We start from the raw sequence: 61,704 nt of genomic DNA on the forward strand, positions 1-61,704 counted from the left end.
AAGCCAGGGTTTATGAGATATGTACCCTGAAATTTTCCTTTGAAGTTAGGTGGTTTCATGGTACATGTGTTTTTAACTGTCCCTTGTCTGCATTATGAGAATCTATGCAACAGTTAATTTTCATACCTAACATTGTTCTGTACAGTAGTGCTCAGCGGTATTGAAATTGAATACACTGTATTAGTAAAAGGAAAATATTGCAGTATATCGATATATAGTTAACTTGTTATTGTAATTATTGCATCATTTCTTGGGTGTAGTATGAAGTGGTATGCATCCCAAAAACCAAAATATATAGTTCAGTACAAGTAGGCATTTGTTGTAATGCGACAACCTCAAGAGTTTGTTTAGGGCGTGTCTGCCAAACCACCAGTAAATTGGGTGATTAAACACCAAAGGTTGAGTTAAAAGCAATCCTATACTAGAATTTGTTGATACACCAGCACTGTATTTTGATATATCGGCTATCAAAGGTTGTTACGGTACGATAATTGATTATGATAATGTATTACGATAAACAGTATTATCGGTATATCGCAGAGCACTACTGTACAGTAGTCTTTGCTTCTAGACCCAGACATGATCTTTGCGTAGTACAAGTGCTCTAGAAATCTAATGCAGTTATAATTGTAGTGATCTACTCTGGTTTACTCTCATAGGCCACATCTAGGAGCTCTCAGATTTCAGTATAAGGCAAATGGCACTTATGCCTACTAAGGTCCTGGCTTTGTGAGGCTATGTTGGGGTATGCCAGCTGAATCTCTATGAGTATACATTAGATTTCTATACCATGTGTACACCAGTATATGGTGTATGGTGCTCTGTAGCATGCTAGCCTATTCTTTGGACATGCGCTTAACCCTTAATCCTGCATGTAATTTTTGTAGCAATGCACACCCTGGCCTCAAACAGAATGCTGTAGTTGTTGAACTAATAGTTCTACGGCTACGCAATTTGTGCCACTATATTCGTTATGTAATAAGGAATAATATGATACCTAAGGATTTACCCTTCAGCAAATGTACGGGGCCAAAACTCGCCAAGAAACAACATGTATGCAATTAAAACACGCAAGCCAATACATACCTCCAGAGAATGGATCATACACTGTAAGTCTGTCCCAGTTCACTGTATCATGCTGAAATGAACGCTAGTAGTTTTGCCATTTATTGTAGAATCATGACATATAAAGCTCACGTGAGTCAGATATTCATAAAAATAGTTACCAGACCATGCATTCATGATGTAGGGCAAACCAAACATCGATCTTCAGCTCATCATAGCAAGTAGGTGAATGTTGTTACAACGGTTATTCATCGCTGTCTAAGCATCCCAGTGAATGTACTTTCCATTGATAGGTGGTTTTTGGAATAATGTAGTTAGACAAGCTTCATACACTGCTGGTTTAGAAGCCATCATGCATTCATCCATTATATAGTAATAATAATTGTGCACATTTCGTGCTTTATAAAAAACTTCGGCATATGTGGGTTTAAGGGTTAATAGATAAGCACTACCCTAAGTTGATCTTGGTGTCTGGAAGCAAAGACTACCGTATGTAGAGCAGTGTTAGATATGAAAATAATAACTGTTGTTTAATTGTAAAAGTGTATTATGAAAATGTCCGTGTCCGTGTCAGACCATATCCACCTTATCCAACTACATACATACCTTGTAAAAGGAATAACAAACAGCTGGGGAGTAACAGATACTACACAACAACTTGTGTTCAGGTATCAGAACCAGGTGGGCTGTAACAGTGATGTTGTATAAAACAAAGCACTTCAGGAGGAGAGTGGGGGATAACCACATCTCTTACTATAATGTATCACCTTTGTTACAATGTTAGACAGCGCTGGAGTCATTCTAAGTTAGCTCACCTGGCTTACAATGGTTGTACATACATGTAAATGCACATCAGATGTACAAAAACCTTCACTACATGTGCTCCTTAAAGTGATGTGATTTGTTTATGATTACATTTGAATGGCTTTCATTTCTCCTAGAATGTCAATGACACATTTTGCCTGTTTGTTTAATACCACCATACCATCTGAGTTTCCTGTGCATCCCATATTTAGAGGGAAAATAGACATGTGACAATGTTAGTATGCAGGAACAGGTAATTAAACTATATGAACAAGTTAGCTTGTACCTGAGGTTTGCTGACCTACCATAAAGTATTTAGTCCTTTTAATGTGGTAACAACTATTACTAATGACTTCATTGACTGACTGACTGTTTGACTTCAGTCAAGCACAGCTTGATAATGGCTAACGCTATGGGCTTGATGTTGTACTGTTCAACATCACTTCAGTGCGACATGTGCCTTTTTGGCGTACCGCAGTACATACAATGTGTGGTTCACATGTGGACTTAGTGTGTCCTCCTTTGTGTACCATTTATCTTTGCTGACAGTGAAAGGCGTTGATCCACAGTAGTGTTGCATGATGACTTTCCTATGTTTGTAATGGGAATCATCTGAGTTTTCCATTGTGACTGAATTGAGATCTTTCTCATAGTGTTCTTCATTTGTAATGTTGTGTAATGGGCTGAACATACTGTAGCTGAAAATGAAGCATAATGATCACTTCAGATAGTTGGGATACGTGTTCAGATAAAACAATTAGCCTTGTCCCGTTCTTCTTTCTACTGCAGTATTTGTATATGTAATAATGTTGTAAAAATGTAAAGGAACAAATATGTATAAGGAAAAATTAGGAATTAAGTTTGATTAGGGATCATAGAAATAAAAAGGTAGTGAAACATGAGAGGTCACCTTAACACCTGAAGATATTTTTATGGATATGCAATAATTGATGTTCACTTAGGTGATTTCCTTTATTTCACTACTTTTTATTCCTAGTGATCCTTAAATTTATATTCATTTTTATTTATTTGTACATAATTATGTTTGTTTGCAACAGAATTACATGATGTATGTAACGTACTGTATTGTGAAATGGAGTACCGTATAGCGGGTTATTTTCAAAGCAGAAAATTTTGCAGTAAAAGCAAATTCTGACATTTGAAGGTTTTTAATTTCAAAGAGCGCATATTTCAAAGTCTAGGTGAATTTCAAAATTTGTGGCACGAATTATGAAGATGCATGAATGTTTACCAAAAATTGATTTACTAACGGAATAATCCCCATCTCTGTGTACTGGAGAGAAGACTGGGATAGTCTTGAGTAGATTAATTCACTGGCTTGAAATATAGCAGCTATCTACGATAGATTCTAGAGCAGAGGGCATCAATTCCCATTCTGAATCACCTGTATTCTGGTTATTGGCACAGTAATGATGCTGTTTACCCATTATCATCAGTAATACTGAGCTAAAACTTGAGGAATACGCAAGTGAATTGCTAAAAGTTGGATCATGTGAAGCTAGTTGCTCTCGCTTGTAGAAATTTATTTTTGAAGAACAACCGGACGTGGGAATTTATTTTCGAAGACAAGGGCATCTTTGCAACATGTAAAAATATAAGTCCTTTGAAAATTACTAGTGCTGGGAAAACAGCAAATGGTATACCTTCCATAAAAAGTATCACGGTGTTACTAAATATCACGGTATTACTAAATATCACCGTATAAGCTATTGGTATTTAAGTAACTGCCATTTACCTCAACTAAAGCACCAAATACCCATGGTACAGGTGTAGCTCAGCAAACCTCAGGTACAAATTACCACAAACAAATTTGTTTACATAGTTTAGTTAGCTGACTACATCAGCACCTGCCTACAAACATTGTCACATGTCTGGTTAACTTCTAAATATGGGATGAAACAAGCCCACAGGGAGGCCATAGTGCCCAGACGGTATGGCGATATTAAAAAAAACAGGCGGTATCAAAACCTGTATGACTTAAATATCACAGATTACTAACAATACCAGTATATCGCCCAGCTCTAAAAATTACCAGCTATATGGTAATGATATAATGGTTGTTATACAATGATGTTTTGTAATGAATGAATACTGAGTGTGATGAATATGAATACTGAAGTATCCAATACTGAGCCATGAGTACTGAGTATGAATAACTCAGAACACCACACCACTGCTGGAGAGCAGCCTTATGAAAAACAGTGGTATTTGTTGACGTTTGTGTACAATAGGACTAAACGGTACCTCAAACAAACTTTGAGGTTTAGATGCCACTCTACTTGTGCTTGTCAGCTATGAATATGTAAAATGCATTTAAATCCTGTTACCCTTGACTTGTGAGATTGATTAAATTTCATTTTAATTCCTTGTTTGTAGTACTGTATAACAGGTGGAAAATTGCTTAAACTGAGAGCAATTGCCACTTCATGTTACTGTAATTGATAGTCAGGGTGTGTGTTCAGTCATAATTTCTGTAGTGGTGACTGGATTGATTACAGAGGTGCTTCTCATAATATTCTTACACTGTATAACAGCTGGAACATACATTGTAACCCTCTAAGAAATCCATTACCTCTTCAGCAAGTTTGGCACAGTCAAGACAATGCCAAACTAGACAACGCTCACAGTGAACAAGTAGATGGGCATCTCGTTTGTACACTTCACAAAGGTCTTCTTCTCCATCTGAGCCAGGGGTGACCTTTTGGTTGCTGTTGCCTTTCATGGTCAGAATCTTAGAAATATGTATAGAGTATGGTTCACCCTTCTTCTGCTATAAGTACTTACTCTTTGACATACTGTAACATCCAACTGTTTTGATAGCACAATTGATAGTAATAGTCTAATTAAAGCATGGCACACAGACTTTTTCACTTGGGTTACTCGCAGGTTCGTAATTCACAAATCAGTGTATGTTTCTAGTTTGTCCTCCTGAGCAGTTCTCGACCAGGTAGCTATCTAAGCATGCCTTCAGGATTCACATGACATTATCTTTTATAAATTAATGCTATGCATGCTGAGTGTGCTTCACACACTACCTACCACCAACCATGGATGGCACACCCAACCCAATTTGGCCAGAGCCAGCCCTGCATCATAAGTAGTTTTGGGCTTGGGTGAATTTTGTGAAGTGTCATCGACCTCCTTTGCCTCTCATTGTAGATAATTCCAGTAAGGTGACTTCTGATGATCTAAGCTATGTATTCAACCCTTAATGCCAAATAAAATTTTACAAAATACATGCACAACATCCGCATAAGCTACTATAGTGGTTGCCAATATTGATCAATCGGTAACATGTATACGGAAGGTCACAAAGATGTAAAATTAAGATTTTCAGAATGCTACGATCACAAAGAATACAATGGTGTCCAAGTTTTACCAATTCTAGTTCTCCTTTACTAAGTTAGAATGGTTTAAACATAAGTGTGTAAATTCACATAATGTTTTAGAGAAAAAGATATCTTTGAGGTTTGTAAATGCTGTGGACTCTAGTCGTGTGGAAGATGTTTACAAGTTGATATGGTCCACTGTTGTACAGTTCAAACAGCGTTACTTTCAGCAAGTTCCTCAAGATTATTCGCCTTGTGGTGTGTTTAGAAGATCGTAGCTCTGTTCACTGCTTTTTCCTGGACTTTGCTAAGCCATTTGACTCTGTGCTTCTTAAGAGGCTGACATATCTGGTAAGCTTCTTAAGTGGGTTTGTTCTTTCCTAACATGTTGTTTTCAGAGTGTTGTAATAAACAGATCACATTCGCAGTTGTTACCTGTCAGCTTTGGTGTATGGTTTGTGAATGACATTCAGGAAGTAGTGTGACATTCTACTATTAGCTCTTTGCTGATTATGTAGCCCTGTATAAAGAGGTTTATTCTATAAGTGACTGTGCAGGACTTGAAGAGTATTCATGTGTGGGCTGTTTGCTGGCAGCTTCGTGTTAACATGTAGTTGTGCTGCTGATTTCTAAGAAGTGCAATACCGTAAAACCTTTCTAATCCAATATCTTGGTGGTTTCATCATTATCATGGTCAGATCACTGCAAAATCTCTGTAGTTAAGGCTACTAGGACACTAAATTATTTAAAACATTTTAATCTGCGCGGTGCAACTTTGGACTGCTATGACTTCAACTGGAATATGCATGCACCATATGGAATCCTCATACTCCCAATGATCAATTACTTTTAGAGCAAGTGCAACAAATGAGTATGTGGTAGTCATTGGACCCCTACCATCAGAAATTTGTCGAAATCATCTACTGAGTGTAGTACAGAACTAGGAAGCTTTGAAACCTTTCTACTAGTCTTGCCATAATTACCTGTCTCTGTACCTACTATATATTATTATCAGTTGTTATCACCACTGGAATCAGTTCAATTTAAGAATTCACCTTTAATAAGCCATTCACTCTGTTTAATTCCATTGAATTTAATTTTCAATTATTACAGATTCTCATTTTTTGTGAATACTATTTTCCATGTCCTAGTGCTTTGCTGTGCTCTTTACTGTTACCTATGTAACTATTGTTGCTGTCTTTTTCTTAACTTAGTAATTGTGTACTTGTTCTTTGTATGTTTTGTTATAATAACTGACTCACTTATGCTCATCTGTTAACTGATATTTTCACTATTCTTGCAATAAAACTTAATTGTTTTTGAGAGCATGATACTCTTAGGATGCAATTTATTCAAACCTATCTGCAGTTAGAGATGTATCTTTACAAATTTGTGTGTGTAGTTCAAAGGCCTTTCATTTGATACCCACTTGTACAGTATTTAATGACAGCCGTTGAAGAATACTGTATTCATGTGTACATGCACCACTGAAATTGTTCTCAAATTCAATCACAACCTTCAAATTTTTCCTGTAAGGCATATGTGTCCTAATAGTGTGATTTGTGCACTAAGGTGCGATTCTTAGATACTACCTGAATGTTAACCACCTCATATGAGTTTGCCCCCCTCCCACAGCTTAGCTAGAGTACTGTTCAGTTAAGTTAGAGTACTGTTCTCCAGTCCTATTATTGACATAGCAGTAAACCTTCCAAGACTACAGAGCATACAGAAGAGGATTTATTGTGATGGTAATTGTGATAATGAAGCAGAAATGCCAAGTATCTATGAAGAAGCAAAGAGTTGATCATGGCTAGCTACAAAGACGTAGGGATGATATACAGAATGGAGGGGGGGGGGGGGGGGGGGGGGCAAAGATAGTTATAACCAGTAAACCATAAACTGATCCAACACCTATACAGATAGAAGGTCAGCCCCTGTACACGTGCATTTATATAAATGTGTTGTGGAGTATGTTATCACTAGCTAATAGCCCTACACCTATACTGTATAGCTATATCTCTCCACTCCCTATCCTGCTAATGGCTGCTATGCTCCTCTACACCTACTGCACATGATCGATGTATGTATATGTCACATGAGAAATCATGGTCATGCGAAGGTCTTCTTTTTATGCTAGCTTTACGTATACTTCACACTGCAAGGATTACAACATTAACAGTTGTTATCTGCAAAGTGAAACATCATTACCTTTAAGCAGGATCTCTGCTCTGGCAGGTGTTGAGTGTAGATCACATGATTACCACACTGCATTCATGGTTAGCCAATTTTATTCTCAGCGTCGTTGTGCGTTTCTCTTTAGACTACTTGATAAATCAACTTCACCAAAGTCTTCATAATTTCTGGTTAGATCACCAGTAGTCTGCAATAGTGATGTGCGGTATACCAAAAATATATTGATAATTCGGTAATTGCAGATATACCGTGGTTGGCTCGATATCGGTATTGAAATATACTTATTTTGATAAATTTCGCTGCATCAATATAATCATCAAATCCGGTAAATACCGATAGTACCGCTGACTCTCAATATTCCGATGCTCCTTCGATTCGGTACGGTAGTTAGTATATTACTGCAGTTACTGCCCACTGCATGCAATGCCATTGCGCTAGCGTATCCTCACGGGTTGCACTGAATTATTGGATTGCACCACGACACGTGCCGCTTGAAAATGGCGTCTAATACAGAATCGGATCTCGAAGACGAGGTTGAAGATGTGACGGAAGAGGTTGGGCGGGATGTTATAATTGTAGAATCGGTGAATGCAAAAGGGAAAAGTAAGGAGAGCGCAGTATGGCTTTACTTTGAAAAGATGGAGGAACGCCTGGAAAGGACTGGATCTCACCGCGTGGCCAATTGTAAGGAGTGCGGAAAAGGTATTAAAGTTGTGAAGGGAAATACTTCAAACTTAATGAGCCACCTGAAGACAAAGCATTCTAAAATATATGAGGAAGTGAGACGGAAAACCGATGAAAAGCACAAAAGTAAACAATCAAGCAGTCAGTCTAGTGTGCTGAAGAGACACGCGCAGCAATCCTTACCTGGTATGGCTGCAAAAAAAACCAAGCTGGATAGCAATAGTGTCTTACACAAGAAAATCACAAGAGGAATTGCTGGTATGATGATCCATGATTTTCAGCCATATTCATTTGTTTAGAATAGAGGATTTTCAGAGCTGATGCAACAATTAGAACCTCACTATCAGATTCCCCACAGGACAACATTTTGAAGATCTATTGTTCCTTCTATGTACAAGGAGGCAAGGAAAGAAGTTGAATCAAAGCTCAGTGATGTACTGCAAAGCAAGAACAAGATGGCTCTGACAACTGACATGTGGACGTCAGAGGCTAACGATGCCTATCTTGGACTAACCTGACAGCAGATTTTGAACTTGTGTCACTGTGCCTAGCAGTTGAACCCTTCACAGGGAGGCATACTGGTGTGAATATAGCTTCCTGTTTAAAACAGATTCTTCGTGATTTCACTATCGACCAAGCTGCAGTGTCTGCTGTAATAACAGATAATGCTTCTAACATGGACCTGGCATCACGCCTTGGTGAGTGGAATAGTAGGCATTGCTTCGGTCATACTCTGCAGTTGGCCATTGATGATGGTATTAAGATGTCCCCAGGAATACGAGAGATGATTAAATCAACCAAGGCTATTGTAGCCTTTTACAATCGCTCAACTAAAGATACAGAAAGACTGACAGAGCTCCAAGAACAACTGAGCCTGCCAAAACACAAATTACTTTCAGACTACCCAACAAGATGGAACAGCACCTATTACATGCTTACCCGACTTTTGGAACAAAAACCCGCAATCACTATAATGTGTGCTTCGTCTGCAGGACCAAGGGTGAGTCTTTCTGCTGCTGAATGGTGCATGATGAGTGAACTTATTCAAATCCTGCAACCACTGGAAGAAGCCACACGGGAGCTTAGCGCTGAGCAGAGAGTGTGTTGCAGTAACGTAATTGCTGAATGCCTTATTGTTTGAGCTCCGCAAGAATGTAATTGATGACGATGAGACACAAGTCCCCGATGATTATGATGAAACCCAGGTCCCAGAAAGCCAAGGAAGTAGTGTTCCTACCTCTGAGGAAAGCCAGCAAGTGGTTGTAGGTTTAATTGCATCAATTAAACGGAGATGGTTAAATCATGAAGAAGACAGAATTTACAGTATATGTACCTTATTAGACCCCAGGTTTAAGGAAGTCTGTTTTACTAATGCTGCTTTAGTCAGAGCCAAAAGATTACTTCTTTCCATGATGCGTGCACTTACACAAGGAGATTCAGTTACAAGCAGTGCAAGTGTTGTCAATGATGATCAAGAGGATGTACCCATCAAGAAGAAGGAATGTTTATTGGACAGTTTTGATGAACTCAAAAAGAAGAAATCTACTGATTTATCAACTAATCAAGACAAAGACGAAAAAGAATTGTCATTATACTGCAGTGCTGAATACATCGACAGAAAGGAGAATCCTTTAGGATGGTGGAAGGGAAACAAGAGCCATTTCCCTACCTTGGCAAGGATTGCAAGGGAGTACCTGGCAATACCAGCCATGTCAACTCCATCTGCAAAACTTTTATCTGCTGCCGGGTACATTAGTTCCCAACGAAGATCTCGCTTAAGTGGAGAAAACCTTAACCAGCTTGTGTTTCTAAACAAGAACTTGTAGTTATTGATTGAAATTTTCAGCTGACAATGCCATGATTATATTATTACATGATTACAATTAATTTTAATAGCAATTCATACATTAAATATAATTATTACAATATAATAATACTGATGTTGATACCGATACCGAAGATTAACAGCAATTATCGTACCGGAAAATACCGACTGCCAAAATCCAATACCGCACATCACTAATCTGCAACTCCCATAAATTAGTGCACTGCAGTGAGACTGCCCTCTTAGATCTGTTACCACCCTCAATTCGAGTTAAATCTTTCTCACATCATATAATTCCATGGATGTGACACTTTTTCTACTGTTTAAACTTTCTCACTGAATGGGATCCAGGAAATATTTGAATGACAGATATCACGTACAAGCATACGGGTAACAGAAATAAAATTACAGGTGCTTTTGTGTTTAATACAGTAGGCTACAGTGAATGGCTTGACAGTTGCGGTGGACTGGTGATTACATACCCCAGAGAGTGGCAGAGTGCTTTTACATAATGGTTGTATGGCTTCTCGTGTGGAGGTATTTATTTCTGTGTGTGTAAGTATGTAGCTCTTGCTAATTGGCTATTTTGCCAAAAAAGTGTGGGGGGCTAAAACATGCTTTTGAAAATAGTGTGAGGCCATCCCCCCCCCTCCCCCCCTCCCCGGTTTCAACGCCCTTGACTAGCTATAAAGCTAGCTAAATACTTGACGCTAATCACAAAGATTCAGTAGACCAATCTATCATAACTAACTACATAATTATTGGTGAAAACATGACATATTAAATGCTAGTGAGCATTGATAAATCAGAAACTTTCAGAAGGTTTTAAACAGCAAGTTTCATTAAAATAATTTAAAGCATTGGAAAACTAAAACCTGTCAGCATCATATCTCAGTCCAGACCCCCACATCTCAGTCTTACTACCGCTGGAAACTCCCTTCTAAAAATCCTAGATCCGTCCCTGACATACATACATATATAAGGCCCATTAAGGGTAACTAACCCAATGAGTATTTACAAAACTGTTCAAAAAATAGTATATGATTTTATTGTAGCCTATAGAAGTTTTATAAAATTTGGCTGCTTCATGAAATAGTTCACTGGATTTGCCAAAAGTGATCTTGTAGGCATAATGTATTTAGTGGACTGGACTCATGCACTGAGCTGGAAACAGCTTTTAAACAATAATCCAGGCCTTATCCATCTCTTGCAACACTGGAGACACCACTATCAAGCTATAACTGCTGGTACTGCTCTTCCTTACAAGTCAACAAACTATTGCATGCACTAATTAATTAGAATACCCTTACGATACACAGGTACTAGCAGTGATAAAGCGTGATAGAGGCTATTGTTGTAGTTTAGATGTTTTCCTTTTGTTGCTCCAGTACTTAGCACTAGTGTTAGGTCTGTAGTGATGAGCCAGTTTATGTGCATAGCCCCATCCCCCGCTGGGTGGTGCCACCTATAGCTACCCTGCTAAGAATTATTATTGGCTGATCTCTACAACCCTAGCACTAGTGCTAAAGCAATAAAGGAAAACATCTGTACTACAACAATAGCCTCTATCACGCTTTATCACTGCTAGTACTCATGTATCGTAAGTGTATTCTAATTAATTACTGTGCGTACTAGTTAGTTGATTTGTAAAGAAGAGCAGTATCAGCAGTTGTAGCTCAAAAGTAGTGTCTCCAGTGTTGCAAGAGATGGATAATGCCTGGATTATCGTTTAAAAGCTGTTTCCAGCTCAGTGCATGAGTCCAGTCCGCAATCCCAGTCCGTGAGTCCGGTCCGCGAAATACATTAGGGCCAATCTGGCATGCACTCCTGATCTACCAAATTTCATGATTCTTAGCTTCATATTGGAAATGGGTAACCCAATAGTTTTTATTACAGGGTTGAAAGTGGGTCAGTAGTTCTGACTTACAACTGACTATCTAGCTTACTAAATTTGTTATACTATTCTTTTCAACTATCCCTTATCAGCATTTATCGAACTTTGCATGGGCGAGATCAAAGGAAAAGTGTACTTTACATTTCATAAAATATGCTTTAGGACAAGCAGTGCTTTATTGCCCACAAAGAATGTTTTATTGCACCGCAAAGAGTGCTTTATTGCAATAAAGTACTCTTAATGAGCAATAAAGCACTGTTTCCCACATGCTCTAGTGCAGGCTAATAGCCCATGGTGGTCACACCAATATGATTAATCACCCAAACCGTTGAAGGCTGATAATCCTTGCCGCGCTGAGTGGTCAATCACCCCAGTCGATATGAGTTCTACTACTGGATTGCTTTTATACACATACCTAAATGCTTCGGTGATGGTTGGGAGAAGGTAACGTTGCTGTTACATTTGTTAATGTAAACGGACAAGTCCTGGAGATATCATGGAAATACTTCACCATGTGTCACAATAGAATCGATTGTAGGTTATGACCCAAACCTGCCAAAATACACGATGAACGTCTATCATGCCAAACTATGGTGAACTACACATGAGTTACTTTGCTAAACTAGTTTGTGTGCACTCAGGCTGCTAATAGATTGTGCAACTCATGTTAATTACAAGTCATAGTGTATGGTGAAGCTACATGACTAGAAAGTTCCATAAATTATTGAAACCATTGCCTTGCTCGTGCTATATAAAAAATAAACCACTTGGTGCTTGGCCTTAATGCTAATAAAGCACTCGGCTTCACCATGTGCTTTGTTAGCATCTCGGCCGCACACCTTGTACTTTATTTTTCATATAGTACTCATGGCAATGTTCTAACATATTCTTATGAGCACCACATTATTTTATTCTGTGGTTATAAAAGGAATAAACAAGTGGCTGGAGAGTAATTAACACTACATAACAACTTGTGTTCAGGTATCACAACCAGGTGGGTTGTAACAGTGATGTTATTTTATACAATGAAGTGCTTCTGGGATGATCATGTCTCCTACTATAATGTAGAGTATTGTCTTTATTGCAATGTTAGAGAGTCCAGGTACTTTTCTAAGGTAGCTCATCTGGCTTATAATTGTAATACAAGGACAAATTCACAAAATCACCATTTTAATGACACACATGCTCCTTAACAATAACATGATTTTAATTTTGTTGATGAATATTGAACGGCTTCACATACAAATATTTGTGACCCAATGTGCTTTAATACTACCTGTTGTTTTAATACCACCACACTGACTGGACATAATGGCTTCCCTGTGCATCCCATATTTAGAGTACCACCTGACATGTGATAATATTTGTATGCAGGTATTGATGTAGTCAGCTAACTAAACTATGTAAACAAGTTTGTCTGTGGTAACTTTTACCTAAGGCTTGCTGAGCTACCATAAGTATTCAGTATTTTATTGAGGTACTTTAACAACAGCTATTACTTTAATACAATGATATTTAGTAATACTGTTATATTTTTGTACAGAAAGTAGTACCATTAAATTTGGTATCTTTAATTCATTCAGCTCTAATAAGTAATCTATTTAGTGATAAACTTTGCCCTAGAAAAATAAATACTGCAACTATATTATTAGATTATATTGATCTTTCATTTTAAATAGCTAACTGGTTCCGGAACACTTCTGGAACTGTTTGCTTTATGACACTTCACAGCCTCAATTTTACTTCATGGCAGCTTGGCAGTGTCTGTGTTGGTTAGCCATAACCAACCCCGTAAATGTCTTCAGAGTGGCCCCAAACCCACAAGACTGTATGGATTTTTAATTGTTAATTTCACTGAATTTTCTAATATTTAACTGATTGATTCCTCCAGCCAAGCGTAACTTAAGACTAAGGGCTTGATTTATTCACTTTTTGACATTGCTTCACCCCCAAGACATCCCTTATACACAACAGCAGGACTCACCTTTGTCCTCCTTTGTGTTTCTCCACTACCACCTATGTAGGTGCACAGTAGTGCATTAATTTCTGTAGTGTGAATGATTGTAGAAACACTTCTTGTACCATTCCTTGTTTGTAGTACTGTATAACAGGTGGAAAATTGCTGAAACTGAGAGCAATTGCCACTTCATGTTACTGTAATTAATAATCAGGGCCGACAGGGTGTGTGTTCAGTCATAATTTCTGCAGTGGTGACTGGATTGATTACAGAGGTGCTTCTCATACTGTATAACTGCTGGAACATACATAGCTAAAAATGAAATGGAATGGCCATGTTGTGTTTCAATAATATTGATAGTCAGGGCATGTGTTCAGTCACACAATTAACTTTTATGATGGGTCTGGTACCATGTATTCCTTCCTTTGTAATGGTTCACCAGTAATGACTTAACTATGTATGTATGTTATTACAAAATAGTAAGCATGAAAGTGTTAGGAAAATTAATAGAAAATTTTCATTTGTGTACATAGGGATCATAGAAATAGAAAACAATGACACAGTGGAAAGCATCTACATCTACAGCTATGCAAGTGGACCTTTAATCTCTACTTCAGTTGTGACTATACTATTGCCAGGCTATCGTGAACCACGATATGGGTTCATAATAGGGATCGCCAATGTTTTTTGCAAAACTCTAATAGGACGCATGCCTAAAAACCACTTTGGAAAGCATCCTTCAACTCAAAACCACCCTCTGGTGGTTATTTGCAATTAGTATTGGTCCACTAGTAAGTATCAAGTAAAAAGGAAACAGTATATGTATTTGGGACACTATTAAAATTTGCCGTTTTGTTCATCTTCATACTTATTTTGTTTCACTCATGTACAGCAAAAGTTATCCACTTTTTCAAGCTAAAAACTATATAGCCATGCTTACTGAGTCCTTCTTCATGTCCATGACCTATTAATAAGCTCGTATTCCAAGGATCGCGAACCACCCTAGACCTTGAAAATTTTCCAAATTCCCTTCACCATTACACTATTGGCAGCAGTTCCATATACTAAAGAAGCCATATAACAATAAAGTTACAGGATTCCATTGTCAGTGTGAGCTCGTTTGGACTTTGTTAACGTTAGTCAAGTACTCAAGGCTGTAGCAACACTTCTTACACTTAGCAGATCGCCCATAGCATCTCTGCACAGTAAGTATACTACTTCCTGTAAGCGCATGATTGCGATTTTTTATGAGCGACCATACAAGCACTCTCTCACGAAGATGATGTAACGAAGTGATAGTGCTGTTACCAGAGATTATTCATTGTTATGAATATGCTATAAACCATTTCCTTTCCGCGCAAAACCTAAAGTTGGGTGGAGTCAGTTAGTTCTTGTTAATTAAAATTTGTGAGTGTCATAATTGTCTGACCACATTGCCAGTGTAAACAACATGGCTTCATGTTGTTGATAACCTGTGATTGACATTGTAGCTTCACAGAAGTGACTTTGCTGTTGTGTGTATCCAAGATTAGCTACTCTGCAGTCTACAAACTAGCTGTATATGATGTGGTGTGTGTATTAATTTGTTGTGGATGCCACATATTGTTTGTGGGAAGCCATAAGCATTCATACATGTCTACAGCATAGATTTCATCATGGTATATACCCATGTGATGGATACAATACTAACATGAACAACAAACTCTACTCTTTTCTGACATATCATTTATAGTACTGTAGTACTGGATGTAGTAAAACCACAGATACACAAGCCTCAGCATCATAATTATTTCTGACTTTCTTTTGCGAAGCTGTAAAACCAACATACACCACCTGTAGATCCTGTTCTCCACCTGATGAATAAAACATGTTTTAGTTGAGATGTTGAACTTCAGTTTAGTGCAAATCTGAGTGAAATCCCCTGAACTATGTGCATATTATTTACGTGGTTACAAAACACTGTAATTTTAACACTAAAATTGATTCTCCTCCTGCAGCTAATTGTGAAACTCCCCAAAAATTCTTGTAGTGGCTTGTAATAGTATTATCTTAAAAAATATGGAAATAGATTATTTAGATATGACTAGTATGGCTTCAAAGGAGGAGAATACTGTATTTCACTTCAGAGAGTTCAATGGTTCATTTGATCAAGTACTTCATACTTACATACTTTTGTTGCGAATATGCTTAGGTAGCAGATGGCAAAGTTTAAGAAGTGTAGAACCAAAACTGTGAGACTCGATCCAAAATTTGTAGAATTCCCATTCTTCAGGTCTAAAATACTAAACTGAGTCTTAAAGTCAGTACTTTTAATTGGAGATGGTGATTTTTAAGTACCACAAACACATATGATACACAAAGGGAATGAAAAGCAAGCACAGACCATGAAAACCAAGATTTTGCTTGTGAAGCCATAGGAATTAGTAGCGTGCCCCTTAATACACGAGCTCAGATGCCATTGCACATGTAGCATACCACGATTTTTATTGTGACCATGTGTTTTGATGATTGGAAGGGTTCGCAGATGTTATAATCACAGATATTACTGCTGGAAGGAAAATTTGCTTCTTCACAGAAATTGCGACTCACACATTATACCCGCTATATGGTATAAGAAAAATTAGAAGATGAAACGCACAGTAGGGATATTCACTTCTTATTGTTTTATAGCAATTGGACATTACATAATACTCCAATCCAGCTTGTTTCAGTACTTTTAATTGTGGTACTAGCTACATTGTCTCTACTCTAGTTTAAAATTCCTAATTTCTCTGTGTCCTTTTTGCAAATTATGCCAGCATAACCTAGTATAATCCAACATAATAATCAAGAATAACACTAAGGTAGTCATTAACCTCCTCACCGCCAAATCCGTAGAGACTCCAATCTACCACTTCTAAACTGCTGTAACTTACACACCATAACATATAATCCTATAAACTATATACCAATGAACTCGCTATAGAACAAGGAATTCAATTATCGAGTTGTTGTTTACACAAGAGCAACCACAAAGCCTTTAAAGCGAAAATTGATCTAAGTTAAACCAAACGTAAATTTTCACAACTTTACAGGCTAGCACTGTTTATAATAGTACAAGAAACAACACTAACCTGTTAACAGTTGAAGCAATTATCTCTAAGTTTGGTTTTCCAGCATTTGAGCAAGTACGCTTGTGCATACAGGCATGAGATCACTGTTTCAAGGCATACAAAAGTAGAAACACACTACCCTAACCTATGTAATCCCTCTCCTTACTGTTTCTCTTTACTAGTAGTGCTATTATCACTTCGAAGAATCATCTACAATGCTTGTTGTCGACATTCTGAAAGTACGCAATTGCATCATCTAACCGTGCAGTAGTGCACGAGAGACTTGTTCCCGTTTACTTGAGGGCATGCCTGTTACAGGATAAGCGCAGGGGCTACTAGAACGCTTCACTGAAGTTACAGAGCATTTAGAATGTGATGGTATGGGCATTTATATATCGAAACCCGGTGAGTGGGTTAATAATAACCCAGTACTATTAGTGGCTCTTTATACTTCCTTATACAACAGAACAACTTTAGTGACATAGTGATCTGATCCTATTTTAAGATCTGTGTTTGTTATCAACACAAGATTACATGTTTACTGTGAGGAGAAGAAAAGTGGTGTCCTAACCCACTATTAGCTAAACACATATTACACTGTAATTGTGTGTGTTCACATAATGTGGTCATACAATATACCAGTGAAGATGTGTGTAACATCATGTTGGTATTGTTGTTCTCGACTTTTTGTAGTTAATTATTCAACTTCCTTTATATCCACACATTTTATTAAAATTTTCTAATACATAGTTGTGTGTATGTACACGGGAAGTGTATGTATGTAGTAATTGAAATGTTGTACTATGACAAACACTTGACTGTATAAAGATAAAAGGAATAATGGAACAGTGTATTGGATAATACCTACAATGATCACCTCTTTATAAACACCACATTATTTAACAAAGACCTAGAGACCATTCAAATTTAATGTCTGAATTGCTGCGATCTTGTTGTTTAGAGTGTGTCCCCACAGGATGGTGGTCTTATTAATCAATCAGTAGCCCGGTGAGCCACATACCTAGAAATCACTGATGTATGACACAGTGAATAATGAATGCTCCATACAAAACACCACTTGGCTGTACAAAAAGGCATGTCCACGAGAAGTAATTGATTACTAAAGGAGGTGATATCTTGTGCAGACAAGAAAGAATGTTACATAATACTATAATTTTTTTTTGCAAAAAATGCCATTGGTGCTTTTTATCACTGACTCATGCAGTCTTGCTGGATTCCTAATTAATTCCTTTTAATGGCTAGTAATTTGGCCACCTTATAAGAAAAAGACAGCCAAATTACTAACTAGCCAATTAGAGTTAAAAACTAATTTAGGAATACAGCAAGACTGCATGAGTCAATGGTAAAGGATCATTACTAAGTTGTACAGATAAATATTCATTTCTTGGCTGTACCAGACATCATCTCCTTTACTCACCAATTACTTTTACTTTCATGGACACACATTTGTGTACAGCCAAGCTGTTGTTGTATTAGAGTATTATTCACTGTATCATATATCAGTGATTACTCTGACATTTCTAGCCATGTGATACACCGGGGAACTAGTTGATCAATAAGACCATCCTATGGTGATACACTCTAAGCAATTAGATGGCAGAAAAGTAGATATTAAATTAAACATTCTTTATATAGGTGATCCTTTTAGTAGGTGGTCTTTGTGAAGAGGTGACCACTAGATGAAGTTATCTAATTCACTATTTTATTCCACTGAATCAAGGCGCCCACCAGTAATTCCGTTTCCAAAAGTCTTGTTTACACTATGGTATATAGTAGTCCCTCCAAGCTTGTTTTATTTTCTACTGTACCATCATTAGTAAATGTAACTACAACAACACAGGAGGTGAGAAACATAACACCATCTCAATTGGCTTTGATCTGAAATATGTCAGACCAACTGGAATATGGACAGTACAGTTTTAATTTGATTAGTAAAGGACTGTTTCCTGGATGTTATTGTTGTAGTTGTTAATGTGACATTGTAATGTTCCTATGACAAGTAACTATTCAATGGACTACTGATATATATGTTGTACGTATGAATGTGTACATATATTACTCTACCACTTCTCACTTTTCAATCTTGTACATGGACATGTGTATGATATGTGTGGTACAGGTATTAAATGTTGTTATCATTTGATGTGTTTTACTTTTCATGTATACTACCATCACATCTGATGGATACACAGAGAGTAAGTTACAATGTATTATAATGCTATATTATCACACTTTATTGTATAATGACATGCATCATTAATCATTCACATTGTTTACATGTTGTATAGTGAATACAATTGTACTACGCAGCATATTGGCTAACCGTGAGTAATTACACTACTCAACTTGGAAGGTGTGATTACAGTGAAAACAGGGACGTAGGGACATAGCCAGAGTTTTCGTGATGCCACAAGATCTAAAAAATGAAATGGTAACTACCTGCTGACAATAGCTGCCCTCCACCAATTATATCTCCTTATTTGTAACTACATACGTAGCTTACTACACTGCTTCTCTGAATACTGTGACTGCTTTAAGTGATTGACTACTCTACTAGAGTATCTTGATCTTCGTGATCGTACAATAAAAATTTTATCTTGGGCCTGGATGGCCTACGCTACTGAGTGGAAACTGTGTTAGTGGCCACCTGTATATAAAGCCAGTTTTCTTCAGTTGTTACTATTCACCAGACTGGACTGCTGGACTGGATCACTGGATTGGACTACTGGACTGACATATTTTTGGTTTTTACACATTTCTTGGCTCAGTGTTGCTATCTAAGTACTTGCCTTCAGGAGCCATTACTAAATGCTGAATGCGAGCTATGGAATAAGTAAAAACTGTCTTCTATACATTCTACTACTACTCTACAATACCTGTACTTATACACTCCTTACCCTTGTGTATAGCAATGTTACAGGGCTGTGATAGTGATGGTTAACCAGGTATCAAGCTGCTAATGATGTCCTTGAATGATATAGAGCAACCATTGCGGATGCCATACAATCTAACATATGGAAGCCATTCTGGAGCAATCTATGTTCATTAACTACAAAATTGTCATACAAAAATAAAGTTGTTTCTGCCTGCCATAGCTACTTGCATGTGCTAGATGGCCCGCTATATTTGAGTCTAAATTTAATAGAGATGCAGTGTAGAGTTGCCAGTCTCTATTGCTAGTTTAACCATTGTTATCACAGCCCTGCAGCATTACTACTATAGACAAGGGTAAGGAGTGTATAAGTGTTGTAGAGCAGTATTGAAATATGTAGAAAACTATTTTTTTACATATTTTAAATATGTAGAAAACTATTTTTTTACAAACCGAAATTTTGTAGCAAATGGTGTCACATCGAGCTTGAGTTTTACACAGCTTTGCACATTCACTCATAATGGCTTCATGAGTTGTCCAGACCGCTTCTTGTATAGCCAATTCAACTTTCTTGAGCTGTAGTAAGCTAGGCATGTCACCAACACAGCCCTTTAACCTAGTGTAGCACTGCTAGGTGTTTTAAACTCTTGGAAAAAATGAAAGATAATTTGCCATTTCTTTCAGCAACTGTTCCTGTTCTGCTCTGATAATCCCTCTTGTTCTCTCTGTTAAATGATAAAGAAGAAGCATATCACAGTTAAAAGTATAGACTATATTTGTGTAGAAAGTTATGGGGTTTAAAGTACTTTTTGAGCCATTTTTCTCACTTTCAATCTCATTTTAGTTTGAAGTCTCTGTCTCTATTGCTGTGTCCGAGGAAGGGTTGCATGCTTGGTCATAGTAGAATAGCACAGATTACAGAACCAGTGCAGGCTATTGTAACCCTCTAAGAAGTCCAGTATACCTCTCCAGAAAGTTTTGTACCAGTCAAGACAATGCCAAACTAGACAATGCTCACAGTGAACAAGTAGATGGACATCTCATTTGTATACATCACAAAGGTCTTCTTCTCCATCTGAGCCAGGGGTGACATTTTGGTTGCTGTTGGCTTTTGTGGCCAGAATCTTAGAAGTATAGAATATGGTTCATCCTTCTTCTTTTGCTTTGGGTACTTACCCTTTGGCATACTGCAACTTCCAACTGTTTTGATAGCACAATTGACAGCAATATTCTAATTAAAGCATGGCACACAGACTTTTTCACTTGGGTTACTTGCAGGTTCGTAATTCACAAATCAGTGTATGTTTCTAGTTTGTCCTCCTGAGCAGTTCTCGATCAGGTAGCTATCTAAGCATGCCTTCAGGATTCACATGACATTATCTTTTATAAATTAATGCTATGCATGCTGAGTGTGCTTCACACAGTACCTACCACCAACCATGGATGGCACACCCAACCCAATTTGGCCAGAGCCAGCCCTGCATCATAAATAGTTTTGGGCTTGGGTGAATCCTGTGAAGTGTCATCGACCTCCTTTGCCTCCCATTGTAGATAATTCCAGTAAGGTGATTTCTGATGATCTGAGCTATGTATTCAATCCTTAATGCCAAATAAAATTTTACAAAATTCATGCACAACATCCGCATAAGCTACTATAGTTGTTTCCAATATTGATCAATCGGTAACATGTATACGGAAGGTCACAAAGATGTAAAATTAAGATTTTCAGAATGCTCCGATCACAAAGAATACAATGGTGTCCAAGTTTTACCAATTCTAGTTCTCCTTTACTAAGTTAGAATGGTTTAAACATAAGTGTGTAAATTCACATGATGTTTTAGAGAAAAAGATATCTTTGAGGTTTGTAAATGCTGTGGACTCTAGTCGTGTGGAAGATGTTTCTGTCAATCTACAAGTTGATATGGTCCACTGTTGTACAGTTCAAGCAGCGTTACTTTCAGCAAGTTCCTCAAGATTACTCGCTTTGTGGTGTGTTTAGAAGATCGTAGGTCTGTTCACTGCCTTTTCCTGGACTTTGCTATGGCATTTGACTTTGTGCTTCTTAAGAGGCTGACATATCTGGTAAGCTTAAGTGGGTTTGTTCTTTCCTAACATGTTGTTTTCAGAGTGTTGTAATAAACAGATCACATTCGCAGTTGTTACCTGTCAGCTTTGGTGTATGGTTTGTGAATGACATTCAGGAAGTAGTGTGACATTCTACTATTAGCTCTTTGCTGATGATGTAGCCCTGTATAAAGAGGTTTATTCTATAAGTGACTGTGCAGGACTTGAAGAGTGTTCATGTGTGGGCTGTTTGCTGGCATCTTCGTGTTAACATGTAGTTGTGCTGCTGATTTCTAAGAAGTGCAATACCGTAAAACCTTTCTAATCCAATATCTTGGTGGTTTCATCATTATCATGGTCAGATCACTGCAAAATCTCTGTAGTTAAGGCTACTAGGACACTAAATTATTTAACATATTTTAATCTGTGCGGTGCAACTTTGGACTGCTATGACTTCAACTGGAATATGCATGCACCATATGGAATCCTCATACTCCCAATGATCAGTTACTTTTGGAGCAAGTGCAACAAATGAGTATGTGGTAGTCATTGGACCCCTACCATCAGAAATTTGTCGAAATCATCTACTGAGTGTAGTACAGAACTAGGAAGCTTTGAAACCTTTCTACTAGTCTTGCCATAATTACCTGTCTCTGTACCTACTATATATTATTATCAGTTGTTATCACCACTGGAATCAGTTCAATTTAAGAATTCACCTTTAATAAGCTATTCACTCTGTTTAATTCCATTGAATTCAATCTTCAATTATTACAGATTCTCATTTTTGTGAATACTATTTTCCTTTGGAACTATATTTCTTGTTCTATTTTGTCTCTCTACTGTGTCCTAGTGCTTTGCTGTGCTCTTTACTGTTACCTATGTAATTATTGTTGGTGTCTTTTTCTTAACTTAGTAATTGTGTACTTGTTCTTTGTATGTTTTGTTATAATAACTGACTCACTTATGCTCATCTGTTAACTGATATTTTCACTATTCTTGCAATAAAACTCAAGGGGTTTTGAGAGCATGATACTCTAATAGAACAGTCATCTGCTCTAATAGAACATACAATATGGTAGTTCCGCAATTTATTTACTTTTAGGATGCAATTTATTCAAACCTATCTGCAGTTAGAGATGTATCTTTACAAATTAGTGTGTGTAGCTCAAAGGCCTTTCATTTGATACCTACTTGTACAGTATTTAATGACAACCATTGAGGAATACTGTGTTCATGTGTGCATGCACCACTGAATTGTTCTCAAATTCAATCACAACTTTCAAATTTTTCCTGTGAGGCATATGTGTCCTAATATTGTGATTTGTGCACTAAGGTGCGATTCTTAGATACTACCTGAATGTTAACCACCTCATATGAGTTTGCCCCCCTCCCACAACTTAGCTAGAGTACTGTTCGGTTAAGTTAGAGTACTGTTCTCCACTCCTATTATTGACATAGCAGTAAACCTTCCAAGACTACAGAGCATACAGAAGAGGATTTATTGTGATGGTAATTGTGATAATGAAGCAGAAATGCCAAGTATTTATGAAGAAGCAAAGAGTTGATCATGGCTAGCTACAAAGACGTAGGGACGATATACAGAATGTGAGGGGGGGGGGGGCAAAGATAGCTATAACCAGTTAACCATAAACTGATCCAACACCTATACAGATAGAAGATCAGCCCCTGTACACATGCATTTATATAAATGTGTTGTGGAGTATGTTATCACTAGCTAATAGCCCTACACCTATACTGCATGGCTTCACTCCCTATCCTGCTAATGGCTGCTATGCTCCTCTACACCTACTGCACATGCTCGATGTATGTATATGTCACATGAGAAATCATGGTCATGCGAAGGTCTTCTTTTTATGCTAGCTTTACGTATACTTCACACTGCAAGGATTACAACATTAACAGTTGTTATCTGCAAAGTGAAACATCATTACCTTTAAGCAGGATTTCTGCTCTGACAGGTGTTGAGTGTAGATCACGTGATTACCACACTGCATTCATGGTTGGCCAATTTTATTTTCAGCGTCGTTGTACGTTTCTCTTTAGACTACTTGATAAATCAACTTCACCAAAGTCTTCATAATTTCTGGTTAGATCGCCAGTAGTCTGCAATAGTGATGTGCGGTATACTGAAAATATATTGATAATTCGGTAATTGTAGATATACCGTGGTTGGCTCGATATCGGTATTGAAATATACTTATTTTGATAAATATCGCTGCATCAATATAATCATCAAATCCGGTAAATACCGATAGTACCGCTGACTCTCGATATTCCGATGATCCTTCGATTCGGTAAGGTAGTTAGTATATTACTGCAGTTACTGCCCGCTGCATGCAATGCCATTGTGCTAGCGTATCCTCACGGGTTGCACTGAATTATTGGATTGCACCACGACATGTGCCGCTTGAAAATGGCGTCTAATACAGAATTGGATCTCGAAGACGAGGTTGAAGATGTGACGGAAGAGGTTGGGCGGGATGTTATAATTATAGAATCAGTGAATGCAAAAGGGATAAGTAAGGAGAGCGCAGTATGGTTTTACTTTGAAAAGATGGAGGAATGCCTGGAAAGGACTGGATCTCACCGCGTGGCCAATTGTAAGGAGTGCGGAAAAGGTATTAAAGTTGTGAAGGGAAATACTTCAAACTTAATGAGCCACCTGAAGACAAAGCATTCTAAGGAAGTGAGACGGAAAACCGATGAAAAGCGCAAAAGTAAACAATCAAGCAGTCAGTCTAGTGTGCTGAAGAGACACGCGCAGCAATCCTTACCTGGTATGGCTGCAAAAAAAGCCAAGCTGGATAGCAATAGTACCTTACACAAGAAATCACAAATGGAATTGCTGGTATGATGATCCATGATTTTCAGCCATATTCATTTGTTGAGGATAGAGGATTTTCAGAGCTGATGCAACAATTAGAACCTCACTATCAGATTCCCCACAGGACAACATTTTCAAGATCTATTGTTCCTTCTATGTACAAGGAGGCAAGGAAAGAAGTTGAATCAAAGCTCAGTGATGTACTGCAAAGCAAGAACAATATGGCTCTGACAACTGACATGTGGACATCAGAGGCTAACGATGCCTATCTTGGACTAACCTGTCATTTTTTGACAGCAGATTTTGAACTTGTGTCACTGTGCCTAGCAGTTGAACCCTTCACAGGGAGGCATACTGGTGTGAATATAGCTTCCTGTTTAAAACAGATTCTTCGTGATTTCACTATCGACCAAGCTGCAGTGTCTGCTGTAATAACAGATAATGCTTCTAACATGGACCTGGCATCACGCCTTGGTGAGTGGAATAGTAGGCATTGCTTCGGTCATACTCTGCAGTTGGCCATTGATGATGGTATTAAGATGTCCCTAGGAATACGAGAGATGATTAAATCAACCAAGGCTATTGTAGCCTTTTACAATCGCTCAACTAAAGGTACGGAAAGACTGACAGAGCTCCAAGAACATCTGAGCCTGCCAAAACTCAAATTACTTTCAGACTACCCAACAAGATGGAACAGCACCTATTACATGCTTACCGGACTTTTGGAACAAAAACCGCAATCACTATAATGTGTGCTTCATCTGCAGGACCAAGGGTGAGTCTTTCTACTGCTGAATGGTGCATGATGAGTGAACTTATTCAAATCCTGTAACCACTGGAAGAAGCCACACGGAAGCTTAGCGCTGAGCAGAGAGTGTGTTGCAGTAACATAATCTCTTTGCCGAATGCCTTATTGTTTGAGCTCCGCAAGAATGTAGTTGATGATGATGAGACACAAGTCCCCGATGATGATGAAACCCAGGTCCCAGAAAGCCAAGGAAGTAGTGTTCCTACCTCTGAAGAAAGCCAGCAAGTGGTTGTAGGTTTAATTGCATCAATTGAACGGAGATGGTTAAATTATGAAGAAGACAAAATTTACAGTATATGTACCTTATTAGACCCCAGGTTTAAGGAAGTCTGTTTTACTAGTGCTGCTTTAGTCAGAGCCAAAAGATTACTTCTTTCCATTATGCGTGCACTTACACAAGGAGATTCAGTTACAAGCAGTGCAAGTGTTGTCAATGATGATCAAGAAGATGTACCCATCAAGAAAATGAAATGTTTATGGGATAGTTTTGATGAACTCAAAAAGAAGAAATCTACTGATTTATCAACTAATCAAGACAAAGACGAAAAAGAATTGTCATTATACTGCAGTGCTGAATACATCGACAGAAAGGAGGATCCTTTAGCATGGTGGAAGGGAAACAAGAGTCGTTTCCCTACCTTGGCAAGGATTGCAAGGGAGTACCTGGCAATACCAGCCATGTCAACTCCATCTGAAAGACTTTTTTCTGCTGCCGGGTACATTAGTTCCCAACGAAGATCTCGCTTAAGTGGAGAAAACCTTAACCAGCTTGTGTTTCTAAACAAGAACTTGTAGTTATTGATTGAAATTTTCAGCTGACAATGCCATGATTATATTATTACACGATTACAATTAATTTTAATAGCAATTCACACATTAAATATAATTATTACAATATAATAATACTGATGTTGATACCGATACCGAAGATTAACAGCAATTATCGTACCGGAAAAATACCAACTGCCAAAATCCAATACCGCACATCACTAATCTGCAACTCCCATAAATTAGTGCACTACAGTGAGACTGCCCTCTTAGATCTGTTACCACCCTCAATTCGAGTTAAATCTTTCTCACATCATATAATTCCATGGATGTGACACTCTTTCTACTGTTTAAACTTTCTCACTGAATGGGATCCAGGAAATATTTGAATGACAGATATCACGTACAAGCATATGGGTAACAGAAATAAAATTACAGGCGCTTTTGTGTTTAATACAGTAGGCTACAGTGAATGGCTTGACAGTTGCGGTGGACTGGTGATTCCATACCCCAGAGAGTGGCAGAGTGCTTTTGCGTAATGGTTGTATGGCTTCTCATATGGAGGTATGTATTTCTGTGTGTGTAAGTATATAGCTCTGGTTGATTGGCTACTTTGCCAAAAAAGTGTGGGGGGCTAAAACATGCTTTTGAAAATAGCGTGAGGCCATCCCCCCCCCTCCCCCCCTCCCCGGTTTCAACGCCCTTGACTAGCTATAAAGCTAGCTAAATACTTGACGCTAATCACAAAGATTCAGTAGACCAATCTATCATAACTAACTACATAATTATTGGTGAAAACATGACATATTAAATGCTAGTGAGCATTGATAAATCAGAAACTTTCAGAAGGTTTTAAACAGCAAGTTTCATTAAAATAATTTAAAGCATTGGAAAACTAAAACCTGTCAGCATCATATCTCAGTCCAGACCCCCACATCTCAGTCTTACTACCGCTGGAAACTCCCTTCTAAAAATCCTAGATCCGTCCCTGACATACATACGTATATAAGGCCCATTAAGGGTAACTAACCCAATGAGTATTTACAAAACCGCTCAATAAATAGTATATGATTTAATTGTAGCCTATAGAAGTTTTATAAAATTTGACTGCTTCATGAAATAGTTCACTGGATTTGCCAAAAGTGATCTTGTAGGCATAATGTATTTAGTGGACTGGACTCATGCACTGAGCTGGAAACAGCTTTTAAACAATAATCCAGGCCTTATCCATCTCTTGCAACACTGGAGACACCACTATCGAGCTATAACTGCTGGTACTGCTCTTCCTTACAAGTCAACAAACTATCGCATGCACTAATTAATTAGAATACCCTTACGATACACAGGTACTAGCAGTGATAAAGCATGATAGAGGCTATTGTTGTAGTTTAGATGTTTTCCTTTTGTTGCTCCAGTACTTAGCACTAGTGTTAGGTTTGTAGTGATGAGCCAGTTTATGTGCATAGCCCCATCCCCCGCTGGGCGGTGCCACCTATAGCTACCCTGCTAAGAATTATTATTGGCTCATCTCTACAACCCTAGCACTGCTAAAGCAATAAAGGAAAACATCTGTACTACAGCAATAGCCTCTATCACGCTTTATCACTGCTAGTACTCGTGTATCGTAAGTGTATTCTAATTAATTAGTGTGCGTACTAGTTGGTTGATTTGTAAGGAAGAGCAGTATCAGCAGTTGTAGCTCAAAAGTAGTGTCTACAGTGTTGCAAGAGATGGATAATGCCTGGATTATCGTTTAAAAGCTGTTTCCAGCTCAGTGCATGAGTCCAGTCTGCAATCCCAGTCCGTGAGTTCAGTCTGCGAAATACATTCGGGCCGATCTGGCATGCACTCCTGATTTACCAAATTTCATGATTCTTAGCTTCATATTGGAAATGAGTAACCCAATAGTTTTAATTACAGAGTTGAAAGTGGGTAAGTAGTTCTGACTTACCAACTGACTATCTAGCTTACTAAATTTGTTATACTATTCTTTTCAACTATCTCTTATCAGCATTTATAGAACTTTGCATGGGCGAGATCAAAGGAAAAGTGTACTTTACATTTCATAAAGTATGCTTTAGGACAAGCAGTGCTTTATTGCCCACAAAGAATGTTTTATTGCACCGCAAAGAGTGCTTTATTGCAATAAAGCACTCTTTATGAGCAATAAAGCACTGTTTCCCACATGCTCTAGTGCAGGCTAATAGCCCGTGGTGGTCACACCAATATGATTAATCACCCAAGCCATTGAATGATGATAATCCTTGCCGCGCTGAGTGGTCAATCACCCCAGTCAATATGAGTTCTACTACTGGATTGCTTTTATACACATACCTAAATGCTTCGATGATGGTTGGGAGAAGGTAACGTTGCTGTTACATTTGTTAATGTAAACAGACAAGTCCTGGAGATATCATGGAAATACTTCACCATGTGTCACAATAGAATCGATTGTAGGTTATGACCCAAACCTGCCAAAATACACGATGAACGTCTATCATGCCAAACTATGGTGAACTACGCATGAGTTACTTTGCTAAACTAGTTTGTGTGCACTCAGGCTGCTAATAGATTGTGCAACTCGTGTTAATTACAAGTCATAGTGTATGGTGAAGCTACATGACTAGAAAGTTCCATAAATTATTGAAACCATTGCCTTGCTCGTGCTATATAAAAAATAAACCACTTGGCGCTTGGCCTTAATGCTAATAAAGCACTCGGCTTCACCATGTGCTTTATTAGCATCTCGGCCGCACACCTTGTACTTTATTTTTCATATAGTACTCATGGCATTGTTCTAACATATACTTATGAGCACCACATTATTTTATTCTGTGGTTATAAAAGGAATACATAAGCGGCTGGAGAGTAATTAACACTACATAACAACTTGTGTTCAGGTATCACAACCAGGTGGGTTGTAACAGTGATGTTATTTTATAAAATGAAGTGCTTCCGTGATGATCATGTCTCCTACTATAATGTAGAGTATTGTCTTTGTTGCAATGTTAGAGAGTCCAGGTACTTTTCTAAGGTATCTCATCTGGCTTATAATTGTAATACAAGGACAAATTTATAAAATCACCATTTTAATGACACACATGCTCCTTAACAATAACATGATTTTAATTTGGTTGATGAATATTGAACGGCTTCACATACAAATATTTGTGACCCAATGGGCTTTAATACTACCTGTTGTTTTAATACCACCACACTGACTGAACATAATGGCTTCCCTGTACATCCCATATTTAGAGTACCACCTGACATGTGATTATATTTGTATGCAGGTATTGATGTAGTCAGCTAACTAAACTATGTAAACAAGTTTGTCTGTGGTAACTTTTACCTAAGGCTTGCTGAGCTACCATGAGTATTCAGTATTTTATTGAGGTACTTTAATAACAGCTAGCTATTACTTTAATACAATGATATTTAGTAATACTGTTATATTTTTGTACAGAAAGTAGTACCATTAAATTTGGTATCTTTAATTCATTCAGCTCTAATAAGTAATATATTTAGTGATAAACGTTTGCCCTAGAAAAATAAATATTGCAACTATCATGAACCACGATAGTGGGTTCATAATAGGGATCGTAGTGGAATTTTTGAAAATCCTAATAGAGCAGTCACCTAAAACCAGCCTTAGAAAGCAGACTTGAGCACAAAACAACACTCAGATGGCTTATTATCAAACACTGAACTCAAACAAATGGTAATGTAGCAGTAAAAATGGTCTAGACGAAATTTAGAAACATTCAAAAATTGCGAATTTTATGCGAATTGTTCATATTATTATTCATAATGTTATTATTATCTAATCCAAAACAGCCAAGCTGTAAAAAAAGTGTGCGGCCCTCAGAAAGGCTATGGTGAAAAAAGATGTGAAATCCAAGGTGGCGGCCAAGAAATGGCTGTGATGGTAGGTTAGTGGTAAAAATTTTAATAATGACAATTCAGGTGAATTTTTGTGCCGCTTCACAAAAATTCACCTGAATTGTCGTTATTAAAATTTTTACCACTAACCTACCATCACAGCCATTTCTTGGCCGCCACCTTGGATTTCACATCTTTTTTCACCATAGCCTTTCTGAGGGCCGCACACTTTTTTTACAGCTTGGCTGTTTTGGATTAGATTTCATTTCTTTTTGTATTTGTATACCCCAAAGCCGGCCTATGGCCAGCTTTGGGACTTTTTTAACCTATGTTTTTTTCTTTACTACAGGAAGAAGAAAAGATGAAGTAGATGCACTTTAAATATTTTATCAGTAAATGTACAAATTATATATACTGTATAATACATATGTGACCGGATTTGCGAAAAGGGGTCCAATTTGCCAACTTTGACATTTGATAACTTCAGATTGGAAAGAGCTATTGCCTTGATATTTGGGCAGTGGTGAGCACCACTATAGCTGAATACATGGTGAAATGTTCAGGTTAATATGTTACTTGAACACTGAGTTATGGTCTCCAACATTTACGGAATTGGATGTGTGTGGAAGACCCCTTTTCGCAAATCCGGTCACATATATTGATTACAGAAATCTCCATGGTGGTTTCTTTGTAACTGAACACTCTACAAGGTGACTTCTTCTAATTGCTCTCTCTACAGGGTGAATTGTTTGTAGCTGAACGATCTACAAGGTAACTTCTTCTAGCTGATCTCTCTACAGGGTGATGTGTTTGTAGCTGAATTTTGTATAGGTGATTTGTTTGCAGCTGAGCTCTTTACAGAATGGTTTCTTTGTAGCTGAACTCTCTAAAAGGTAACTTCTTCTAACTGATCTTTCTACAGGGCAATTTGTTTCTGGCAGAATTTTCTACAGGGTGATTTCTTTGCAGCTGAACTCTCTACATGGTGGTGTCTTTGTAGCTGAACTCTCTACAAGGTAATTTCTTCTAGCTGATCTCTCTACAGGGAGATTTGTTTGTAGCTGAACTATCTACAAGGTAACTTCTTATAGCTGATCTCTACAGGGTGATTTGTTCGTAGTTGAATTCTGTACAGGTGATTTGTTTGCAGCTGAGCTCTTTACAAAATGGTTTCTTTGTAGCTGAACTTTCTCCAAGGTAACTTCTTCTAACTGATCTTTCTACAGGGTGATTTGTTTGTAGCTGAACTATCTACAAGGTTATTTCTTCTAGCTGATCTCTCTACAGGGCGATTTGTTTGTAGCTGAATTCTGTACAAGTGATTTGTTTGCAGCTGAGCTCTTTACAGAATAGTTTCTTTGTAGCTGAACTCTCTACAGGGTGATTTGTTTGTAGCTGAAATCCCTACAAGGTAACTTCTTCTAGTTGATCTCTCTACAGTGTGATTTGTTTGTAGCTGAACTCTCTACAGGTGATTTGTTTGTAGCTGAACTCTACAAGGCGATACTTCTAGGTGATCTCTCTACAGGATTCCTTGTTTCTAACTGAACTCTCAACAGGGTGATCTGTTCATAGCTGAACTTTCTACTGGGTGATTTGTTTGCAGCTGAACTCTCTAAATGGTGGTTTCTTTGTAGCTGAACTCTCTACAATGTGACTTCTTCTAGCTGAACTCTCTACAAGGTGACTTGTTTCTAGCTGATCTCTCTACAGGGTGACTTGTTTCTAGCTGAACTCTCTACAGGTGATTTGTTTGTAGCTGAACTCTCTACATGGTGGTTTCGTTGTAGCTGAACTCTCTACAAGGTAACTTCTTCTAGCTGATCTTTTTCACTGCATATTTGTTTGTAGCTGAGTTCTCTACAGGGTGATTTGTTTGCAGCTGAACTCTCTACATGGGAGTTTCATTGTAGCTGAACTCTCTACAATGTGACTTCTTCTAGCTGAACTCTCTACAGGGTGACTTGTTTCTAGCTGAACTCTCTACAGGTGATTTGTTTGCAGCTGAACTCTCTACATGGTGGTTTCTTTGTAGCTGAACTCTCTACAAGGTAACTTCTTCTAGCCGATCTTTCTACAAGGTGATTGAGTTTTTTGCAGCTGAACTCTTTACATGGTGGTTGCTTTGTAGCTGAACTCTCTAAAAGGTGACTTCTTCTAGCTGAACTCTCTACAGGATGATTTGTTTGCAGCTGGATTCTCTACGTGGTAGTTTCTTTGTAGCTGAACTCTCTACAATGTGACTTCTTCTAGCTGAACTCTCTACAGGGTGACTTGTTTTTAGCTGATCTCTCTACAGGGTGACTTGTTTCTAGCTGAACTCTCTACAGGTGATTTGTTTGCAGCTGAACTCTCTACATGGTGGTTTCTTTGTAGCTGAACTCTCTACAAGGTAACTTCTTCTAGCTGATCTTTCTACAGGGTGATTTGTTTGTAGCTGAATTCTCTACAGGGTGATTTATTTGCAGCTTAACTCTCTACAAGGTGACTTCTTCTAGCTGAACTCTCTACAGAGTGATTGATTTTTTTTGCAGCTGAACTCTCTACATGGTGGTTTCTTTGTAACTTAACTCTCTACAGGGTGATTTGTTTGTAGCTGAACTCTCTGCAGGGTGATCTGTTCATAGCTGAACTCCCTATAAGGTAACTTCTTCTAGCTAATCTTTCTACAGGGCGATTTGTTTGTAGCTGAGTTCTCTACAGGGTGATTTGTTTGCAGCTGAACTCTACATGGTAGCTTCTTTGTAGCTCTACAATGTTACTTCTTCTAGCTGAACTCTCTACAAGGTGACTTGTTTCTAGCTGATCTCTCTACAGGGTGACTTGTTTCTAGCTGAACTCTCTACAGGTGATTTGTTTGCAGCTGAACTCTCTACATGATTGTTTCTTTGTAGCTGAACTCTCTACAAGGTAATTTCTTCTAGCTGATCTCTCTACAGGCCGAGTTGTTTGTAGCTGAACTCTCTACATGATGGTTTCTTTGTAGCTGAACTCTCTACAAGGTGATTTCTTCTATAGCTGATCTTTCTACAGGGTGATTTGTTTGTAGTTAAACTCTCTACACGATAGATTCTTTGTAGCTGAACTCTCTACAAGGTGATTTCTTCTATAGCTGATCTTTCTACAGGGTGATTTGTTTGTACCTGAACTATCTACATGATGGTTTCTTTGTAGCTGAACTCTCTACAAGGTAACTTCTTCTAGCTGATCTCTCTACAGGACAATTTGTTTGTACCTGAACTCTCACGTGATTGTTTCTTTGAAGCTGAACTCTCTACGAGGTGATTTCTTCTAGCTGATCTTTCTACAGGGTGATTTGTTTGTAGCAGAACTCTCTACAAGGAAACTTCTTCTAGCTGATCTCTCTACAGGGAGATTTGTTTGTAGCTGAACTCTCTATACATGATTTGTTTGCGGCTGAATTCTCTACATGATGGTTTCTTTGTAGCTGAACTCTCTACAAGGTAACTTCTTCTAGCTGATCTCTTTACAGGGTGAATTGTTTGTAGCAGAACGATCTACAAGGTAACTTCTTCTTACTTATCTCTCTACAGGGTGATTTGTTTGTAGCTGAACTTTTTACAAGGAAACCTCTTTTAACTGAGCTCTGTACAGGGTGAATTGTTTGTAGCTGAACTATCTACAAGGTAACTTCTTCTAGCTGATCTCTCTACAGGATGATTTGTTTGTAGCTGAACTATCTACAACGTAACTTCTTCTAGCTGATCTCTCTACAGGGTGATTTGTTTGTAGCTGAATTCTGTATAGGTGATTTGTTTGCAGCTGAGCTCTTTACAGAATGGTTTCTTTGTAGCTGAACTCTCTACAAGGTAACTTCTTCTAGCTGATGTATCTACAGGGTCACTAGTTTGTAGCTGAATTCTCTACATGGTGGTTTCTTTGTAACTGAACTATCTACAAGGTGACATCTTCCAGCTGATCTTTCAACAGGGTGATTTGTTTGTATCTGAACTCTCTACAAGAAATCTTCTTCTAACTGATGTTTTAACAGGGTGAATTGTTTGTAGCTGAACTCTCTACAGGGTGATTTGTTTGTAGCTGATCTCTATACAGGTTACTTATTTCTAACTGATCTCTTGAATTCTGTTCAGGATGACTGCTCTATTAGGATGACTGCTCTATTAGAGTATCTCGATCTCGCACTTGCTACACCAAGTTGGATTTCGTGTTATAACTCCGTGGCTTTAAGTCTGATTCTTCTACACCATTGAAGAGCCTTTCTAAGATGATAACTCCATTTGTACAGCGATTTTGAAAGCATTACCCCGAGCGGTTTACCTGGTAGGCGTGGCAAGCATAATAATAATAATAATAATAAAATAAAAATATTAAAAATTAGCTAATCTCGATTGCGTAATTGTTACACACTGTTGATTTTTTCGCTGTATCTTCCTGGTTTTTAGCTCGATTTCTTTCAAACCACAAAAGGTTTGAGGTTCAATAGTTAACCTATTCACCCACCGATTTTCAGCTTCTTCCCATACGCGGTTTACCCTGTAGGCGTGACAACATATTGGTGTTATTTTTCGTGCATAATCGCTCATAACTCTTTGTCTGTTTATGGTATTCCAGCCAAAGTTGGTACCGAGATGCGCCTTTATACCCCCCTTCTGTGTGCCAAATTTCAAGGCAATCGGATAACGCGTTCGAATTTTATAGCAGTTTTTGTAAGTGTGCGACAAGAAAAAGAAAAATAAGAAGAAGAAGAAGAAGAAGAAGAAAAAAAAAACGAAGAAACTTAGCCAATTTTTGAAGTCGCATATCTCGGGAACGCGCGAAGCGATTTCGCTCAAATTTGGAATGTAGAGTGCTGCAGTTGGGGGGCATATCCACAGCAAAAATCGTCTTGTTTCATCAAGGAAGCACAGAGCTACGGAGGTGCGAAAATTGCGTTTTCTTTCTTCCTGTCAATATACTCACGGGTGTTACGCGCCGGCTTCTTGGGCCGCACGACACACTACCGTGTGTCTTGATTATTCTTATTACTAGGACCGTGTCACATACAACCAAGTACATACACCAACGTTGCAACCTACCCATTGGGCAAGTATAAACAGTGCCATAGGAAACACTCAGAGCAGTGTGCGTGTACCTGTGGAAATGATACATATGCATACGTACACAGGCAAGGGAGTTTAACTGGCATCAGAAAACCACAATACTAAAACACAACCTACACAAAAAACCAAGTTAAGTTAGCTATATTGAAAGTAACTATATATTGTAGGTATGACGTGTCTCTGAAGATGACTCAGCAGTGAAGTGAGGCTATGCAGAATAAGGGATATGGTGAAGGCACAATTAGCAATTGATCCCAATCAAGCCAATATGGCACAACAGACTCTGTTGTAACTAGAGGCCACTGGTGATGTACCTGTATATCAGCAGTGTGGCATTGGCACAGTGACCACAGTCTATAAAATTATGCATACAGCCATGCACAACATACAAGAGATAGTTACACATTGTTGTTTAGCTATTACAGACTCACAGTTGATTAGTAGTTAAGCCGAGTGGAAAATAATTCCAGCCGCCAGCAAGCCGGATGAAGGTGCCGGTATAATGAAAATAATTCCAGCCGCTAGCAAGCCAGATGAAGGATGAAGATGTATACAACTACCGGTACAAGTATTACATTACTCATTACCTTGCTGTTCCAGCTGGTTGTTTATGAGCGCATCAGCTAGTATCCCAACTGGTCATCAGCTGGTCATTCACTGCATGACGCCTGGAGCGCATATCCTGCACACAAAATACAGTTACTGTACAAACATTTAAACATACTTGTAATGTTGTTGCGGATGTTTACTAATCTTCTCGTTCGAGCAAACTGTAATTAAACAAGGGCGTGGTGCCGGGTATTATATAGAATTACACATACAGTAAAGTCATCAGCACGAACATGCGTACTTATTATACGGTTGTACCTTCATTCACAGGCGAATCTATCCCCGCTTAGTTCATGTCTCTAGGCCTCGTAGTTTTCTCAAACATTATTTATTATTTATTTATTTATTCATTCATTATTAATGACGTAATTTTAACTGCATTTCGTATTATTCTTACTACTTGGTTGTATAAGTATTTTGTTTCACTCGTGTACAGCCCAAGGCTTCCATTTTTTCACGATAAAAACTACACACCCTTACTCACTGAGTCCTTCAGCGTGTCCATGACCCATTAATTAACCCGTACTCCACAGATCGCTGACTGGCCTCCACCTCGATAAATTTCTAAGTTCTTCTTCTCCATTGCCTGCTGTTCCGTATATGGAAGAAGCCGTTAAAGAACAAAATTACGGGATCTTGTGTGCTCAGGGATGCGTATTGTTCGACTATAGTCTTTATAACTTTAATAGATGGCAGATTGAAGTTGTGGAGCACTCTTTTATTACAAGATTGCCATAATAGGGTCTCTAGTGAGCTGCCCGTCTTCGCTACGTGAAGCCGTTTAAGCACGCATCCAATTTATTCTTCTTTCTAGCCATCACAGTGAGTGCTTTGTTTGCCCATTATAGGTGGAAGATAAATGGTAGCGCTGATATCATGGCTGCTTTTCACATGCAAAAAAGGTTGGGTGGGGTGTTTATTACAACCCTACCATTTAAAAATATTTTGTGGTCTTAACCACATATCATCAACAACCCTCCCATATGGTATCCATGTCATAAACAACTTACAGAGTGTGAAGCCTGACAGTCTTATATGGGAGGATTGTGTGCTACTGTGCTTATGTCACTGTAACTAGTTACTGTGTACATATTCTAGCACACTCTCTGATCAGCTAGTGACATTGACGGTTGCAAACATTTAGCCATGACCACATGCATGCTAACCAGACTTTGCTGACTATACCTATGGTGTTCCACTTTGTGACACACTGTTGCTAGCAGGCTTTCCAGGGCTAGAGCCCAGTCTAAGTCCTGGCAATTGGAACTCAATATGCCAGTTTAAAGTACTCCTGCATGTATGGGTAATGACTGTCAAATCCCTGGTAATCATGTAAGACTGGCTACGCCACTGGCCACTGGTAGTGATATTGTGATTTGTACATGCAGACACTGGCATAGGAAGACTTTTCGGCCAAGCCTAGCCATCTCCTATTTAGCTTGATTAATACCAACTCACAATGTTGCTGCTGTATTCAGCCCTGTTCATACATGAATTTATACAAAGGTGTTGTAAAGCGTCATCGCTACAATAATAACACTACAGCTACAATGTATAGCTATCTCTTCACTACCTATTCTGCTAGACAAATCTACACCTATAATGTACGTGCTTGATGTATGCATCATTATATCACGTGAAAATTTATAAAAAAAAAAAAAATTGGACTCTACAGGAATTATAACACTAACAGTTACCATTCTTATAACTTGTATCATAGAGTTTCATTCTTGTCCTTCTGTTAGAATAAACACCTAAGACATCTTGTTCTTCTTCAAGTCTCCTGTGCTGCCATCAACACTGTGTCCTGTATGATAGGTGCACAATCAGTAATTCTTCTGAAAGGTAGGTACACGTAGCTCATATAGCAGTGTGTTTTCAGCAATGGCACCAAGTGTGACGATGATGGCTCAAACATTGAGTATAGACTAGGAATTAATGCCGTATCCTGCCTTATATTTTGTGTGTGTACAAATGAATCAGGATGAAAATACAGTCTTTATCATAGATTACAAAATTAATATTGCAATAACATATCTAATGAGTTAGCCTTTTAAACCAAGGAATCTCTGTTAGCTTACTACACTAATGTGCCAATTAACTTATAATCCATAAATGGAGTTGGAAAAAAGTACACAAACTAGACATATAAAAAATTTAATATAAGAAATAGGGATCGCTGAAAAAAGCCACGAAACAAGAAGGGATCGCTGGGGTGGTAATGTAAACCACTAATCCCTCTCTATAAATGTTCCATTTGAGTATAAAAAGTCAAAATAGGGATTTGTGGTTTACATTACCACCCCAGCGATCCCTTCTTGTTTCGTGGCTTTTTTCAGCGATCCCTATTTCTTATTTTAAATTTTTAATATGTCTATATTATTAGATTATATTGATCTTTCATTTTAAATGGCTAACTGGTTCCGGGAAGCATTGGAACACTTCTGGAACTGTTTGCTTTATGACACTTCACAGCCCCAATTTTACTTCATGGCAGCTTGGCAGTGTCTGTGTTGGTTAGCCATAACCAACCCCATAAATGTCTTCAGAGAGGCCCCAAACCCACAAGACTGTATGGATTTTTAATTGTTAATTTCACTGAATTTTCTAATATTTAACTGATTGATTCCTCTAGCCAAGCGTAACTTAAGACTAAGGGCTTGATTTATTCACTTTTTGACATTGCTTCACCCCCAAGACATCCTTTATACACAGCAGCTACAATGCACCTGTCATGGACTCACCTTTGTCCTCCTTTTTGTTCCTCCACTACCACCTATGTAGGTGCACAGTAGTGCATTAATTTCTGTAGTGTGAATGATTGTAGAAACACTTCTTGTACCATTCCTTGTTTGTAGTACTGTATAACAGGTGGAAAATTGCTGAAACTGAGAGCAATTGCCACTTCATGTTACTGTAATTGATAGTCAGGGTGTGTGTTCAGTCATAATTTCTGTAGTGGTGACTGGATTGATTACAGAGGTGCTTCTCATAATATTCTTACACTGTATAACAGCTGGAACATACATAGCTAAAAATGAAATGGAATGGCCATGTTGTGTTTCAATAATATTGATAGTCAGGACATGTGTTCAGTCACACAATTAACTTTTATGATGGGTCTGGTACCATGTATTCCTTCCTTTGTAATGGTTTACCAGTAATGACTTAGCTATGTATGTATGTTATTACAAAATAGTAAGCATGCAAGTGTTTGGAAAATTAATAGAAAATTTTCATTTGTGTACATAGGGATCATAGAAATAGAAAACAATGACACAGTGGAAAGCATCTACATCTACAGCTATGTTAGTGGACCTTTAGTCTCTACTTCAGTTATGACTATACTATTGTCAGGCTATCGTGAACCACAATAGTGGGTTCATAATAGGGATCGCCAATGTTTTTTTGCAAAACTCTAATAGGACGCACGCCTAAAAACCACTTTGGAAAGTATCCTTCAACTCAAAACCACCCTCTGGTGGTTATTTGCAATTAGTATTGGTCCACTAGTAAGTATCAAGTAAAAAGGAAACAGTATGTGTATTTGGGACACAATTAAAATTTGCCGTTTTGTTCATCTTCATAAATTATTATTCTTATTTTGTTTCATTCATGTACAGCAAAAGTTATCCACTTTTTCGAGCTAAAAACTATATATAGCCATGCTTACTGAGTCCTTCCGTGTGTCCATAACCTATTAATAAGCTTGTATTCCAAGGATCGCGAACCACCCTAGACCTTGAAAATTTTCCAAGTTCCCTTCACCATTACACTATTGGCAGCAGTTCCATATACTAAAGAAGCCATATAACAATAAAGTTACAGGATTCCATTGTCAGTGTGAGTTCGTTTGGACTTTGTTAACGTTAGTCAAGTACTCAAGGCTGTAGCAACACTTCTTACACTTAACAGATCGCCCATAGTATCTCTGCACAGTAAGTATACTACTTCCTGTAAGCGCATGATTGCAATTTTTTATGAGCGACCATACAAGCACTCTCTCATGAAGATGTAACGAAGTGATAGTGCTGTTACCAGAGATTATTCATTGTTATGAATATGGTTTCTATAAACCATTTCCTTTCTGTGCAAAGCCTAAAGTTGGGTGGAGTCAGTTAGTTCTTGTTAATTAAAATTTGTGAGTGTCATAATTGTCTGACCACATTGCCAGTGTAAACAACATGGCTTCATGTTGTTGATAACCTGTGATTGACATTGTAGCTTCACAGAAGTGACTTTGCTGTTGTGTGTATCCAAGATTAGCTACTCTGCAGTCTACAAACTAGCTGTATATGATGTGGTGTGTGTATTAATTTGTTGTGGATGCCACATATTGTTTGTGGGAAACCATAAGCATTCATACATGTCTACAGCATAGATTTCATCATGGTATATACCCATGTGATGGATACAATACTAACATGAACAACAAATTCTACTCTTTTCTGACATATCATTTATAGTACTGTAGTACTGGATGTAGTAAAACCACAGATACACAAGCCTCAGCATCATAATTATTTCTGACTTTCTTTTGCGAAGCTGTAAAACCAACATACACCACCTGTAGATACTGTTCTCCACCTGATGAATAAAACATGTTTTAGTTGAGATGTTGAACTTCTGTTTAGTGCAAATCTGAGTGAAATCCCCTGAACTATGTGCATATTATTTATGTGGTTACAAAACACTGTAATTTTAACACTAAAATTGATTCTCCTCCTGCAGCTAATTGTGAAACTCCCCAAAAATTCTTGTAGTGGCTTGTAATAGTATTATCTTAAAAAATATGGAAATAGATTATTAGGTATGATTAGTATGGCTTCAAAGGAGGAGAATACTCTTTCATTTTAGAGAGTTCAATGGCTCATTTGATCAAGTACTTCATACTTACATACTTTTGTTGTGAATATGCTTAGGTAGCAGATGGCAAAGTTTAAGAAGTGTAGAACCAAAACTGTGAGACTCGATCCAAAATTTGTAGAATTCCCATTCTTCAGGTCTAAAATACTAAACTGAGTCTTAAAGTCAGTACGTCTAATTGGAGATGGTGATTTTTAAGTACCACAAACACATATGATACACAAAGGGAATGAAAAACAAGCACAGATCATGAAAACCAAGACTTTGCTTGTGAAGCCATAGGAATTAGTAGAATGCCCCTTAAGACACAAGCTCAGACGCCATTGCACATGTAGCATACCACGATTTTTATTGTTACCATGTGTTTTGATGATTGGAAGGGTTCGCAGATGTTATAATCACAGATATTACTGCTGGAAGGAAAATTTGCTTCTTCACAGAAATTGCGCCTCACACATTATACCCGCTATATGGTATAAGAAAAATTAGAAGATGAAACGCACAGTAGGGATATTCACTTCTTATTGTTTTATAGCAATTGGACATTACATAATAATCCAATCCAACTTGTCTCAGTACTTTTATTTGTGGTACTAGCTACATTGTCTCTACTCTAGTTTAAAATTCCTAATTTCTCTGTGTCCTTTTTGCAAATTATGCCAGCATAACCTAGTATGATCCAACATAATAATCAAGAATAACACTAAGGTAGTCATTAACCTCCTCACCGCCAAATCCGTAGAGGCTCCAATCTACCACTTCTAAACTGCTGTAACTTACACACCATAACATATAATCCTATAAACTATATACCAACGAACTTGCTATAGAACAAGGAATTCGATTATCGAGTTGTTGTTTACACAAGAGCAACCACAAAGCCTTTAAAGTGCAAAAATTGATCTAAGTTAAACCAACCATAAAATTTCACAACTTTACAGGCTAGCATTTATAATAGTACAATAAACATCACTAGCCTGTTAACAGTTGAAGCAATTATCTCTAAGTTTGGTTTTCCAGCATTTGAGCAAGCACGCATGTGCATACAGGCATGAGATCACTGTTTCAAGGCATACGAAAGTAGAAACACACTACCCTAACCTATGTAATCCCTCTCCTTACTGTTTCTCTTTACTAGTAGTGCCATTATCACTTCGAAGAATCATCTGCAATGCTTGTTATCGACATTCTGAAAGTACGCAATTGCATCATCTAACCGCGCAGTGGTGCAAGAGAGACCGGTTATCCCTGTTCCCGTTTACTTAAGGGCATGCCTGTTACAGGCTAAGTGCAGGGGCTACTAGAACGCTTCACTGAAGTTACAGAGCATTTAGAATGTGATGGTATGGGCATTTACATATCGAAACCTGGTGAGTGGGTTAATAATAACCCAGTACTATTAGTGGCTCTTTATACTTCCTTATACAACAGAACAACTTAAGTGACACAGTGATCTGATCCTATTTTAAGATCTGTGTTTGTTATCAACACAAGATTACATGTTTACTGTGAGGAGAAGAAAAGTGGTGTCCTAACCCACTATTAGCTAAACACATATTACACTGTAATTGTGTGTGTCACATAATGTGGTCATACAATATACCAGTGAAGATGTGTGTAACATCATGTTGGTATTGTTGTTCTCGACTTTTTGTAGTTAATTATTCAACTTCCTTTATATCCACACATTTTATTAAAATTTTCTAATACATAGTTGTGTGTATGTACACTGGAAGTGTATGTATGTAGTAATTGAAATGTTGTACTATGACAAACACTTGACTGTATAATATGTTATTGTGTACACATGGGCTGTACATTATCAGCTTTATCACTTTATTGTCTTGTAGACAAGTGTACATGTGTATGATATGTGTGGTACAGGTATTAAATGTTGTTATTATTTGTTGTGTTTCACTTTCATGTACACTACCATCACATCTGATGGATACACAGAAATTGGTAAGTCACAGTGTATTATAATACTATATTATCACCCTTTGTTGTATAATGACATGCATTATTAATCAAACATATTGTTTACATGCGCTACTTGAAGCAGCATTGAAACCAGGTTAGTACTGCTGACTCGGATGACCTTCTGACAGCAAGCATATTGGCATTTGTCTGCTTGTCAACACTGTTGCCATTAGACCATCAACACACTTCAGCTGTGCTATTGCACCTGTTTGCAACTTTTGTCGCTTCATGGCCAGTTGTAACTTTGTGGCCAGTTTGGGGGGCCCAACACCAACCCAAATTCGCATGTAAGATTCCAAATCCCACCAATTTTTCATAAAGATTCCAGATTTCAGGCAAAGATTCCAGATTCCATACCAAGATTCCAGTTTAAAATTCAAACAGCTAGCTAGCTACGTATATAGCGGTTTTGTTTATGTACGTAGCTAGCTATATCAGCTTCAGCTTGTACTGTAATTATAGCATAGGCTGCTACTTAGCTATATCTACTCTTAAGTGTAGCTCGCTTTACAGCATGCAAGGTAGCTAGCTAGTAGCACTATCAAACTCATAATATCAAATTGCACAGTAACGTTTTGACTTTATCATTCAAGATGTGACAGGATTTGCGAAAAGGTACCCTTTTACAAACAGCGTAAACTTGACACAATTATATAGCTTAAAAATAATTTACCACAATGGTCTCAAAATTCTGATTGAGCTCAAATGTTTGAAAAGATTATGTTTTAGTCACAAACATTGGTTGATAATTAAATAAACTGATAATTTATTGTTATTTGGTAGTCATATTATGCTGTAATAATGACAACAGAATAAAAATATCTGAATATCTTTACTGCATATAGTTAAGTGTCAGTTACTGTTTTGCATCACTACACACAGTACAACACCAGCTCTTTCTATTATCAGAATATTCAACACAAGCGGAATGAAACCATTTGTTGTAAGTATCACAACACACCATCTTCAATCCATCATCTGGAATTCTGTAAATGCAGTGCACATCAAAAACTTCTGTCTGTAGTATCCTTGATTTTACCTTACGCCTTTGGGTAGATGGAAATTCTGTTATTTGCTCTTTCTCAGTGATGATCTGTAATGTGCTTGCAAGTCTTCTTTTTTAAATACTATACTGCATGGATCTTTGCCTAGTGCCAAGCTGGACATACTGGCTACTGCATAAAGTCCACAGTCTGTAGTCCTGGACTGTTTGCTGATATTCATCACATGCACAGTAAGTTGGTCTTCATTAGTGTTAATCAGGTGAGCAATAACTTGCTTGCCATCACCAGCAACTGACGTGTATGCAGGGTCATACAAAAAAATACTTTTGTTCTTAATTTCTAGTACAGCCCAGTTTTTAACAGTAGAACTACCTGATATGTTAATAGCTTGCAAGTTGTTTTCTTTCTTATTTGAAAGAGGTGACTTATTCTGCTGCAAAAGAGTGCTCTGCAATCCACCAATGGAACTGAATTGCATCTTAAGAAGGTTTTGAAATGCATTAATATGTAAATCAGACAATTCCTTTCCACTGGTAAGCCGCTGTAGATCTCTTTTGTTTAGGGAAATTCCACCACATTTTACCCAGTGGTCTTTTGCTGTAGCTAAATCGACTTCACTTTCATCAGGTATTAATACTGGACTGGCCGTGGTAGCACTGTTTTTTGATCTTTCTCTGGTATTCTGATGACTGTTGGATTTTTTGTAATCTTCTACCATCACTTGAACAGACTCCATGCATTGCTCTTTGATGGAAAACTTCTTAGTTGTCAATAATAACTGCCTTGCTGGCAATAAATCATTATTGCTACTGTAATTTTTTATGATAATGCAATCTTCTCGGAGAGTGCAAATATAACTTTCAAGTGACTTGTATTTAGGCCTGCGCCTAATATGCCGGCATAATTATGAGAATAATCGGTAAGCAATTTCATGAGATAATTCCGGAATAATAGGATGGTTACAGGCATAATTTTAGAATTATCGGACGTCCACGGGAATAATCAGTGGAATTAAGGTGGTTATAAAGCAATGACAAGCACAAAAAGCCATAGCAAATACATATCATTCGGCACAAAACCATAATAAACTTACCAAGAGTAAAAACAGCCATGAATAACAGGTGAGTTGTTAGCAAAAACAATAAACAGCTGCTGTTACACAGTTCAGGTGGAATGTAACTCACCTTTACAACAAATTGACAACCTTGACAATGTCAAAACAAAGGCCACTAATAATTATTATTTGTTTCGACTCACCTTACAGCCTGTTACAAACATTATCTTTTCTCTGTAGACATGAGTTGAACAGCTATGAAACCTCATATGAACGGTAAGCAATAGTGTCTGAATAAATCATATATCCGTTGTATGGTTTCTTCGCTTGGTGCGAACGGAGGAACAAGGCTCTCATCTGCTTGTAAATGCCATATATTTCGACCTGTAAATCGCTTCCACTTATTGATACGTAGAATGATTGTTGTAATAGTATGCTTTCATCATGTGAAGTAATATTGGAGCTTAAACTTGAGGTTATTGAGAGATAAGGCATCTTCTGTGGTCCACTAAGTACCACCAATTTCTTGGTTTGAGAGCAGTTCTACACTTTATACTTTCTACGAATGATAGATTCCTGTATGTATAGTTTATTTGTATGCAAAATTAAGTACTTACTTTCAATATGTCTTAAATTGAGACCACGTTGAGACACAGCAGATTGTTGTCAAGAATGCGCGTTATTGCTTTAGTGCCATCTTAAGGGGCATGCCTATTCTTGATTAGCTAGAAGAAAGTACTAAACTACTGAGAATGATAGATAGCTGGCATTATTATACGAGTGCTGGCTGAAAGGAGCTGAAAAACCTCTAAAAGATCGATATACCCTAAGGCCACACAAAGTCAATTATATGTTTCTGGTCCCCGTGCGGGTCATTTTTAAACCAGTTGCGCGCCCAGCCGGCTGTGTGCGCGCGCCTGTTTACTGAATCTGTTTTTTGTAAAAACGTGTGTCTGTACCTAGGCGACTCTTCTTAAGCGGTTTTCCCTTTCTGTTTTATAGATATTTACCACCTTTAAAATCAACGGTGAAGGCCTCATAAGCTTCCAGAGATAGCGTCTCCTTCAAGGAAAGAGGGGGGCGTTGCCCTCTCTCTTACGCAAACAAAAATGCAGGACATCCTCGAGTCTTTCTCTAAGAAGTTTGTGTAAAATAATACGATAGAAAGGCTATAAAACAGTTAAGAAGATAGCTCTGTACGTTATTTGTGGTTCAAAGCGGTTTTTTTTTCTGGTTAGGCTTTCCAAGATGCTTCCTTAGCATGACGCGATCGATCGATTGTAAATGGGCGTGTTTGCTGCTATATCCTCAGTTTATTTTTTCATAGAGTTTATCAGCTTGTGCCTTCTTTTGTGATTCCTGAAATTTAAACTTTTTACATCATTAATACTAAACATTACAGTGCAGTTGGTAGCTATGTATGCATTAATCATTTGTAAAAAAAAAATTTAAAAAAAAAATTTAAAAAAAAAAAAAAAAAAAAAAAAAGCCTGGTCACCTGGTAAATTTTTGCATCTGAGCTGGACCAGAAATAACTTTGTGTGGCCTAATAGAACTTCAAATACTCTAATAGAGCAGTCAGATCGTTTCATGTTAACAACCTGCAGACAGCATTAGGGATTTAACTGCATGATTATCTGCAATTCTGAAACTTGTACATCTTATACCAGTGTATTTCTTTAAGTCTTTCAACAAACATATTGATATCATTATCCACTAAACTTAGCATGTAGTTATAGCTACAGCTTTAATACACTGATACTTGAAAACTCTTTTGTTATACTCCTGATAGCTATTCTATGTCTGTTGTAATAACCATTATGTGTAAAGTGGAATGCTTTATTTATGGCTAGCCATTAATTAATTAATTCTGGTAAAACTACTGCTTATATCAGCATCTTGAGAACTAAGTGACTATAGCTACAGAAACGAAGTGAGCATTATTATGGAACAATAGGCTAGATAAAAGAATAAAAAAAGAATATAATAGGAGAAATTTTTGGGAAATTCTGGAAAGAATAATAGGTAAAAGTTTGAGTATATTAGGCTCAGGCCAACTTGTATTCCAGTTCTCTGTTTTGTGTGAGCTGAAACATGTCAGTATTATCCTTTACATGCTTGTACCATGTACACAACACTCTGACATGTTATGTGCAAACTTTAACACTCAGCTCTTTATAAGGTTTGCTGTACTTCTTAGTGTCAGTGTTGTACTTGGCAAACTGAAGTATGCATCCCAATTCCCAGTCAGGGGTGTATTTATAAATACATAAATCTCCAACTGTCAGTGTAGATGCTATTACAGGGTTTGCACAAGAAATTGACATCAGAGGATGCGATGTACTTGCAAAGGGTTGTTTGTCTCTGTCACGAAATAAGCAATCAGACAAGATTTGTTCACTTTCTTGCAATAGCCATATTGCTTTTGTCATTTGGATTGAAAATGTTCTGTCATTCAGTGAAACTTCTACATGTTTCCTGTCAGTACTAGTAAAGGAATAACAAGGCATTGCTGAATTCAGCTTTACTGGGGCAAGAGATTTCTTAAACTTTCCAAGCTTTTCAGAAGTCTTTGCACCAGCAATACCTTGATGGCTGATTGATTGTAGATCCTTTTCAACCTCCACAGGATCATCTTCACATACCTCCTGTACTATCGCTGATACCACCTCATCTTCCTTAGCCACAGATTCAGTGTCTTCTTCTTGATCATTATTATAATCACTATCATCATCCGCATCTGGCTCAGCATCACAATCACCTACATTACTCCACTTCATATTGTCCCACTTTGAACGTTTCTTCAGTAATTGATCCATTTCAAGATTTACCAAAGTTTCCTTTGCTCTGCCCAATGCATTCTCAACTGCTTTGCTAATTTCTTGATTGGTAATATTTGTAACTGATGGAACAACATATGATGTTGTGCCAGATCTCTCAATGTGCTTCTCTGCACGATGAAATCTAATTCCGGATTTCTCTGCATCCACTTGTAGCATTGCTTGGATGTTAAGGCGGTGCAATCGGCAAAGTAATCCTAAAATACTGAAATTTAGTACAGAAGAAAATACAGTGCTCATGCTGCGGGCACTCCTAAACGTCTTCTCACAGGATTGTGATCCTAATAACCAAGGAAAGTAAACAACGTCATTCTTATTCACATTGTAACGAGCATTCATTAGGAATGTTAACAAAGCATGAGCATTGAGTTCAATGCACAGATATGTATTGTTGGTGAGAAGATTCTGCTTCAAAGTATGTTTCTCATTTAGCAGTATCCACTCCCTCCAATATCTGACAAAACAAATTAGCATACCATGCCTTTTCTACCGTTTCCAGGGGACTAAGGCTCATATCAAGGTAGCTATCAACTGTGGATGCCATTATTTTTACATAAACAAAGATACCCTTAGCCTCAGGAATGGTGCTTAACAAGTGGACTGAACCCATAATATGCAAAACAGAATCAAAATTTTGTTTGTCTTTATGATTAATATCACACTCCCTGAGATTGTGTTGATCTTTACCATATGCCATTCGAACCATTTGAAGGTGGTTTCCACTAGCAAAGAAATTTGGACCAACCAGTAAAAGAATTGAAGGTTTCAATAGCCTAGATTTCAACTTTACACCAACATGTACACCATCCTGTACATAAGATACTGTTAATCTTGGGTGCACACAAAACCATTCCTTCCAAGTAGCTGGTATTCTTGGAAGATGAAGGAATGCTTTGTAAAAGTGGCTCTTTGGATGCACTCATCAAAGACATGGATTGTTTCATAGCACCCATTATATGTGAGTCACCATCACCACCAAAATTTAATACAAGCAAACTACTTTTGGTGCATTCCTCATATATGTGCTTCCACCGCAACATCACATGTTGAGCAGTGAACTTATTATCACTGCCAATGCAGGCTAAGCAAAATGGTGGAGCTGTCAGACACAGTGACTGTGCCATATAAACATAGGCATACTTAGCTTTTGCAGCAGACCTGAACATATCTTCCATAGCATTAAAAGAAACAGCCGAAAAAGAATCTACAAGAGGAAGACCGTTATCATTCAATGGAAGAACAAACCTCACACATTTATCAGTTTCAGAGTCATAATCTAGTCGAGATATTACACGAGTGGCATCTTCTCCAATAGATAGAGCTGTAGATGCCTTAAACTCCTTGATGTGAAAGCAAACTCATCAAACTTGAAATAACCTTCAGGAAATGTTTTGTAATCAGAGCAAATAATTCTCTGAACAGTTTGAAGTGATGGTAATGCCTCAGGTAAGTTTTTCTGGATTAAATCATATGTCAGTGGCCCAGCATAAATTAATAGAGCTGTTGAGAATTTTAAAAAATTTCTGAATGCCTCCGATGGTTTGGAGCTTGATCTAAATTCCTTTCTGCATTCAAAATAAGCTGTCTTAGAATAGGTGTATATGATGCATCATGACTAATGATTGCCTCTGACTGCTCTTTCCTGTACTGTTGTAGCAAATCAGACAACTTTGAGTTGGCTTTTAACAATTGTTCAATATCTTTTAGTATTTGAAAGTAATCCGTTATGCGCGATTGGCATGGGTCGCTGGCTGCTTTAAGAAACTGTCTTTGAGCACACTCATGTCGAGAAGGCTATTTTGAAATTTTATCATTTGAACATAACACTACCTTCTTCACTAATACACTGTCTAATGGACGTGATTGTGAAGAACTACATTCATTTGAAGAATCTAACTGAATGGGCTTCAATGTGAGCTTTGCTTGTCCAGAGTCTGCTTTAAGCCTTTTAAGATAGCAAGGTGTAACATGTTTTGTCCAGTTTGATATTCTATGCTGAACTCCCTTTTTTGGGTTAATTTAGGTTGTAATTTTATGGAAGTGTTACAAAGTTTGCATTGTACATACACCATTACAGTAGTACCGTTTTAATGCTTTAATGATCTTCATTGAGGCTTCTGAGCAATTCACTCTGGTGACCTTCTATCCAGTTCTGTATTGAGCTCTGCACCTGCCTATGTTCCTTACTTTCAGGCTGAAGAGATAAGCCAGGAGGTGTTTCATTTAAGGTCACATCAATACTCATCTTACATTTTTTATGATTGCCATCTGATTGAGGATTCTTGGTGACATTTGACCTTTTTCTATTTTGCTGTTCATTATCAGGTATAGAAGCTAGCTGTGATGGCTTCACTGCACAGTTGAAAACAGGTGAATTCTTTTTGTTGTAATTCTGTTTTACTTCTTTTACAAAATTGCAAATCCTTACTTTATGACCTGGAGGAAATTCAAACGGTCCCTCAAGGCCAACAGAGAATTCACTATACACGGATGGATCATGCGAATAATGTTTCTCTATGTAGGCTTCCATTATTTTCATAGCATTTTCTGGTCCATCACTAGTCATGTCCATAGAAGCAATAACCTCTTCAGAGTCAAACCCTGATGCACGAAAACACTTTGTTATATACCCAGGCAATTGTTGTTGGATCAACAATAGTAACTCTGGGCTTTCATCACAATTTATCTTGTTATCTGTACCACTATAATCAGAAATATAAAAACATTTCATATATAAAAGTTCATTATCTTACTACTGATCACTGGAGGTAGACATTCTCAGATGGAGTTTCCCAGAGTTGGCAGAGATAAATCACCGATTGTATGATCTACATGTAAGACATATTGCATGTGTGTTAAGTATACACTATACATAAGTTAAAACAGTTCTATTTCAAAACTGTGAAGCATCAGTACTAAAGCAACTAGCAAAAAAGTTGTAAAAATGTCTCTGTGATGAAAGCTCAGTGGGTACAAACTCCTACATTTTATACTGGCCATGGATAAAGTTCACTTGATCACTGAATTTACATTAATGAAATATTGATCAGGCAATAATAGTGCTGGGTGATATTGCATTTTTAATCTATATATTCGTTGCTAAATTTTCTCAAATTTGGTACTTGATATTTTTTTTGTATAATGTACCATATTTACTCGATTTGTGCCCCAGGGGTACTATTATTTTTTTGCCCTAATATAAGGATAAAATCCTTGGAATAGTGCCGCACTGCTGTATTATTTGAGGGTGCGCTACTAATATTTTAAACATGCCACTGCTATTGCTATTCTACACTATAGTTCTATAAAACATACACAACAAGTTGCTACTTACTCCTTCTATACAGGACCTTTCTTTCTGTCAAGTCCTTGTAGCACAACCATGTCACACCTCTTGCTACATGGCCAGTTTACTAACTAATATCCGGAATTTCGATTACGCGATTACCACACTGCTTTCATGGTTGGCCAATTTTATTTTCAGTGTCCTTGTACGTTTCTCTTTAGACTACTTGATAAATCAACTTCACCAAAGTCTTCATAATTTCTGGTTAGATCGCCAGTAGTCTGCAATAGTGATGTGCGGTATACCAAAAATATATTGATAATTCGGTAATTGTGGATATACCGTGGTTGGCTCGATATCGGTATTGAAATATACTTATTTAAATAAATATCACTGCATCAATATAATCGTCAAATCCGATAAATACCGATAGTACCGCTGACTCTCGATATTCTGATGATCCTTCGATTCAGTACGGTAGTTAGTATATTACTGCAGTTACTGCCATTGCGCTAGCGTATCCTCACGGGTTGCACTGAATTATTGGATTGCACCACGACACGTGCCGCTTGAAAATGGCATCTAATACAGAATCGGATCTCGAATACGAGGTTGAAGATGTGACGGAAGAGGTTGGGCGGGATGTTATAATTGTAGAATCGGTGAATGCAAAAGGGAAAAGTAAGGAGAGTGCAGTATGGCTTTACTTTGAAAAGACGGAGGAACGCCTGGAAAGGACTGGATCTCACCGCGTGGCCAATTGTAAGGAGTGCGGAAAAGGTATTAAAGTTGTGAAGGGAAATACTTCAAACTTAATGAGCCACCTGAAGACAAAACATTCTAAAATATATGAGGAAGTGAGACGGAAAACCGATGAAAAGTACAAAAGTAAACAATCAAGCAGTCAGTCTAGTGTGCTGAAGAGACACGCGCAGCAATCCTTACCTGGTATGGCTGCAAAAAAAACCAAGCTGGATAGCAATAGTGCCTTACACAAGAAAATCACAAGAGGAATTGCTGGTATGATGATCCATGATTTTCAGCCATATTCATTTGTTGAGGATAGAGGATTTTCAGAGCTGATGCAACAATTAGAACCTCACTATCAGATTCCCCACAGGACAACATTTTCAAGATCTATTGTTCCTTCTATGTACAAGGAGGCAAGGAAAGAAGTTGAATCAAAGCCCAGTGATGTACTGAAAAGCAAGAACAAGATGGCTCTGACAACTGACATGTAGACGTCAGAGGCTAACAATGCCTATCTTGGACTAACCTGTCATTTTTTGACAGCAGATTTTGAACTTGTGTTACTGTGCCTAGCAGTTGAACCCTTCACAGGGAGGCATACTGGTGTGAATATAGCTTCCTGTTTAAAACAGATTCTTCGTGATTTCACTATCGACCAAGCTGCAGTGTCTGCTGTAATAACAGATCATGCTTCTAACATGGACCTGGAATCACGCCTTGGTGAGTGGAATAGTAGGCATTGCTTCGGTCATACTCTGCAGTTGACCATCGATGATGGTATTAAGATGTCCCCAGGAATACGAGAGATGATTAAATCAACCAAGGCTATTGTAGCCTTTTACAATCGCTCAACTAAAGGTACAGAAAGACTGACACAGCTCCAAGAACAACTGAGCCTGCCAAAACACAAATTACTTTCAGACTGCCCAACAAGATGGAACAACACCTATTACATGCTTACCCGACTTTTGGAACAAAAACCAGCAATCACTGTAATGTGTGCTTCGTCTGCAGGACCAAGGGTGAGTCTTTTTGCTGCTGAATAGTGCATGATGAGTGAACTTATTCAAATCCTGCAACCACTGGAGGAAGCCACACGGGAGCTTAGTGCTGAGCAGAGAGTGTGTTGCAGTAATGTAATCCCTTTGCTGAATGCCTTATTGTTTGAGCTCCGCAAGAATGTAGTTGATGATGTTGAGACACAAGTCCCCGATGATGATGAAACCCATGTCCCAGAAAGCCAAGGAAGTAGTGTTCCTACCTCTGAGGAAAGCCAGCAAGTGGTTGTAGGTTTAATTGCATCAATTGAACGGAGATGGTTAAATTATGAAGAAGACAGAATTTACAGTATATGTACCTTATTAGACCCCAGGTATAAGGAAGTCTGTTTTACTAATACTGCTTTAGTCAGAGCCAAAAGATTACTTCTTTCCATTATGCGTGCACTTACACAAGGAGATTCAGTTACAAGCAGTGCAAGTGTTGTCAATGATGATCAAGAAGATGTACCCATCAAGAAGAAGACATGTTTATGGGACAGTTTTGATGAACTCAAAAAGAAGAAATCTACTGATTTATCAACTAATCAAGACAAAGACGAAAAATAATTCATTATACTGCAGTGTTGAATGCATCGACAGAAAGGAGGATCCTTTAGCATTGTGGAAAGGAACCAAAAGCCATTTCCCTACCTTGGCAAGGATTGCAAGGAGTACCTGGCAATACGAGCCATGTCAACTCCATCTGAAAGACTTTTTTCTGCTGCCGGGTACATTAGTTCCCAACGAAGATCACACTTAAGTGGAGAAAACCTTAACCAGCTTGTGTTTCTAAACAAGAACTTGTAGTTATTGATTGAAATTTTCAGCTGACAATGCCATGATTAATTGATTATATTATTACATGATTACAATTAATTTTAATAGCAATTCATACATTAAATATAATTATTACAATATAATAATACCGATGTTGATACCGATACCGAAGATTAACAGCAATTATCGTACCGGAAAAATACCGACTGCCAAAATCCAATACCGCACATCACTAATCTGCAACTCCCATAAATTAGTGCACTACAGTGAGACTGCCCTCTTAGATCTGTTACCACCCTCAATTCGAGTTAAATCTTCCTCACATCATATAATTCCATGGACGTGACACTCTTTCTACTGTTTAAACTTTCTCACTGAATGGGATCCAGGAAATATTTGAATGACAGATATCACGTACAAGCATATGGGTAACAGAAATAAAATTACAGGCGCTTTTGTGTTTAATACAGTAGGCTACAGTGAATGGCTTGACAGTTGCGGTGGACTGGTGATTCCATACCCCAGAGAGTGGCAGAGTGCTTTTGCATAATGGTTGTATGGCTTCTCATATGGAGGTATGTATTTCTGTGTGTGTAAGTATATAGCTCTGGTTAATTGGCTACTTTGCCAAAAAAGTGTGGGGGGCTAAAACATGCTTTTGAAAATAGCGTGAGGCCTTCCCCCCCCTCCCCGGTTTCAATGCCCTTGACTAGCTATAAAGCTAGCTAAATACTTGACGCTAATCACAAAGATTCAGTAGACCAATCTATCATAACTAACTACATAATTATTGGTGAAAACATGACATATTAAATGCTAGTGAGCATTGATAAATCAGAAACTTTCAGAAGGTTTTAAACAGCAAGTTTCATTAAAATAATTTAAAGCATTGGAAAACTAAAACCTGTCAGCATCATATCTCAGTCCAGACCCCCACATCTCAGTCTTACTACCGCTGGAAACTCCCTTCTAAAAATCCTAGATCCGTCCCTGACATACATACATATATAAGGCCCATTAAGGGTAACTAACCCAATGAGTATTTACAAAACCGCTCAATAAATAGTATATGATTTTATTGTAGCCTATAGAAGTTTTATAAAATTTGACTGCTTCATGAAATAGTTCACTGGATTTGCCAAAAGTGATCTTGTAGGCATAATGTATTTAGCGGACTGGACTCATGCACTGAGCTGGAAACAGCTTTTAAGCAATAATCCAGGCCTTATCCATCTCTTGCAACACTGGAGACACCACTATCGAGCTATAACTGCTGGTACTGCTCTTCCTAATAAGTCAACAAACTATCGCATGCATTAATTAATTAAAATACCCTTACGATACACAGGCACTAGCAGTGATAAAGCGTGATAGAGGCTATTGTTGTAGTTTAGATGTTTTCCTTTTGTTGCTCCAGTACTTAGCACTAGTGTTAGGTCTGTAGTGATGAGCCAGTTTATGTGCATAGCCCCATCCCCCGCTGGGCGGTGCCACCTATAGCTACCCTGCTAAGAATTATTATTGGCTCATCTCTACAACCCTAGTACTAGTGCTAAAGCAATAAAGGAAAACATCTGTAATACAGCAATAGCCTCTATGACGCTTTATCACTGCTAGTACTCGTGTATCGTAAGTGTATTCTAATTAATTAGTGTGCGTACTAGTTGGTTGATTTGTAAGGAAGAGCAGTATCAGCAGTTGTAGCTCAAAAGTAGTGTCTCTAGTGTTGCAAGAGATGGATAATGCCTGGATTATTGTTTAAAAGCTGTTTCCAGCTCAGTACATGAGTCCAGTCCGCAATCCCAGTCCGTGAGTCTGGTCCGCAAAATACATTAAGGCCGATCTGGCTGATTTACCAAATTTCATGATTCTTAGCTTCATATTGGAAATGGGTAACCCAATAGTTTTTATTACAGGGTTGAAAGTGGGTTAGTAGTTCTGACTTACCAACTGACTATCTAGCTTACTAAATTTGCTATACTATTCTTTTCAACTATCCTTTATCAGCATTTATAGAACTTTGCATGGGCGAGATCAAAGGAAAAGTGTACTTTACATTTCATGAAGTATGCTTTAGGACAAGCAGCGCTTTATTGCCCACAAAGAATGTTTTATTGCAGCGCAAAGAGTGCTTTATTGCAATAAAGTACTCTTTATGAGCAATAAAGCACTGTTTCCCACATGCTCTAGTGCAGGCTAATAGCCCGTGGTGGTCACACCAATATGATTAATCACCCTAGCCGTTGAAGGCTGATAATCCTTGCCGCGCTGAGTGGTCAATCACCCCAGTCAATATGAGTTCTACTACTGAATTGCTTTTATACACATACCTAAATGCTTCGATGATGGTTTGGAGAAGGTAACGTTGCTGTTACATTTGTTAATGTAAACGGACAAGTCCTGGAGATATCATGGAAATACTTCACCATGTGTCACAATAGAATCGATTGTAGGTTATGACCCAAACCTGCCAAAATACACGATGAACGTCTACCATGCCAAACTATGATGAACTACGCACAAGTTACTTTGTTAAACTAGTTTGTGTGCACTCAGGCTGCTAATAGTTGTGCAACTCGTGTTAATTACAAGTCGTAGTGTGTGGTGAAGCTACATGACTAGAAAGTTCCATAAATTATTGAAACTATTGTCTTGCTCGTGCTATATAAAAAATAAACCACTTGGCGCTTGGCCTTAATGCTAATAAAGCACTCGGCTTCACCATGTGCTTTATTAGCATCTCGGCCGCACACCTTGTACTTTATTTTTCATATAGTACTCATGGCAATGTTCTAACATATACTTATGAGCACCACAATATTTTATTTTGTGGTTATAAAAGGAATAAACCAGCGGCTGGAGAGTAATTAACACTACATAACAGCTTGTGTTCAGGTATCACAACCAGGTGGGTTGTAACAGTGATGTTATTTTATAAAATGAATTGCTTCCGGGATGATCATGTCTCCTACTATAATGTAGAGTATTGTCTTTGTTGCAATGTTAGAGAGTCCAGGTACTTTTCTAAGGTAGCTCATCTGGCTTATAATTGTAATACAAGGACAAATTTACAAAATCACCATTTTAATGACACACATGCTCCTTAACAATAACATGATTTTAATTTGGTTGATGAATATTGAACGGCTTCACATACAAATATTTGTGACCCAATGTGCTTTAATACTACCTGTTGTTTTAATACCACCACACTGACTGGACATAATGGCTTCCCTGTGCATCCCATATTTAGAGTACCACCTGACATGTGATAATATTTGTATGCAGGTATTGATGTAGTCAGCTAACTAAACTATGTAAACAAGTTTGTCTGTGGTAACTTTTACCTAAGGCTTGCTGAGCTACCATGAGTATTCAGTATTTTATTGAGGTACTTTAACAACAGCTATTACTTTAATACCATGATATTTAGTAATACTGTTATATTTTTGTACAGAAAGTATACCATTAAATTTGGTATCTTTAATTCATTCAGCTCTAATAAGTAATCTATTTAGTGATAAACTTTGCCCTAGAAAAGTAAATACTGCAACTATATTATTAGGTTATATTGATCTTTCATTTTAAATGGCTAACTGGTTCCGGGAAGCATTGGAACACTTCTGGAACTGTTTGCTTTATGACACTTCACAGCCTCAATTTTACTTCATGACAGCTTGGCAGTGTCTGTGTTGGTTAGCCATAACCAACCCCATAAATGTCTTCAGAGTGGCCCCAAACCCACAAGACTTTATGGATTTTTAATTGTTAATTTCACTGAATTTTCTAATATTTAACTGATTGATTCCTCCAGCCAAGCGTAACTTAAGACTAAGGGCTTGATTTATTCACTTTTTGACATTGCTTCACCCCCAAGACATCCCTTATACACAACAGCAGGACTCACCTTTGTCCTTCTTTGTGTTCCTCCACTACCACCTATGTAGGTGCACAGTAGTGCATTAATTTCTGTAGTGTGAATGATTGTAGAAACACTTCTTGTACCATTCCTTGTTTGTAGTACTGTGTAACAGGTGGAAAATTGCTGAAACTGAGAGAAATTGCCACTTCATGTTACTGTAATTGATAGTCAGGGTGTGTGTTCAGTCATAATTTCTGTAGTGGTGACTGGATTGATTACAGAGGTGCTTCTCATAATATTCTTACACTGTATAACAGTTGGAACATACATAGCTAAAAATGAAATGGAATGGCCATGTTGTGTTTCAATAATATTAATAGTCAGGGCATGTGTTCAGTCACACAATTAACTTTTATGATGGGTCTGGTACCATGTATTCCTTCCTTTGTAATGGTTCACCAGTAATGACTTAACTATGTATGTATGTTATTACAAAATAGTAAGCCTGCAAGTTAGGAAAATTAATAGAAAATTTTCATTTGTGTACTGATCATAGGGATCATAGAAATAGAAAACAATGACACTGTGGAAAGCATCTACATCTACAGCTATGCTAGTGGACCTTTAATCTCTACTTCAGTTGTGACTATACTATTGCCAGGCTATCGTGAACCACGATAGTGGGTTCATAATAGAGATCGCCAATGTTTTTTGCAAAACTCTAATAGGACGCACGCCTAGAAACTACTTTGGAAAGCATCCTTCAACTCAAAACTACCCTCTGGTGGTTATTTGCAATTAGTATTGGTCCACTAGTAAGTATCAAGTAAAAAGGAAACAGTATGTGTATTTGGGACACAATTAAAATTTGCCATTTTGTTCATCTTCATAAATTATTATTCTTATTTTGTTTCACTCATGTACAGCAAAAGTTATCCACTTTTTCGAGCTAAAAACTATATAGCCATGCTTACTGAGTCCTTCCGCGTGTCCATGACCTATTAATAAGCTCGTATTCCAAGGATCGCGAACCACCCTAGACCTTGAAAATTTTCCAAGTTCCCTTCACCATTACACTATTGGCAGCAGTTCCATATACTAAAGAAGCCATACAACAATAAAGTTACAGGATTCCATTGTCAGTGTGAGCTCGTTTGGACTTTGTTAACGTTAGTCAAGTACTCAAGGCTATAGCAACACTTCTTACACTTAGCAGATTGCCCATAGCATCTCTGCACGGTGAGTATACTACTTCCTGTAAGCGCACGATCGCGAATTTTTATGAGCGACCATACAAGCACTCTCTCACAAAGATGTAATGAAGTGATAGTGCTGTTACCAGAGATTATTCATTGTTATGAAATATGGTTTCTATAAACCATTTCCTTTCCACACAAAGCCTAAAGTTGGGTGGAGTCAGTTAGTTCTTGTTAATTAAAATTTGTGAGTGTCATAATTGTCTGACCACATTGCCAGTGTAAACAACATGGCTTCATGCTGTGATTGACATTGTAGCTACACAGAAGTGACTGCTGTTGTGTGTATCCAAGATTAGCTACTCTGCAGTCTACAAACTAGCTGTATATGATGTGGTGTGTGTATTAATTTGTTTGTGGATGCCACATATTGTTTGTGGGAAACCATAAGCATTCATACATGTCTACAGCATAGATTTCATCATGGTATATACCCATGTAATGGATACAATACTAACATGAACAACAAATTCTACTCTTTTCTGACATATCATTTATAGTACTGTAGTACTGGATGTAGTAAAACCACAGATACACAAGCCTCAGCATCATAATTATTTCTGACTTTCTTTTGCGAAGCTGTAAAACCAACATACACCACCTGTAGATACTGTTCTCCACCTGATGAATAAAACATGTTTTAGTTGAGATGTTGAACTTCTGTTTAGTGCAAATCTGAGTGAAATCCCCTGAACTATGTGCATATTATTTATGTGGTTACAAAACACTGTAATTTTAACACTAAAATTGATTCTCCTCCTGCAGCTAATTGTGAAACTCCCCAAAAATTCTTGTAGTGGCTTGTAATAGTATTATTTTTAAAAATATGGAAATAGATTATTAGGTATGACTAGTATGGCTTCAAAGGAGGAGAATACTGTTTTTCATTTCAGAGAGTTCAATGGCTCATTTGATCAAGTACTTCATACTTCCATACTTTTGTTGCGGATATGCTTAGGTAGCAGATGGCAAAGTTTAAGAAGTGTAGAACCAAAACTGTGAGACTCGATCCAAAATTTGTAGAATTCCCATTCTTCAGGTCTAAAATACTAAACTGAGTCTTAAAGTCAGTACTTCTAATTGGAGATGGTGATTTTTAAGTACCACAAACACATATGATACACAAAGGGAATGAAAAGCAAGCACAGACCATGAAAACCAAGATTTGCTTGTGAAGCCATAGGAATTAGTAGCGTGCCCCTTAAGACACGAGTTCAGATGCCATTGCACATGTAGCATACCACGATTTTTATTGTGACCATGTGTTTTGATGATTGGAAGGGTGCGCAGATGTTATAATCACAGATATTACTGCTGGAAGGAAAACTTGCTTCTTCACAGAAATAGCTCCTCACACATTATACCCGCTATATGGTATAAGAAAAATTAGAAGATGAAATGCACAGTAGGGATATTCACTTCTTATTGTTTTATAGCAATTGGACATTGCATAATACTCCAATCCAGCTTGTTTCAGTACTTTTAATTGTGGTACTAGCTACATTGTCTCTACTCTAGTTTAAAATTCCTAATTTCTCTGTGTCCTATTATGCCAGCATAACCTAGTATGATCCAACATAATAATCAAGAATAACACTAAGGTAGTCATTAACCCCCTCACCGCCAAATCTGTAGAGGCTCCAATCTACCACTTCTAAACTGCTGTAACTTACACACCATAACATATAATCCTATAAACTATATACCAACGAACTCGCTATAGAACAAGGAATTCAATTATCGAGTTGTTGTTTACACAAGAGCAACCACAAAGCCTTTAAAGTGCAAAAATTGATCTAAGTTAAACCAAATGTAAAATTTCACAACTTTACAGGCTAGCACTGTTTATAATAGTACAAGAAACATCACTAACCTGTTAACAGTTTAAGCAATTATCTCTAAGTTTGGTTTTCCAGCATTTGAGCAAGTGCGCATGAGCATACAGGCATGAGATCACTGTTTCAACTTTCAAGGCATACGAAAGTAGAAACACGCCACCCTAACCTATGTAATCCCTCTCCTTACTGTTTCTCTTTACTAGTAGTGCCATTATCACTTCGAAGAATCATCTACAATGCTTGTTATCGACATTCTGAAAGTACGCAATTGCACCATCTAACTGCACGGTAGTGCACGAGAGACCGGTTATCCCTGTTCCCGTTTACTTAAGGGAATGCCTGTTACAGGATAAGCGCAGAGGCTACTAGAACGCTTCACTGAAGTTACAGAGCATTTAGAATGTGATGGTATGGGCATTTATATATCGAAACCCGGTGAGTGGGTTAATAATAACCCAGTACTATTAGTGGCTCTTTATATTTCCTTATACAGCAGAACAACTTTAGTGACACAGTGATCTGATCTAATTTTAAGATCTGTGTTTGTTATCAACACAAGATTACATGTTTACTGTGAGGAGAAGAAAAGTGGTGTCCTAACCCACTATTAGCTAAACACATATTACACTGTAATTGTGTGTGTTCACATAATGTGGTCATACAATATACCAGTGAAGATGTGTGTAACATCATGTTGGTATTGTTGTTCTCGACTTTTTGTAGTTAATTATTCAACTTCCTTTATATCCACACGTTTTATTAAAATTTTCTAATACACAGTTGTGTGTATGTACACTGGAAGTGTATGTATGTAGTAATTGAAATGTTGTACTATGACAAACACTTGACTGTATAATATGTTATTGTGTACACATGGGCTGTACATTATCAGCTTTATCACTTTATTGTCTTGTAGACAAGTGTACATGTCACAGTGTATTATAATATTATATTATCACCCTTTATTGTATAATGACATACATTATTAATCAAACACATTGTTTACATGCGCTACTTGAAGCAGCATTGAAACCAGGTTAGTACTTCTGACTCAGATGACCTTCTGACCTGTATGTAATCTGTGTCATACCTGGATTAATTAAAACTGAGGTGTAAGCCAATAGCTACATACATTTTGTACACTTGACTAGTGTATAGGTCGAACACAAGGGTAGGTGTATAAAGCTAAGGTATATATTATAATTAACCATCATTTGGTGTGGTTGTACGTAAGTGTGCAGACAGGAAGATATATTTCCTGTAAGTGGGTGTGGGTTTGTGCAACCTACAAATTTCACATACTGTACTAATAAATTAGGGTAGGTCCATGTATG

The 61,704-nt window shown here is 37.7% G+C and overlaps 3 protein-coding genes across 3 annotated transcripts; all 3 read left to right on the forward strand.

Moving 5' to 3' along the window:
- The first annotated feature begins 7,909 nt into the window (after positions 1-7,909).
- LOC136247886 (zinc finger BED domain-containing protein 4-like) lies at positions 7,910-9,922 on the forward strand. The gene is made up of 3 exons (XM_066039706.1): positions 7,910-8,354; positions 8,666-9,096; positions 9,239-9,922. The coding sequence occupies exons 1-3, from the start codon at positions 7,910-7,912 to the stop codon at positions 9,920-9,922; spliced, it is 1,560 nt and encodes a 519-aa protein (XP_065895778.1).
- A 14,776-nt stretch (positions 9,923-24,698) lies between these two features.
- On the forward strand, positions 24,699-26,272 carry LOC136247887 (zinc finger BED domain-containing protein 4-like). Its single transcript, XM_066039707.1, has 3 exons — positions 24,699-25,281; positions 25,437-25,444; positions 25,592-26,272. Exons 1-3 carry the CDS (start codon positions 24,699-24,701, stop codon positions 26,270-26,272), a joined length of 1,272 nt encoding a protein of 423 aa, XP_065895779.1.
- Positions 26,273-51,422: 25,150 nt separating this feature from the next.
- Positions 51,423-52,643, forward strand: LOC136247889 (zinc finger BED domain-containing protein 4-like). The gene is made up of 2 exons (XM_066039708.1): positions 51,423-52,043; positions 52,089-52,643. The coding sequence occupies exons 1-2, from the start codon at positions 51,423-51,425 to the stop codon at positions 52,641-52,643; spliced, it is 1,176 nt and encodes a 391-aa protein (XP_065895780.1).
- The last annotated feature ends 9,061 nt before the right edge of the window (positions 52,644-61,704 follow it).

Source organism: Dysidea avara, chromosome 2 (genome assembly GCF_963678975.1).
Source record: "Dysidea avara chromosome 2, odDysAvar1.4, whole genome shotgun sequence".
Taxonomy (NCBI): Eukaryota; Metazoa; Porifera; class Demospongiae; order Dictyoceratida; family Dysideidae; genus Dysidea; species Dysidea avara.

Bases quoted from the DNA above. Each gene is read 5' to 3' on its own strand.
- LOC136247886 (XM_066039706.1), top strand. From the start codon at position 7,910: ATGGCGTCTAATACAGAATCGGATCTCGAAGACGAGGTTGAAGATGTG. The intron at 8,355-8,665 runs GTATGATGATCC...AACCCTTCACAG, and splicing joins AATCACAAGAGGAATTGCTG to GGAGGCATACTGGTGTGAAT. The intron at 9,097-9,238 runs GTGAGTCTTTCT...TTATTGTTTGAG, and splicing joins CTTCGTCTGCAGGACCAAGG to CTCCGCAAGAATGTAATTGA.
- LOC136247887 (XM_066039707.1), top strand. From the start codon at position 24,699: ATGATCCATGATTTTCAGCCATATTCATTTGTTGAGGATAGAGGATTT.
- LOC136247889 (XM_066039708.1), top strand. From the start codon at position 51,423: ATGGCATCTAATACAGAATCGGATCTCGAATACGAGGTTGAAGATGTG. The intron at 52,044-52,088 runs GTACTGAAAAGC...ACTGACATGTAG, and splicing joins TTGAATCAAAGCCCAGTGAT to ACGTCAGAGGCTAACAATGC.